The sequence below is a fragment of the Xenopus tropicalis genome, chromosome 10, assembly GCF_000004195.4.
Source record: "Xenopus tropicalis strain Nigerian chromosome 10, UCB_Xtro_10.0, whole genome shotgun sequence".
NCBI lineage: Eukaryota > Metazoa > Chordata > Amphibia > Anura > Pipidae > Xenopus > Xenopus tropicalis.
This window is the reverse complement of record NC_030686.2, coordinates 29492156-29564244: the sequence shown is the minus strand read 5'-3', so window position 1 is coordinate 29564244 and position 72089 is coordinate 29492156. Positions and strand designations below refer to the sequence as shown.

The 72089-nt window shown below is 39.9% G+C and overlaps 1 protein-coding gene across 1 annotated transcript; it reads right to left on the bottom strand.

The window, feature by feature from the left end:
- Positions 1-42406: 42406 nt before the first annotated feature.
- Positions 42407-59571, bottom strand: kcnj2 (potassium inwardly rectifying channel subfamily J member 2). Its single transcript, XM_004916340.4, has 3 exons — positions 59390-59571; positions 52157-52269; positions 42407-49464 (listed from the first exon to the last, which is right to left on the bottom strand). The coding sequence occupies exon 3, from the start codon at positions 49240-49242 to the stop codon at positions 47965-47967; it is 1278 nt and encodes a 425-aa protein (XP_004916397.1). The 5' UTR covers positions 49243-49464; positions 52157-52269; positions 59390-59571; the 3' UTR covers positions 42407-47964.
- Positions 59572-72089: the final 12518 nt, after the last annotated feature.

Here is a 72089-nt window from a genome sequence, read left to right as displayed (position 1 = left end):
TCTGTATGTGGAACATTCAATAAATGATAAGGCACATCCTGCCTGTTAGATGTTTGCACATGCAGATCTGATCGGCCTTAATTACAAAGCTAAGGGGATGGAAAAACCATGATAAAAAAAGCACCACTATAAAAACAGAAAACTGAAGGTGGCCATATACGTTCAGATTTTAGTCTTCTTCCATCGGATATCAATCGAACGTTTAAATGCAACGATCTAGATCTAACATTCAGACTGAAATTGTAGGATGAAGGCCTAAAAATAACAAATCGGAGGATGTTCTGAACATGAAATAGTTGGCCAGTCAACAATCAAATGCATTTTAGGTCTCTCAATGATATCAGCAGATACACAATATACGCAGATATTATCGCTATCTATCTAAAATTTTCTAACCTGGCTGGTCAACGAATTCCCATTGTATAGGACGATAATCGGACCCCACACATGGTCTGAAAAATCATACGAAACTGCATTTCATACAATATAATGTATGGCCAGCTTCAGAATTAAAGCTTTTCTAAAGTAATTACCTGTCCATGGAAGGTACCCATGTTAATGGCTAGGAACATTTACCTTGCATGCATAAACCCAGCCACACAAAAACCTTTTATCCAGTGTGGTCATTCTGAAAACATCATCAGGCTAATCTCTGGTTTGGCCCCCTGTAGAAATATATTGAATGACTCTGGCTCAAAACCTCAGCTTTAGCACTTATAATAAGGTAATATGTAATAAACCATTCTTTTTCCACTAGAAAAAGATCTACTATTTATGCCCATGGAATTTCTTCATTCTAGGACCCTTGTGATATTGCAGCCCCTGCAAAACATTGAACACACACGCCTGGCATAGCACAGTATTGGTTTTTATGTTGAAATGATTGCATAAGAACCAAATAGACCCAAATATATAAGGTACCTGAAATCCAATCAAAGTGTCTGATATATTGGAGAATTCCCAGAGTCTTTGCACATAAGACATTTATAAAAATCTTTTTTGGGTGCATTGAAATGAGAATAAAAACAATGGGATCCCATCTGTGTAAATATGCAGGGACAACCAAATATTATTAGGTCCTCTTTCCCTAAATCCTGGAAAAATGTGTTTTACACACATACTGAATGATGAAATTGTGCATTAGTCAAAAACCCACTGAGCCCTGTACACTACTGGGGGCCCTTGGAGGCCACTGGGTGTTCTGTCTCTACTATACCCTTGGTGTCAAATATATTATTATTTGACACGCGAGCAGGTATGGCGTCACATGTATGTTGAATATTATATAATATAATAAGGGAAACCAAAACACAACTTTTTGAAAAGTAAACAGAGTTTTACTGTAATAACTTAGTCTGTAACAGTTCCCTAAGCCCGGCCCTCTGTTCCCCTGTTATATATATTAAAATCAGGTGCAAATATTGTAAAGAATGGACTGTCAGTGATAGAATGCTACGCAAGCTGCGTCTCCTACACGCTGTAAAAAGAATGTCATATAAACACATCAACACACAGCCTGTGCCTCGTGCACACTAATTAACCACAAGCGCAGAGCAACAAAGCCTTGTGGCTTGGGAAGTAGGAAGCACTGAATGCTGTCTCTGGGGCCACATGAGAAATCTGGGCTGCAGGAGCTGTTAGTGGCTACTGGCTAGCATTAAGCATTTCTGTCCTCTCTCCATGGTACTGAATAAAGCATAAAATAACTGTGGGTTTTCCTTTTATTCCTGCCATGACTGAAATATTAGGGTTAAACATGTGCCAAGCTACAGATACACCAGCTTCACACTATTTACTTTTTAAAAAAAAAAACCCTGTCTCCTGCCTTAATAAGTGATCCACAGCTTGCAGGGACAGAGACTATAGGGAGAATTTAGCCAGTTTATTTAATCATACCAAGTATAAAGCTCATTGTGTGCACGTATACACCCAGGCTATATACGTATTCATTTATACACCTGCGCTGTATGCGACACATATATACACACTTATACACACGGGCTATGTGCCACACATACACTTATACACACGGGCTATGTGCCACACATACACTTATACACACGGGCTGTGTGCCACACATACACTTATACACACGGGCTATGTGCCACACATACACTTATACACACAGGCTATGTGCCACACATACACTTATACACACGGCTATGTGCCACACATACACTTATACACACGGGCTATGTGCCACACATACACTTATACACACAGGCTATGTGCCACACATACACTTATACACACGGCTATGTGCCACACATACACTTATACACACGGGCTGTGTGCCACACAACTTACACGGCTGTGCCACACATACACTTATACACACGGGCTGTGTGCCACACATACACTTATACACACGGGCTGTGTGCACACATGGGCTTACATACACTGGCTATGTGCCACACATACACTTACACACACGGCTATGTGCCACACATACACTTATACACACGGCTATGTGCCACACATACACTTATACACACGGCTATGTGCCACACATACACTTATACACACGGGCTGTGTGCCACACATACACTTATACACACGGGCTGTGTGCCACACATACACTTACTATTATACACGGCTATACACATACAGGCTATGTGCCACACATACACTTATACACACGGGCTATGTGCCACACATACACTTATACACACGGGCTGTGTGCCACACATACACACACGGCTGTGTGCCACACATACACTTATACACACGGGCTGTGTGCCACACATACACTTATACACACGGGCTGTGTGCCACACATACACTTATACACACGGCTATGTGCCACACATCACTTATACACACGGCTATGTGCCACACACACTTATACAACGGTATGTGCACACATACACTTATACACACGGCTATGTGCCACACATACACTTATACACACGGGCTATGTGCCACACATACACTTATACACACGGGCTATGTGCCACACATACACTTATACACACGGCTATGTGCCACACATACACTTATACACACGGGCTATGTGGCCACACATACACTTATACACACGGGCTATGTGCCACACATACACTTATAACAACGGGCTATGTGCCACACATACACTTATACACACGGCTTGTGCCACACATACACTTATACACACGGCTATGTGCCACACATACACTTATACACACGGGCTGTGTGCCACACATACACTTATACACACGGGCTGTGTGCCACACATACACTTATACACAGGTATGTGCCACACATACACTTATACACACGGCTATGGCCACACATACACTTATACACACGGCTATGTGCCACACATACACTTATACACACGGCTATGTGCCCACCACATACACTTATACACCACGGGCTATGGTGCCACACATACACTTATACACACGGCTATGTGCCACACATACACTTATACACACGGGCTATGTGCCACACATACACTTATACACACGGGCTATGTGCCACACATACACTATACACACGGGCTATGTGCCACACATACACTTATACACACGGCTATGTGCCACACATACACTTATACACACGGCTATGTGCCACACATACACTTATACACACGGGCTGTGTGCCACACATACACTTATACACACGGGCTATGTGCCACACATACACTTATACACACGGGCTGTGTGCCACACATACACTTATACACACGGCTATGTGCCACACATACACTTATACACACGGCTATGTGCCACACATACACTTATACACACGGGCTATGTGCCACACATACACTTATACACACGGGCTGTGTGCCACACATACACTTATACACACGGCTATGTGCCACACATACACTTATACACACGGGCTATGTGCCACACATTATACACTTATGTGCACACACACATATACACACACGGGCTATGTGCCACACATACACTTATACACACGGCTATGTGCCACACATACACTTATACACACGGCTATGTGCCACACATACACTTATACACACGGGCTATGTGCCACACATACACTTATACACACGGCTATGTGCCACACATACACTTACACACACGGCTATGTGCCACACATACACTTATACACACGGCTATGTGCCACACATACACTTATACACACGGGCTGTGTGCCACACATACACTTATACACACGGGCTGTGTGCCACACATACACTTATACACACGGGCTGTGTGCCACACATACACTTATACACACGGCTATGTGCCACACATACACTTATACACACGGCTATGTGCCACACATACATTATACACACGGCTATGTGCCACACATACACTTATACACTATGTGCCACACATACACTATACACACGGCTATGTGCCACACATACACTTATACACACGGCTATGTGCCACACATACACTTATACACACGGCTATGTGCCACACATACACTTATACACACGGCTATGTGCCACACATACACTTATACACACGGCTATGTGCCACACATACACTTATACACACGGCTATGTGCCACACATACACTTATACACACGGCTAACATACACTTATACACACGGCTATGTGCCACACATACACTTATACACACGGGCTATGTGCACACATACACTTATACACACACGGCTATGTGCCACACATACACTTATACACACGGCTATGTGCCACACATACACTATACACACGGGCTATGTGCCACACATACACTTATACACACGGCTATGTGCCACACATACAGATATACACACGGGCTATGTGCCACACATACACTTATACACACGGCTATGTGCCACACATACACTTATACACATGGCTATGTGCCACACATACACTTATACACACGGGCTGTGTGCCACACATACACACTTATACAACGGGCTACACATACACTGGCTATGTGCCACATGTGCACACATTTATACACACGGCTGTGTGCCACACATACACTTATACACACGGCTATGTGCCACACATACACTTATACACACGGCTATGTGCCACACATACACTTATACAGGCTATGTGCCACACATACACTTATACACACGGGCTATGTGCCACACATACACTTATACACACGGCTATGTGCCACACATACACTTATACACACGGCTATGTGCCACACATACACTTATACACACGGCTATGTGCCACACATACACTTATACACACGGGCTATGTGCCACACATACACTTATACACACGGCTATGTGCCACACATACATATACACACGGCTTATGTGCCACACATACACTTATACACACGGCTATGTGCCACACATACACTTATACACACGGGCTATGTGCCACACATACACTTATACACACGGCTATGTGCCACACATACACTTATACACATGGCTATGTGCCACACATACACTTATACACACGGGCTGTGTGCCACACATACACTTATACACACGGCTATGTGCCACACATACACTTATACACACGGGCTATGTGCCACACATACACTTATACACACGGGCTATGTGCCACACATACACTTATACACACGGGCTATGTGCCACACATCCAGATATACACACGGCTATGTGCCACACATACACTTATACACACGGGCTATGTGCCACACATACACTTATACACACGGCTATGTGCCACACATACACTTATACACACGGCTATGTGCCACACATACACTTATACACACGGCTATGTGCCACACATACAGATATACACACGGGCTGTGTGCCACACATACACTTATACACACGGCTATGTGCCACACATACACTTATACACACGGGCTATGTGCCACACATACACTTATACACACGGCTATGTGCCACACATACACTTATACACACGGCTATGTGCCACACATACACTTATACACACGGCTATGTGCCACACATACACTTATACACACGGCTATGTGCCACACATACACTTATACACACGGGCTATGTGCCACACATACACTTATACACACGGCTATGTGCCACACATACACTTATACACACGGCTATGTGCCACACATACAGATATACACACGAGCTATGTGCCACACATACACTTATACACACGGCTATGTGCCACACATACACTTATACACACGGCTATGTGCCACACATACACTTATACACACGGCTATGTGCCACACATACACTTATACACACGGCTATGTGCCACACATACAGATATACACAGGGTCTATGTGCCACACATACACTTATACACACTGGCTGTGTGCCACACATACATTAATATGGCTATGTGCCACACACAAATATACAGAAAGGCTATGTGCCAAACATGCATTTATGTTAATGGATTATGTGTAGTAATGAGTGAATCTGTTGCTTTGGCAAAAAAATTCCAAAACTGTGAAACGTGGCTATATATGATTTTTTTGGGGTGCCCGACTTCTTTTTTACACGACCATTTATCACTAGTTATGTGCCATGGACAAATTTAGACACACAGGCTACATCACACTTGTTCTTATCCTTATACTCTCTGCCACACATACACTTATAGAACGAGTCTATGTCATCTCTATACCTGTGCTGTTAGCCAATCATATACATGTAACCTATGTGCCACGTAAACACCTGGACACCCTGCCACAAATATAAATGTGCATATAAACCATCCCAACAGGTTTCTGGCTGATCCTCAACCAAATGCCAGTGGGGGCCATAGTTTTGGACCCATAATAGGGACTATTATGAGCCGCTGCTGAGTCTGCAAGCATATTAAATCCAAAAAGCTTTACTCCTAAATATATGTTGTTACAGATAAAAGGTCTCAATTATGAAAGGCTAGGCACAAGTGAATATGTGCTAAGGGCTGTAAAATTATCCTTAGAGCCCTATACATTTGCACCTAGGCCATCCACTGATGCCACTGTGTCCTGTGCCAGATTAAAAATACAGTACAATGTGCAGAATGCAGCGCTGTCAGGGAATTCTACACTCAATGCCTGTATAAGTACTCATTAAGTATAAAACTCCCTAGCGCCATGCTGCCCTCAGAGCTCAGGGTTCTGTGAGTTTTATATTATGCATCTCTCCTGTATGCGGTGCTGCAGATAGAGTTGCATGCATGCATAAATACAGAGGGACAAAGCTTTTGCTACATTCTATGAGTGCAACTTCCTCTGTCAGTTTGGGGTTTCATGCATAGTTATAGGTATTTAATATATATTAAATTGGAGCTTTCAAATAAAAATCTCTGTACTGAATTGCCAATCAAGGGGCTACAGAAAGGGAAGGCCTTGGGCTTGGGCGCAGGGACTGAATGACAAGGGATCCGAATAACCAGCAGCCAGATTATACTGGTTTATGTTTAGAGATTGGCAGAACCAGGTGCAACTGTGATTAGGTGAGAAGGAAAGAGTTAAGGCAGGAGAAAGCTGGCCTCGGGGCGGAGAAAGAGAGGGATGTGATGTCAGAAAAGAAGCACTCACTTCCTTATCTTCTGAGCAGGTAGTAACATCCCACCCTCCTCCTTTCTGCATATTTTGCAAAATGTCAGGAGTTTCTCTTCTTTTTGTTTTCATATTATCTATTAATAACTGAATGTGGATGTTTTCCTGAATGCATTGTTATATTGTGCTTTCTGTATCTTTATATGGTATAAACTTGAGAGTCAGCATTGTATTTAATTCATGATAACTACAATTGCTTGATCCAGGGAATGTTTCCGATCACCAAGGGGGTCAGGAAGGAATTTTTTCCCTTTTGAGGCATAATTGGCACTAGCTTCAGGTTGGGTTTTTTGCCTTCTTCTGGATCAAAACAGTGGATATATGATAATATATTTTAAGTTGTATTTGTCACAGCAGCGGTAGGACCTTGCCAGAGTACTGCACAGGTAATTTTAGCAGAGGGAGAAAGGAGGTTCTCTCCTGTGACTGCACGGTGGATTGATAGATACAGACACCACTACTGCTTACATAGTTATAGTTACATAGTTACATAGGGTTGAAAAAAGACCATTGTCCATCAAGTTCAACCCATCTGAGTAAACCCAGCACACAACCTATACTAACCAATCTATACACTCACATACATAAACTATATATATACAACCAGTAATACTAACTGTAGATATTAGTATCACAATAGCCTTGGATATTCTGCTTGTTCAAAAACTCATCCAGGCCCCTCTTAAAGGCATTAACAGAATCTGCCATTACCACATCACTAGGAAGGGCATTCCCCAGCCTCACTGCCCTCACCGTGAAAAAACCCCTACGCTGCTTCAAATGGAAGCTCCTTTCCTCTAATCTAAAGGGGGGACCTCTGGTGTGCTGATTGTTTTTATGGGAAAAAAGAACATCCCCCATCTGCCTATAATCCCCTCTAATGTACTTGTACAGAGTAATCATGTCCCCTCGCAAGCGCCTCTTTTCCAGAGAAAACAACCCCAACCTCGACAGTCTAACCTCATAGTTTAACCCTTCCATCCCCTTTACCAGTTTAGTTACAGTCTCTGCACTCTCTCCAGCTCATTAATATCCTTCTTAAGGACTGGAGCCCAAAACTGCACCGCATACTCAAGGTGAGGCCTTACCAGGGACCTATAAAGCGGCAAACAGCCGCTAGGTGACAGCCTGCTTGGATTTCCTATCATCGAAACACTGCAGATCCAGGACCGGCAGCAGGGCTGCTGAACTTCTCTCATGGTTGGTAATGCAGCTCCTGCTGGTAGCAGAGTTTGGGGCCATCCTCTCTGTAGGTAGAGGCAGTCTAATACTCATTCAAGTCTTCAGCGAGGAACGGCAGAGCATAGTAGCGACCTCTTATGGAATTATGGCTTTAGAATATTGCCTTGGGTTAGGCTGGCAAGGTCCTATTTATTTGATAAAATGTGAATAAACGCTGTGGCCATTTTCTCCACCTCTGTCTCCTGGTGTTTCATGAAGGTATGTAACAAGGGGGTTCAGTGGGGTGCCTCAAGGCGAAGGGTCAATTGAGGAGTCCCCTTGTCAAGTTCTGCTTTAGCAACAGTTGACATTTTTTAGCCAGAATATTTTTAAGACAGAAGTTGCATAATTATGATTATGCCAATTGAACATAAATTCATTAGCATAGCTGAAGCGTAATTGCTGCAATGCAGATGCATCACTCACCAAAGGGAATTTTTGTTCATGAAACAAATAAAAGAGAAGCAGCTACTTTTATAATTGCAGGCAAGTAAACACTGTAGTGTAGAAAATGAATTGGCACCACATGGTTATGTAAGTCAAAATCCAAAGGCTGCTCTTGCCCTATCCAGACATTTGTCAACCCATAGAGCACACCTCGTTTCGCTTAAATGTCCCCAAATGTCATTGCTGTCCTATCTGTTTACACATTTTAACCACTGCTAGCACCTGCCTCCTTCTATCAAGTAAACATGCTGTGGGCTGGAGATGTAAACAGGTCCTAGCAATGTCCCTAAATATGCAATAAGACTGAATGTGGAAGATGACTCAGGGTGAGCATTACATGCAGGGTACACAGCCACTGGCAGTGCTTATATGATCTGCACAGAGCCACATACCTTATGGCAAATCATTTACTCTACCATTTAAAATTTTATTCTTGAACCAACAAATGTATTTGTAGCTGTAATATTGGTGTGTAGGTGCCATCTCAGTGCCTTGTGCCTGAGTCTGAGCTTTCAGCCAGCGCTACCCATTAGAACTGCTTTCAGCTAACCTATTGTTTCTCCTACTCCCATGTAACTGGAGGAGTCCCAAGTCGGTCTTGGATTTCTTACTATTGAATGCTACTCTGATACCTACTGGGTGCTGCTATCTTGCTCCCTTCCCATTGTTCTGCTGATCGGCTGCTGGGAGGGGGGGGATATCACTCCAACTTGCAGCACAACAGTAAAGTGTGACTGACGTTTATCAGAGCACAGGCCACATGACTGTGGCACCCTGGGAAATGAAGAATATGATTAGCCCCATGTAAATATTTCAAAATTAAATATAAAAAAAAATCAGAATTTTTGAAAAACAGATTACAATACAGGATTTTGCTGGAGAAACTCTATTAACTGATGGGTTTTGAAAAAAAGGCATGTTTTCCTATGGCAAACAACAAATTACAAAGTGCAGAGAAAAATGACATTCAGAGATTTATGTACAGTTCTAAGGTGCAACTTTGTTCCTAACTATTTCACATTCTGTGGATGTAATACTTTCAACTACAGGTATGCAACCTGTTATCCAGAATGCTTGGGAACCAGTGTATTCTGGATAAGGGATCTTTCCCTAATTTGGATCTCCAAAACTTAAGTCTGCTAAAAATAATTTAAATATTGAATAAACCCAATAGGGCTGTTCTGCCCCCAATAAGGGGTAATTATATCTTAGTTGGGATCAAGTACAGGTACTGTTTTATTATTACAGAGAAAAGGGAATCATTTAACCATTAAATAAACCCAATAGGGCTGTTCTGCCCCCAATAAGGGGTAATTATATCTTAGTTGGGATCAAGTACAGGTACTGTTTTATTATTACAGAGAAAAGGGAATCATTTAACCATTAAATAAACCCAATAGGACTGTTCTGCCCTCAATAAGGGGTAATTATATCTTAGTTGGGATCAAGTACAGGTACTGTTTTATTATTACAGAGAAAAGGGAATCATTTAACCATTAAATAAACCCAGTAGGGTTGTTCTGCCCCCAATAAGGGGTAATTATATCTTAGTTGGGATCAAGTACAGGTACTGTTTTATTATTACAGAGAAAAAGGAAATCATTGTTAAAAATTCAAATTATTTGCTTCTAATGGAGTCTATGGGAGATGGCCTTTCCGTAATTTGGAACTTTGTGGATAAAGGGTTTCCGGATAAGGGATTCCATACTTGTGTTATCTTTTTTTCCATGCAGAGAGAAATAGATAACGTCTTAATTAATTTAATATCATTCTACATGTCTAATTTTGCTTTACTGCTACTATTTGTAGATTGTATTTCAATTCCTTGTTTAGGTTATCCCTATTCTGTGATATATATATACATGTTAATGTTTAAAATTTCAATAAAAACAACTGAAAAGAAAAAGAGATGTGCTGGGAAAGTGCCAATCAGCAGTCAACGAGACTACAGTTTTGAATGCTCTGATAAAGATCATGGCAAAAAAAACATCCAACCTGGCCTGATCGGTCTTAAATGTTGTGCTTTGTAAAAGTCCATTTGTAGCTTTATGAATCTTTGCAAACACAGCTGCAGTTTTCATAAAATATCTGTATTATATTATCCAGTGAAACAAGGGGCTGCTGTGTAGCGCATAAAGAATTTATTAATTTACAAAAAAGGAACACTAACTACTTGGATCTCCTTTCTCTCCAACTGTAACTGACCCATCTTAACCCAGCTATTTAATACGGCTCCAAAGGTTTTATCTTGCTCTCACAATAGCACAACACTCTGGGGTTTCGTTCTTTTTTTTCCCTGTCTATTCAGCGCTCGCACCAGTTCAGAGAATGGAAAAATAAATTGATTTTTGCTAACGATGCTGCTCAGACAAGATCAGGTTTTTAGCAGCTGCGGTCCAACCTCTTTATGAAGGCGCATTAATAGAAGCAGGGCACGGAATCACTTTGCTTGGATTAGAAAGTTCGCTTTTTTTGTCCTTTGTCCTTTTCCAACTCTATCTAATTTAATGTATTTTTTATTAGGGTTTTTATCTTATGTGGCTCCTAATATTACTTACAGGAGATGCAAGCCTGGAATCATTTACAAAGCCAAAAGGGGAATGGTAAACATTATCAAAGGAATATACACACTCGCTGTCTGTAAATGCTCAATATACCTACAGTCGGCTGAACTAAAGGACCACTATACAATCACTTTTTAGTTTGCTTATGGATTTTTTCTAATCAAAATATCAAGAGTTGGACGAATATTTATTTTCCTTTTGCTTTAGACACTCAGCCTATTGTGTATCACCTCCATTAGGCCTCCAACTGTGTTAAGATTCCATTACAAGGAGATAGAATGGAGGAGTGGCTTAGGAGTTGAGAGCTATATATGGGTGAAATGCTCAACAATTTGAGTCTGGCAGTATTATATACTTCCAGTGTAGGTGGGTGTGTACTGGAACCAGTAAAATACTGGTTTTCAGTGTCGGACTGGCCCTCCAGGATACCAGGAAAACTCCCGGTGGGCCCAGGTGTCAGTGAGCCCCCTTACTTCTAACTATTTAGCCTATTTCATGGTCATTCCCTATTTCTGTATGGGAACATGGAAGCTTGATAGATGGAAGAATAGAGTATTGTATGTAGAGAAAAAAGACTAGAATAATAAAGAGTTTGAGGGAGGAAAGAAAGAAAATAAAGTTTTGAGAGTGTTCCCATGGTCCGGGGTTTTCTGGTGGGCCCCTGCCATCTCAGCCCGACACTGCTGGCTTTTGTTATGAGAATAATTGTGCCCTACACAATTAAAACCTAACCATTGATTAGTGGCTACTGGTTATTGTAATACTGCTCTAATCTATGTTAGTAAAATAGGCCCCCTGAGTTAGAGAACTGCTAATGAACAAGGACAGTAGCAGTCCAGCATTAAAGTGATCATTACTGCATTCTAATTATGAGGAATGGATTAGTCTGATGGATGAGGTATGCGTATGTTCAAAGGCTCTGCCTCCATTTCCATTTCTATGCCTTTTAAAGATATTGAGAGATTAAATGAATAAATATTTTCCCCTAATTCTATGAAAATGTTACAGGCAGCTGAAATTACATTCATGCTTATAGTGCCATTCTCATGGGCTCTCCTGTAGTATGTATTTATATTTATATAGCACTACTGTCTATGCATTGCTGTACATTTTTACATAAAGTAATGGTACAAATGGGGACAAACATGGAATAAATAAAAATACATACAGTATAGTAGTAAGTGATATATGTTAAGAAACACAGCTTACAATCTAAGGGGTATATTTATCATGCTGTGTAAAAAGTGGAGTGAAGCATTACCGGTGATGTTGCCCAAGGCAACCAATCAGCAATTAGATTTCAACAGTTAGAAAATCAAAGCAACACATCTGATTGGCTGCTATGAGCAACATCACCGGTGATGTTTTGCTCCACTTTTTACACAGCATGATAAATATACCCCTTAAGGGGTATATTTATTATGCTGTATAAAAAAACGGCAAGAAAATTTGCCACACTTCGCCGTGTAAAAATGGCGTAAAAACGGCGTAAAATCGGCGTAATTGTTTTACGCGTTTTTTCTTCTACTCATGGAAAGTAACGGCGTAATATCCGGCGTTCAGATGGCGATCTTTTCCATTTATTTTACACAGCTTTTTACTCCGTTTTTTCGGCGAATTAGTTTTACACAGCATAATAAATACGCCCCTAAGTGTCTTAAAATGACCTTATTAGAAACCAGCAGGTTGCATGGCCTTGTGCCCAGGTTTGAAATAAAAATTTGCTGCGGAAAAGTTTGTAGGGCAACAAATAAATGTCCCAATTCGTTGCTCGCACCATTTTTTTGGCATGCAACATTTTCAAATTTTTACCATTTCGCAAGTCTTTTGAAAGACAGATTTGCTCATCGCTAGTCATTTATATCGTCCCGATTAAAGAGTAACATTTCTAGCTGGGAAAGTCCAATTCTAAGCATTTTAAATGCAAATCTTCATTACAGCAATGTCCCCATAACAGTGACTGAACATTCCTGCAAGTCAGTGTAGAGTGATATGTTTGTATAACTCAATAAATCTGCCTCCGGGCTGGCTTAAACTCATTGGCAGCCATTAAGCCACACTGGTGGGAAGAAGCCTGCCTATCCCAGACCATGGCTCTTACTCAGAATGCTGAACTCTGCAATTAGTTCCATCCTACGGGCATTTGTTAACCTAGAATGCATAAAATGTAAATTACAAAGAGCTGCAGTCGTGACTAAAGTATATTCATAATGAAGCCCCAGCAAATAAACAACAATGCGCCTACTGAGTCATATTTAATACCTTGTCTATGGCCAAATCCCTTAATTCTCAGCCCTTTGGCTCTTGGAGTTTTATCATTTATCTCAAGGATCCCAGTATAACCCAGAATGCAAGTATTCATGGTTGGTTACATTCCTGTTATTCATGCCACCTAGTATAAGACATAAGGCCTTTGACATTTTTGGAGACAGCTATTTTATCATTACAAGAACTTGGGCAGGCATTTTTTGGAATTTGCCCAGTCTCAGGCAAAATATATCCCCACAATTACCTTTGACATGAACAGTATGGATGTTACATGCTTAACCACATTGCCAGAAAGACAGGTTGCCCTCAACTCACAAATCAGGGGAAGTGAATGAATAGGCCTGGAGTAGAGGTTCCAAAATTGTGGGCAGCCCCCCAAGAGGATCAGTAGCAGTGTCAAGCGGAGCTCAGCCATTTTAAGGTAAGATTTGGGGTAACGTGCATTTTCTCTACTATATGTCCGTGAAAGTCTAGTAAGAAGGTCGGTTTGGATGTAGTTTGGGCATAACACCAATTTGTGCTTGAAAATACCCCCAAAAGCTCATCTATACCCCTAAAACCTTAGCTAGAAGATCAGCTAAGAATTGAACCCTGTAGTAAAATTATGCCCTTATTTGCTTCCCTAAATTAACTTGGAGCTATTGCTGAATAGCTGATAAGCCAATATGTTCTTATATCCATAACCTAATAAACTAAGCGGGGATTGTGAACAAATGTTGGTCCTACAAGGGGGTTTGGAAAAAAAATTCTCTAACAACCACTGACCTAAAGGCCTTGCTACGGCATTTCCAGCTAGATTTCTTGGTTCCAATTTCAGTGAAATGAAGTGTTCCAGAGCGTTGTGGAAATTTCAGACACCAAAAGTCATTTGAGGTAAATAGGTAAGGTTTATTAGACACGTATGTGGGTTCTAAACAAAAGACAGTCAGAACTACAGAACAAAGACAGCACTGGGTTTTTATAGACTTTGTGACATAGTAGCATACGACATAGAAAACGTATGAGCATGGGCTTATTGGTTTACCAGTGTGCAAATGTGGTCACAACACAGAAAACAAGGAACTGCTTACAGCCAAACAGAGGTCTAGTATCTCATGTTTTAAAATCATCCTTTATATACAGTATACTACACAGCACCAGAACATTTCACACTGAGACTGTTCAGCATTCGGGTCATTGATGTGTCTAAAAATCTGATTTGCTGTTACTACAGGGTACTAAACCTTTACAACATTGCCCCTGGAGCCTTTGCATAGTTAGTGCACCTATTATGGCTGCGTTGGTCCTCTTCTAAATCCTCTTTTGTGGTAGAAACAGTATTTAAATAATTCCCTTTCCATTTTCTTCCAGGAAATTAGCCTAAAAGGGGTTGCTATTTATTGGTCTAATCCCTTGCAAAGGGATGGTGAACTGGGCATTCAGCACAATCCACTAGTGATGGGTGAAATCAATTCGCACTGAATTTCTGCGTTTGGCCATTGGTGGATTTTGTTTGCAAAACTCCACGTAAAAATTTGCCGCGCGTCAAAAAATTGTCGTCCGCGTCAAAAATAAATTGACGCACGCTTAAAAAATGACGCACATTAAAAAAAAAAGTTGCATGCAATTTTTTTTGCCCCTCGACATTTTCGACCATTTCGCAGGGACAGATTCGCTCATCACTACTATCCACAGCATTGTTAATCCTGCCCTGTACCCGCCAGCTGCTTGGGGTCACAAAGACAACTTGTACCGTGTGTGTCATTGTGTTATTTCTAAATATATGCAGTCACTTACCATCTCTTTTTTGCTGCAGTGCCATAAAACTCCCAGGAGCCGATAACGCTTATAGCATGCTTTTTTTGCATTAAAAAGCACGTAATAAATACCGATTGATCAAAGTCATTTCACATGCGTTAACAAACACATTGCGCTAATTAGCGAATAGAAATAGTATTAACGCATGATTCACAAACACATATGAAGTGTTACACACGCAAAATATCGCGTTAATCAGTGCGAATATTAACACCTACTTGGGGCAGATGATACTTAAAGAAAATTGCGGTTCGTGAGCTTTTCGCAATACTATATGGAGTTTGCAGTGGGATTTATTCAAGTATGTGTTGGCCCTAGAGCAGGGGTGTCAAACTCAATTGCACAGGGGGCCAAAATTCAAAACACACTTTAGGTCGCGCGCCGAACAGAATAAACATTTATTGAACACACTAAAATTCAGTTGTCTTTGCTCTTACTGTATATCATTTTATCAGAGCTGGACACCTGGCATCTTTTTTTGGTAACAAGTTTGTTTATGCACCTGTGCCAGCAGCTATATTATTGCCCCATGTACCTGTGCCAGCAGTCATCATATTGCCCCATGTACCTGTGCCAGCAGTCATCATATTGCCCCATGTACCTGTGCCCGCAGCCATCATATTACCCCATGTACCTGTGCCCGCAGCCATCATATTACCCCATGTACCTGTGCCAGCAGTCATCATATTGCCCCATGTACCTGTGCCCGCAGCCATCATATTACCCCATGTACCTGTGCCCGCAGCCATCATATTACCCCATGTACCTGTGCCAGCAGTCATCATATTGCCCCATGTACCTGTGCCAGCAGCCATCATATTACCCCATGTACCTGTGCCAGCAGTCATCATATTGCCCCATGTACCTGTGCCAGCAGTCATCATATTGCCCCATGTACCTGTGCCCGCAGCCATCATATTACCCCATGTACCTGTGCCAGCAGTCATCATATTGCCCCATGTACCTGTGCCAGCAGCCATCATATTACCCCATGTACCTGTGCCAGCAGCCATCATATTGCCCCATGTACCTGTGCCAGCAGTCATCATATTGCCCCATGTACCTGTGCCAGCAGCCATCATATTACCCCATGTACCTGTGCCAGCAGTCATCATATTGCCCCATGTACCTGTGCCAGCAGTCATCATATTACCCCATGTACCTGTGCCAGCAGCCATCATATTACCCCATGTACCTGTGCCAGCAGCCATCATATTGCCCCATGTACCTGTGCCAGCAGCCATCATATTGCCCCATGTACCTGTGCCAGCAGCCATCATATTGCCCCATGTACCTGTGCCAGCAGCCATCATATTGCCCCATGTACCTGTGCCAGCAGCCATCATATTACCCCATGTACCTGTGCCAGCAGCCATCATATTGCCCCATGTACCTGTGCCAGCCAAAAAATCAAGTAAGCGCCAGAACTCTGGTTTTCCCGCCAGCTCTCTGTCTCTCTTGAATGACGATTGAACGACGGCGAATGCGTGCACCGACCCCGTGGGCCAGATATAATTACATGCCGGGCCGGATGTGGCACAAGGGCCGCCAGTTTGACACATATGCCCTAGAGTGATGCAGCCTCCAGTTTGCAGGGAAATGGTCATTTTCAGAATGGTAGTTTTTCAGAAAGTAATGGTTACGTACGTACTGGTAATATCGTGCAATAATATTGCACATGGCAAAATATATAGTGCGCGGCGGGAAATAATGCAAGAAAAACGCTCATCGCGGGTTAAATAACACAAAGAACATCACTTTTTAATTATGACAAGTGTCCTTTTAGTGAATCGAGCGTTAAGTCGCAAAAAATAAGAAGTGATAGCATTTTTAACGCATGCTATAAATATCGCTCGTTTTATCGACCTTTAGTGAATCAGCCCCCCTGTGTTTGCATTCTGAGGGGACTATTAATTATGCTGTGTAAAAAACAGTGACAAAACTCATAACACATCGCCACGCTTCAAAACATAAATAAACACCCCAATTTTTTATACATTTTTGCAGAACTTAAAATAACAACGTAAAATCTGCTGGTAGGATTTATTTTACACAGCTTTTTTTTTCAGCAAATTTTATTTTACACAGCATTATAAATAGGCCCCTTATTAGAGTCTTGAAATGTCCACTGATAAGGCCTCCTTTTAATGTGCCATAATAATGATAGGCGAATGAACTTCCTGTACAGGAATCTCTCAGGTGAGATGCCTGTGGTTGCTCGGTACTGTTTGGAGCCCTTTGAGACTCTGGTTGGGTATTACAGGTAGCAAATGATAAATATTCCCAGTGAGGGACAGTCCCAGCTAGGACTTAGAGTTGTGAGCACGAAACTATAGTAAGTGAGAAACTCATGCAGGCAGCTTGCAGCTCAGCAGCTTGTTACCTTCTACCAGATCACTGAGGATGATGATGATGATGGGGATTCTAGATGAAAAACCCTCTGGAATATGGTGATTATTAAAGGGCTACTCATGTAGAGCAAATTTGAATGCTCCACAAACCTCACCACAAATGGCCTTCAGGCTTAGCCTCCCCCTCACCAGCCATTGCTCCTGACAATAAGGGGGGCAGCAACATTGTTTGGGAAACAACCAGACAACATTTTAGGGTGATGGCGTGCCTGGTGTTCTTCTCTAAGAAGGGATAGTGATTTCCCAAGGGAGACAACGCGCCTTTGGTGCCATTGCCCTAAAACTGCAGACAGAAAAGAAGCAGAACAAAAAGGATAATAATTAAAACAAAAATTCAACTGAAAAGATGCCTAGCATCTATAACACACTAAAAGTTAATTTCAAGTTGAACTTCCCCTTTATTTACTTAGGAAAAAGAAAGTTACAAAATGCCTGCATATTTGGGAAATACTCTTTTTAACTGAAATTATGTCTTTTAAGGAAGGTCTTGTTATTGCCCAACACTGACACTTCCCTATCTGCTTAACAGAATAACAGCAGAGCAGTAGAGAGAAAGGGACAGGCACCCAGGGCATAGAGCAGATCATGGCTGTAGCCTTATTAGATTCTCTTTGGTGGGGTTGCCACAATGAATAAAAGCAGGCAAGCACCTAGATAGGTTTATGTTTTTTAAAGGGATAACATCTTAAAGCAAAATACTTGCCATATCTAAAATGACCTATGATTAAATGCCCACTTTAGGCATGTCCTTTATTCCTTTTTAGTTTTTTTTAACCTGCCCCTGTCCCCAAATGTGATCCAGCAAGCTGTCTGCTTGTATTTCAAGTTTAAATTTACAAAAGCCTTGGGCATGGGCCCATGGGATGCATATGTACTGTATGTCGGCGAGTTTAATATTAATTACTCGTCTCACAGTAATTGCCTCACTATCTTGCACTTGGATCAAGGAGCAATTCTCCAGTAATTTACCATCAGCAACTGCCTCAAGTCAAAGTCTATAAAGCGTTTAAGGGTGGCCGGACCAGCATATGAGGCTTGTTTGTGTGAACACGAAAAACTGGCCCAGCTGCCTTTAGAGCAGGAAATTTTGGTAAGAACCCTGAGAGTTCCCAGGAATGTGAAACATTTATAACTACGACTAAAATGAGCTCAGTACAAAATGCACGGAATCAATGCATTGCCCAACTGTTCATTTAGATACAAAAAACTATTGGCAAAGTATGTGTAAAGACCACTTTTCTGTAAATTCTTCCCTGATAAAGCATAGGATAGATGCAACATATAGATTAAGATCCTATGGACAGGCTAAACATATGGTTGCCACCTTACCCTTTTAATACTGGCCACATATTTAATTTACTAGCTGCATGGCTAATTAGCAATTCATTTAGATACATGCTGCAGACTGAACTGAATTATGTGCAGCCATGCAGCATGCATCTAAATGTATTGCTAACTACCCATGCAGGATGTGGATTCACATACGTGGCTGGTAAGGGGAGGAAACACTAACTATGCAAGTGTCTCAGTTTATCCTATCTAGCTGCTACCCATCATAGCTTTGCTTCAGTCTGCTTTGTAGCCTGAGGGCAGGTCCCCAGTTGAAAGTTGCGACTTCTGCGACTGCAGCTTTGTCCCATCATAATCTGTTAATAATTGACGTTAATGCAGAAATCCATTTTCACATATGTGAAGTGTATTTCACAGTAAATTTAGCAAGGAAATGTAAATCAATACCAGAGGTAGATGGCTGTAAAAATTTCACTTTTCAGTTACATAGTTACATAGTTACATAGGGTTGAAAAAAGACCAGTGTCCATCAAGTTCAACCCATCCAAGTAAACCCAGCACACCTAACCCACACCTACCAATCTATACACTCACATACATAAACTATAAATACAACCACTAATACTAACTGTAGATATTAGTATCACAATAGCCTTGGATATTCTGATTGATCAAGAACTCATCCAGGCCCCTCTTAAAGGCATTAACAGAATCTGCCATTACCACATCACTAGGAAGGGCATTCCCCAACCTCACTGCCCTCACCGTGAGGAACCCCCTACGCTGCTTCAAATGGAAGCTCCGTTCCTCTAATCTATAGGGGTGACCTCTGGTGCGTTGATTGTTTTTATGGGAAAAAAGTACATCCCCCATCTGCCTATAATCCCCTCTAATGTACTTGTACAGAGTAATCATGTCCCCTCGCAAGCGCCTCTTTTCCAGAGAAAACAACCTCAACCTCGACAGTCTCACCTCATAGTTTAACCCTTCCATCCCCTTTACCAGTTTAGTTGCAGTCTCTGCACTCTCTCCAGCTCATTAATATCCTTCTTAAGGACTGGAGCCCAAAACTGCACTGCATACTCAAGGTGAGGCCTTACCAGGGACCTATAAAGGGGCAAAATTATGTTCTCATCCCTTGAGTCAATGCCCTTTTTTATACAAGACAGCACTTTATTTGCTTTAGTAGCCACAGAATGACACTGCCTGGAATTAGACAACGTGTTATCTACAAAAACCCCTAGATCCTTCTCCATTAAGGAAACCCCCAACACACTACCATTCAGTAGATAGTTAGCGTTTATATTATTTCTACCAGAGAAAGAGAAAGTTACACAGAGAAAGAAAAAGTGAGAGAGTAAGGAAGAATGAATAGAGGAGCACACCTTCGAATAAATATACATTGCCTGGGTCCTTGTGTCTCTACCAAAGCAGTAAGGGTAAAGACACACTGAGCTACTAGTAGCAGCTACTTGTTGTGGCTACTAAAATAGACAATGCTAATTATTTACTGATAATTGCCTCTACATGTGTTTTAGCAGAGGCAATTCTCAGTATTGTCTATGGCAGGGTATTTTCTGGCATTTAGTAGCTGTGACAAGTAGCTGCTACTAGTAGCTCTGTGTGTCTACACGCTTACTGGAGGCAGATCAATTATTTGGCCCTGACTGTACCTTGGCTCAGCCCAGCCCCCCTCCCCCCCAAATCTGCCCCTAACCTGAAACACCAGCAGTCCCATCCATCTTCCATGACACTGAGCCCCTTGAAATTGGCATTATGTAAATCCACAAATGACTGCGGCTTCCAAAGAGCGTTACTACCTTGGACCCACCAACGTTCTGTCGGTTTTGTTTTTTTGATGCTGTGATCCAGCAGTGGTGGAACCTTAGAATTGATGGAACTCATGTTGGTGTGCTCCTCACAATAATGAAGGAGGACTGGGCATTATTATATCATTTGTAATGTGGCAATTAAAGGCTGAATTATACTTCATTGCCCAAATGGGATGATAGAAATATATATGTATTAATCTAATGCAAGCATCTCTAGTTCTATAAACTCTAAAGTTACCATCTTCTGGATGATTCAGGGAATATTTTTTAAATTCCTAAGCTTTTGAAAAAAAAGGTATTTTTGAAATCTCTCAAACTTTGTCCCGAATACCTTTACCCTTAGATGCCATTATCTGACTAATTAACAAGATAGTCTTGTTTTGGTTTCCTAAAGGCAAGTCCTGTTCAATTATATATTTTAAAAATGCCAATAGGGAAAAAAATCCTAAAAAACTTGTTAGCAGAAACATCTCATTTAACAGCTGTTATACAGAGGCCAAACCGGCCCAGCGAGTTCATTTGCTCAGTCACCACATTATGTACTTTTTAAATAGAATAATGTAGGAAATGAGGCTGTGACCTCCAGAAACTCTGCTCCTGTTCTCTTCCATTAATGCTTTGGGATGATCTCCATGCATGATTGTGTTGAATATGGATTGACAGAAGATCGGTATATTTATGCCAATAAGTATATAGCAGGCTTACTTACATTTAGTATGATGTTAAACACCAGTATACTAAGTAAACTTGTAAGCAGACTTAATTTATTTCTTTTTTTTTGTTATGTTTCGCATTATATGGTTTCTACGGCTTAATTACTCTTGCAACTGGCTAGCAGTTTGGAATTAGACTGAATGATGAAAAGTAGAAGGCCTCAATAAAATATACCCAATAAAAAGTTCATCTGATTTCTGTTTACCACGTTCCTGTCAGTGACCCCCAACAATCAAGTAGTAACTTCTGTTGTAGGCTGGCAAAAGGCAGAATAGAAATGCTAATAATACTTAGAAAAGTGGAATAGGTCCATCTATAGCATACTAAAAGGTAATTTAAAGATAATGTTCACCTCAACTGTGCTCTGCTTAACACTTGACTTCTTGTTGTTCCTGACTTCCTGGTCTAACCTGTGACCTGGTCTAACCTGCTTGGTGCCTGCCTCCTGACATTTCCCCGCAATTGCCAAAGAAACATGAGAAAGAGAAGCCAAAAATGGCAAGTCGGACCCTTGACTACCTTCTCTAAGAACCGAGGTTTACTCATTGACCTAGCAAATGGCCACTATGGTCTCTTTGAGACTTATTTTCATGGTTGGTTGTTGGGGGGTCACTGACAGGAACATGGTAAACAGAAATCAGATGAACTTTTTATTGGGTATATTTTATTGAGGCCTTCTACTTTTCATCATTCAGTCTAATTCCAAACTGCTAGCCAGTTGCATCATTCAATATTCCATCCATGAAGCAAAGTCTGAGTAAACCCCTATATACTTTATATAACAGGTCATTATTCATATTGTTTATGTTTGTAATGTCCTTAAAGATTGTTGTAGAACTGCATATAAGTGGAAGAAAAAGATTGATGATTCTGGCAGTGAGTATATCGGGGGTCTGTAGGGGGCCATTCAGGCCAAGAGTCCTGGCTCTGTGGAACCTAGCAGGCCTATCTCCAGAATGTGCCCCAAAACAAAGTCTGCATATGCTGTGCTGAGTTACTATATGGTTGACAAAAAATGACTGCTTTCATCTGACAGTGTTAAAGGCTACCCCCTAACCCTCCCAAACAGCTACTACAAAACAAAGCACACAGACACTAGACATTTCAGCCATTGTGTAATATCTATTGTAACAGCTCAGCTTGCCATGTATGAAGACACGGCAATAGAACCATTTTGTACGGAACGTGACAAAATGTTTGTGCAATGCTTGTTATTCCACTTCTTTATCTAAATACTTTATAAACATTCCGAGACCAAAGAAAAATGATGTTATATAGTTGGCAAGGAATAAATGAAAATGACTAATACAATACCCTGTATGACTCAATTAAAGCCATGGATGTCTGGAACCAGTCCTTTCCAGCTTTCCATATAGCAGGCTTATTATCCAATTTAAGAGGTGTGCTGGATGAAATTGTATTGTAAATACTCTATTGTTTGCTATGCAATTTGGGCTTTCTAACTCTAATTCCCTCTTATACTATGTATATAAATAATTCTTATGAACACACAATGCAGGTTAACAATAAAATGCGCTATTGTTAGCAATATAATAATACCCTCAACTGAACAAGCCCAACTTTCCCATAGCTAGACTACATTCACAATCTATTCAGATCTAAGGATGCAGCTTTAGATTGCCAAGTTGCTGTCTACCCATTGACTCTTTATGTATCTACACTGAATCCTACTATTATGTAAACCTAAATTTAGAAGCCTTTTGGAAAATCCCTATGTAACCCTGCACCTCTAGAAAGAATATCTTGAGAAGAGAGAACAAATGTAATCTCCCTGGGTGCCCCATCAATTCTCTTCTGCTCTCCTTGTCTCTCATATTGAGGCTTTTCCAAGGCTGAACTGTCTGTGTAACTGATCCAACTTAGGTTGACTATTGCAGGTTTTAAGAAGTGCAGCACTCCATAAATTAGTACGACCTAATTCCCTGCCCACTATGCCAGGTTAACTCACTATCTCTGCATTTTCTTATATGGTGCTAAATATGTATATAGATATGGAAATATTCATTTAGGTCGAGGTCTCTACAAAAAGACTGATAGTTCTTTCTTTCCCATATATACTTATACTATAAATGAACCAGTAGGAACAACACACTATGGTTTCTAGTATAACAAAGGCCTTTTCAGCTGTCCAAATGGAAATAGGAACACTAGTCAAGTGAGACCATACCAACCCATATAATGTAAACTTTGTAACCTTGTATCAATACATTGCATTGAAAATGTATGCTTTGATATTGAACATTGTTGTTTAGCCTAGTGGCAAATTAGTCCTGAAGCTCAGTCCCTGGATACATTTATGTTGCCCATTTATTCTAGGCAAGTGTTTTCTCTACGAAAAATTAAAAGAATGAAGTAAAGAATGAAAAGGCTAATACATACCTGTATATACTCCTCGCCACATTGCATCATAAACATCAACAGTGGAACTTACAATTAGCTCCCCGTACTATATTCAAACACAGTGGTCAGTTTTATCAGGAGCCATTTAATTTGCCTCTGTGTTTTTAAGCATGGGAGGAAACCAGAAGAGCACACAGAAGAAACCCATGCTAAATACATACTCCATAGAGATAGTGCCCCTGGCTGGAATTAGTGCTAACCATGCTGTGTCACCATGCTGCCCACAGGATTACCAGTGTTAGGGTAAGCTTGCATTTTATACTACAAGAAGTTTATCCTACATAATATTTGCCCCATTGGCATTTGATTGTGCAGCTGGCATAGTGCCAAAGCTTATCAGGGGTATCAAGGAACAACAGACACTTATTAAGAAGATATGCAACAGGGGAGATAAATTGTACTCCTTGTATAGTTGACATTTGGGGTTCTCTATCGACCTGAACTGTATAATAGGTCACTTTCCCCAACAATTTTGAAAGCTTCGTATGAATCTACCATCTGGTAATGTGTGCTTCACATCTATGAGACTTTGTAGGGAAACTTCTGCGGTGAGCTTGAAGATAGTATTCCCCCCTATTTGCATCTTCTACCAATCAGCAGTGCCAGACAGAACAAGGATGTTGCTCACAACAAATAAATACTGAACAATGTTGTGGTTATGTGGGTGGCAGTCATTCCCTTCAGCATCTCTAGCCTTTGTCAACAGTAATTACCCCCGCATTGAAAATAATTAATATGGCATAGAATATCCAAGCTATATAGCAAAAAAAATAGATCAGCTGGTCTGGTAAGTTATTCTCAAGCCGTACTTGTTGCACTCAATGAAAGCCTTTATTGTTATATATCTATACTACACAAAAAGTACATATGGGTAATATATTTGTATATTGGTTAGGTTAGTATAGGTTCTTCGCCTATCGCTACCCACACTTGCAAGTTAGAATGTGCCTTTACTATTTCTAGTTACAAAAAAAAAAGTGGCTCTGGTTACTCTGTATATTGCTTTACATCAGGAATCAGATGATCAATGGACTGTCATACAGGTGGTATGGGGGGGGGGCTAGAAATGCTGCTGCCACTGACATCAGAGGAAAGCCTCCATGGCCATGGATAATCCTTTACATTTTGATGTAGTACGTATAAAAACATTACAGTGAAAAACAAAAGAAAATTGTTTTTCAATACAGGTTTCGGACCCCTTATCCGGAAACCCATTATCTGCATTACGGAAAGGCCATCCCCCATACACTCCATTTTAATCAAATTACTTACATTTTTAAAAGTGATTTCCTTTTTCTCTGTAATAATAAAACAGTACCTTGTACTTGATCCCAATTAAGATTAATTAATCCATTGGAGGCAAAACAATCCCACTGGGCTCAATTACTGTTTAAATAATGTTTTTAGCAGACGTTAGGTAAGAGATCCAAAATACGGAAAGATCCCTTATCCAGAAAACCCCAGGTCCTGAGAATTCTGGATAATGGGTCCCATACCTGTATACCATTTAATTTATCAACACCGCCACCCTTTCTGCTGCTAGAAAGACCTATTAGTATTAATGGCGAAGGGGTTAACTGTGTTTCTCTGCAAGTTCTAAATGGCTGTTGAAATTCCCAGTAAATGGGTTAAACACTTAATGAATACACTTTCAGCAGACTGCGTCACTGTGTCACAGCTCTGACATGCCTGTCATTTTCCCATAAGCTTATCTTCTCCTCCCCGTTACATTATTACCTATTCAACGTTGGCTTATAAGTGTTCTAGTGTGCATCGCAGCACAAAGGCAAACTGGGATCATTAGTGCAGTCACGACGGGAGATCTAACTTGTCTTTGCTAAGTAAGTGAAGAATTGTGTTCCTGAATATCTCGGGCAGCCTTTCAGATTAAATCAGGTGCACAAGTCACAAGAAGAATGAATACCAGAGATGTTAAGAAATATTCATTTTTACAATATAATATTGTTGCAAAAGTAGGAATTACAGTGTTCCCATTGTGCATATTGTTTTTGTCAGTATTCTTCACTAAATTCTGCCAATTTTGCACCATGCTACCCCCTATTGACTTTCAAAATAGACATTTACTATACAGTTTACTGAGTCTTAATCCTATTAAACCTACAGGAACCACTGATAATAAAATATCTGACTAGTCCCCCGAATTATGTGCAGCCTTATTCCTTTTAGTTTGCCCCATGCAACTAATTTTTCTCAGCACCTCTGTTCCTTTCCATTATTTATTCTGTCCTGTTACCTGTGTGGAAGGGATAGACCATTATCTAAAATCTCCTCATTTGTTTTTCTACCTTTATTGAAGGGCTTGAAACATTATAGGCAGTGCTGGCTTAGTGTCACCCTCTGAGGAACTGTCATACTATAGAGTTCCAGTACTGTTTAGTTAATGATACCATGATTGTTTCCTACACACATAGTATGAGGGAAGGGTTCTTAATGGTATGACCCAAAAACGAAGTCTAATAAGACCCCAAACCTATACATAAAGAGGCATTTTTATTATAGTGTGTAAGCCAACATCACTTGTGATGTTGCCCATAGCAACCAATCGGCAATTAGATTTAAACAATCATCTACAAGTTTACCAAACGTACACTAAATGCATTGAATTGTCTTCCAGTCCTAGAGGCAAAATAGCAAATAACTGATTGCTATAGGCAACATCACCGGTTGCCTATACGGTATAATAAATATGCCCTATAGTGGTGTCTAGAGTGAGCTGCCTTGCCTCAAAGTCCAGTGTTTTCGGCCATATAGTGTAATAAAACACCCTTATATGAATAAAGGTGTGCTGTACTGAAGTAGCAATAATAATAACTAGTGATGGGTGAAATAATTAGGCAGGCATGGATTCACGGCGAACTTCCGCGTTTCGCCATTGGCGGATTTTTCCGTGAAATGGATAAATTTCAAATAATTGTCCAAAAAAAAAAAACTGACGCACATGTAAAAAAAAAAAGACGACAAATTTTTTTTTCAGCGTTGTGAAATGGGACAGATTCGCTCATCACTAATAATAACAATAATAATAGCGCTAATAATGCCTTATTTCTGTTTTATCAATGGTGATTAAAAAGTACACTGGGGTTTATATAGTAAGATAAACACTATTTATAACCAATAAGCAATTAGATCACATAGTATGTTCAAATCAAATATATGAATTGTTGCCGAATTTGTTGCTTTATAACCCAAATAGCTTTTGTGGACCTCTAAAGACCAGAGGTGATAAAAATGTATAGTTTTCATAATATATATATGAGCGCCCAAGACAGCCTTGGATCCTCTGTCTGATTTTGCCTCTAGGACTGGAAGACAATTCAATGCATTTAGTGTACGTTTGGTAAAGATTGCAAGGCCTACACCCCTCCCTTTGACAGACTTACTTTCAAAGTATGCAATTTAAAAAAAAAAGGATCTGTTATAAAGGAGGGTTAGATGACCACCCTTGTGGATTCTTCTTAAAACAGTCCCACGATGTCCATTAACCTTATTTTCTTTTCCTTGTAATGACTACGTATTTCCTTGCTGGGCTCTGCAGCAATATTTTGTTTGGGATAAATGATGTAGATGTAAAAATATTATTTGGGCGAAAAAGAAAACCTCGCCCATTGAACATTTCCCGTCTGGAGTTGAATACTTCTCTTGCTGATGTCAAGTAAAAAGGGCTGGAAAGCAAAAAAATCCCATCCAATCTATATATTGTGTTAAATGACACGAAGCAGAAAGACTGTCCGAGTATTATGAATGCCACTGAAGCACCGTGCTGTAATATCAGATCCTGCTTCCAAACTAGTAATAAAAACTACAAGCCTGAATATAGTATCAGCGGCTAAGGTCATGGCAGCCAGCATGGGAAATTAATGCCATTCCAAGAATCATTTGGAAAAAAAATAGGGTCACCATCTGTTATTATGAAATCATTTTTTTTTATATTTGATATCATTCTCTCCTGATAACTATTAATAATAACCAGATTTGCTTAGACTTAGCCTTACAATTAAAGTTATAGCGACACTTTCCATATTTAACAGGATAAATTTAAGACAGTCTTTAAATTGTTAGCTCTTTTGGGCAGGTCCCTCTTTACCTTTATTCATTGTACATTGCTGTGGAATATATTGGTGTTTTATAAATGTGTGTTAATAATGAAATAATAATAACTGTGCCTATTGGAATTTAGCTATATGCTATGCCTATAACATTCCATTAAAACCAAATACTTGTACTCAAGGATGCCCTGTGGCCAACAGTACACTGCTGGTTTATTATCTCCAAAATCCAAAAAATTTAAAGCCATAGATGCAAACTTATAGAGAGCCTGCTTCAATCTCACCATTGTAAAATATTGGACCATGGTTTCTAAGTTGTAGGACAGTAACCAACTGGAGAACTCAGAAAGTTGAGGGTGAGATGGGCTAAAATGAGTCAGAAAGCCAGGGCCATAAAGATGTAATTTGCAAGTCTGCTCCCATGATTCAATGAACGAGAGTGAAATTGCTTATATATTAATAAGGAAAACTCGTTCGAATATAAAACTTGAATACCTCCAGAGAAAGTATTTGCCTTGGGGCCTGAAGTATAGGAGATATTGTTTAACAGTTGTTGGACATTTTCATTATGCCCAATCTGTAGCCCTCCAGTAATTGCTTAAATGCAAATCCTAACACACTGTAGAGCAGTGATCCCCAACTAGTGACTTGAGAGCAACATGTTGCTCCCCAACCCCTTGGATGTTGCTCTCAGTGCCCCCAACGCAGGTGCTTATTTTTGAATTCCTGGCTTGGAGGCAAGTTTTGGTTGAATAAAAACCAGGTGTACTGTTAAACAGAGCCTTATTTAGCCTGCCAGTCCACATAGAGGCTACCAAATAGCCAATCACAGCCCTTATTTGGCATCCCTAGGTATGTTTTTTACATTTGAAAAAAAGGTTGAGACCCCTGCTGTAGAGCAACAGACTGGCAATTGCCATTTATCTATTTTCTTATTCTAAATTGGAAGGGGCACCATTCTATCAATGTGTTTGCTTTTTTTCTAGGGTTACTGATTTTAACACCCAAACAGCATATCTGATTGGAGTAAAGATATACACAAAACACAGTGCACACATGCAGAAACACACACACACATACATTCTACTGCACATGTTCAACAGAAATGTAGGTATACACAGGACAGTCACAATGCTCTTACAAGGGAGGGACTACAGCCTTCAGCATAGTCTTTTTGCTCTTTGTTGGAGTATCCTGGGAGCTGTGGTTCAGCAATTCTTTTAATATAATTGTGCAGAACCTTTTGCATTCCTCTTAGTTCCTTGTACATAAAGTCATTTGATTATTAGTATCTTGAAGATGAAGTTATTGCTTACGATTAGTTTGTTGACTGTTTAGTAGAATTTTGTAGCAAAGGTTATCTGATTGGTTATTAGTATTTTCTAGATTAAGATCTGATTGAGGCCCTTGGAGCAGATGTGACCCAAGGTTTTTTATGCGCCCCCTCCCTGTCTGCTTAAAGACTGCATTGACTTCATTCTATGACATTTTCATTTTAATTTACTTTCTTTAGATCAGTGTAATCCCTTTATTTAATTTAGGCCCTTGAATATGCTGTATGAGCAATAATCGGCCCACTACATGTAAGAAGTTTGACAGCACTGCCCTAAACAGTAACTTTTTCTCATAGAGAAAGTTATTCCTACAAGGTAGGATAACATAAACCTATTATTGTTTTACAGAAAGACAGATAATAAAGGCAAGTGCATAGCAGAGCAAAAACACATTTGTTTTGTGACTTAATAAACAGCGAGCAGAATTAGGTCAGGTTGGAATGACGAAGCTCATTGTCAGCGCGGGAAGAACACACATCAGGCAGCTGTAACTTCTCAAACAAAGGCCTTTGTTTCACTTGCCAAATGTAAATGATGTGAGATCTGACGCCTCGAACTGAGTGCAGAGGAGGCAGATTGATAACTGCGGTTTTTCCAATTCACCACTGCAATTACGGTTAATAATATATAATTTGGTTGTTTAAAGCTTTTGTAAAGCGACTAAATCACTCCGCATAAAGCCAGTGATTTACTAGGGTAAGCAGGCCTAGAACATACAGTAAGGAAGCGTGGGGTTTAACCCTTGACGTGCCGAGCACAGAGACCAACATGCCTGTAGTTGAAAAAAAAATAGCAGATAATACAAAAAATGTTATATCTCCTATATGTCCATTCTTTAGGGCTCTGGTACACGGGGAGATTAGTCGCCCGCGAGCAGGGAGTTTTGCCGCGGGCGACTAATCTCCCCGTGTACCAGAGCCCTTATATCAAATGCTAGCTCCCTTTTTTTTCAAAGTGCTTTGTTATTCTGCACACAAACTCAATTTATCTACCTATTTTTATTCAGCCAATCTGATGGTTGCTTTTAAACAGCAGAACAGTACACACTAGGGCTCATTAATGAATACAAGTCCAATTTTTGGACGCAAATCACATTTTTTTCTAGCAGCAATGCAGCATTTTCCCACACATCCACATAACTGTGTGCCATGAATCAAGTTGCATCCACCTTAACTTGCAAGCAATGCACAAATTTAAACAGAAACTAGCATATGTATATGTTCTCCTAAATTGTACACCATTCCTCAGCATCTGGGTTAAAATAGTGTAATGTGGGGTAAGTAAATAAGGCATTAGTGACCGATTTACTTCCTGCAAGTTATCTGTAGCTAAAGATGCAACCTGCAAAGGCAAAAGTGGAATTGTAGGCATATTCAGTTTGATTGCTATTCCAGGGCGCCAGTTTGTCAGTGCGTTGCATTGCATGTAATTCATCAGAACAGACTGAAGAGGTGCATTACCACTCCCCACTAGATGCAGACGACTAATAATGGGTGTAATAGCTTTCTGAATAGCACCCATGCTATCATAAATGGGGTTGACTGTCTTCTGATAGGTCACTATGAATTTTGCATAATATAAATCTTCCTTCAAATGGGCCTGTTAAATTTAATTAACAAAACTGGTGAAAAAATTGACCATTTTTAAACATTTCTGATAAAAAAACTTTATTTTTATAAAGTATTGCTATTTCCACTGTTCACCAGACTTCTTTGGGGGTTCTTGATGAAATGTAATCCCCACCCCTGAGCTGGTATGTTCCATCATAAACAAGGAGTTAACAAACACAAAAATGGGCAAAACCTTTGCCACTGTGTGCATCATAGTTTTTTTTAATTGTTTCCCCTGATGAAGACCCTTTATGGGTTGAAACGCGTTGGGATATACTTGTTATGATGTGTTTTTGTATGGAATACATTTTCTCTTTTTATTCAAGTTTTTGAGTGTGCAGATACTTTTTGCTTTCTTGGATTTTTTTGGAGTTACTAAATGGGTTTTCTCCAGTGTCTTTGCACCTCCATTGTTTATTATAATAAAAGGTGTTCGCTTTTACACTTTGCTATATTGATAGTTTACAGTACAGGTATGGGATCCCTTATCTGGAAACTCGTTATCCAGGAAGCTCCGAATTACAGAAAGCCCGTCTCCCATAGACTCCATTTTAATCAAATAATTCAGAATTTTAAAACTGATTCCTTTTTTCTCTGTAATAATAATACAGTACCTTGTAATTGATCCCAACTAAGATATATATATAATTCTTATTGGATACAAAACAATCCTGTTGGGTTTCATTCATGTTTTATTGATTTTTTAGTTGACTTAAGGTATGGAGATCCAAATTACCGAAAGATCCCTTATCCGGAATACCCAGCATTCTGAATAACAGCTCCTATACCTGTATATGAATAGCAGACAAGCAGCTACAGTCGCAAATATGATTCCACAATGGGCAATTTGCGACCCCCTATGTAAAGATGTACACTGAGGCCTTGAGTAAGTAACGGGGAATCTAATAGAGCCATGAACCATTACATACTGTATATTCACAATACTGGGAAAGCTCAGACATTTCCTGATTTTAACATTAAGCTGCTTTATTGATTATGTTGCTGAATATTTAGAAATGAAAAGCACATCTTATTTATCCCAGAGTTTTTTGACTAACAGAGGAGATTGTCCTTATACTGGGTGTTTACACTGAGTGACACTTGTCTACTGATGCATTATTAACAGAGGAGAATTCTTTTGCACAATATATTAACACTGAGTGACAATTTGACTTGTGCAGCGCTACATAATAGTCAAACACTCATCACCTTGAAACCATTTACTTCATAGTTTTGATCCAAAGGAATTTGACGCCCGGAACTCTATGTTTTTTAGCGGAAATAAAATATCTCAATGGGATTTAGATCTTTTGCTTTCCAAATGCAAACACTTGTCACTGAGGCCGTTGAGACGTAACAGCACAAGCCGAATACAAACCCCCCCTTGCCTTTTTATTAAAAGAGTGATATGTGCGTGTTATTGCAAAGCAGGATAGACAGTACAAACACACCGGCTCTTCCTGTCTTTTAGAAAACTGTTGATATACTTTGACCTTCTTTCTTCTTTTGAAGCAGCATCGCATAGTACTGTCTGCCAGATTTAAAGTTTTATAGGGCAGCATTGCACAAAAAAAAATCTAAACCCAGAGCAACTATTTGAGATTGTTTATGGGAATAGTGTCACGATCTCCCTGAGGAGACGCTGTGGAGTACCAGGAAGGTGGGAGCCTGAAGACGGGGTAACCCGGAGTGTAACCATAGGTCACAGAACTGGTGTCAGAGGCCATGTTGATAGTGAAGAACTTTTAATAAACTTAGTGACTTAACAGTGCACACAAAGGATATACAGACTGAATCTTGAACGGCAGGCAGAGGCAGAATCCAAAACAGGCAAAAGGTCAGGGCAAGCGGCAGTCAAGCGAAGTAAAGGACAGGCCAAGGTCAAGACCGGGAAATCAAGGCAGAACTAGAAAGGACTCAGGAACAAGGCAGAAGGCAGGATCTGGACACGGAACTGGAGCTTGGAACCAGCGAGAACAAGGACACAGACACAGGAACAGGAACAGGACGGCAGGGTCACGAAAGACAATTAATGACCAAGCAAGGGGCAATGGTCAGGGAAAGGCATGAGGTTAATGAGGTGGGCGGAGGAAAGGGAGCAGACAAAGTAGGAGACAAGAGAAGAAACAGACAGACTGAAATGCCTCAAGTGGCTATAGAGGCAAATTCATGCCGTCAGGAACACCCCAAGTGGGGTTCGAATCCCGCTGATCCTGACAAATAGCTTGGATTTGGCATAGGCCAGATAATATTGCCGGTACAGCCCATAAAGCATGGCATTTTCAAAAGGCAAACCAAATGGTTATACACCACAGCCACCATTGTTCAGGTACAGCGTGGACTGTTATGAGGTGCCTGGTCACTTTACCATGAGGGGGGCACTGGCTGACTAATGAAAACCTACTTAAAGGAGGAAGGAAAGGTAAAAACTAAGTAAGCTTTATCAGAAAGGTCTATGTAAATACAGCCATAAGCACTCACAGAAACACTGCGTCCTCTATCAAAAGAAATACAGGATTTCTTGTCTCCTTTTTTGGGAACATTTACTTTCCGGTATCTGACTTCCTCTCTTTTAGGGCTCCTTCACAAACACAGTGTTCATGGGGGCCTTAGTCAAATAACTTGTACTGGGCCTCAAGATTTCTTATGGTGGCACTGTACGCCAGGCAATATATATATATATCTCTTCAGTATCACAATTTTATGAGAACCAACAGTAAAGGAGATGGAAAGTCATTTTGGCATTTTACTGCCAAAAATGCACCGCATTAGTGCCACCTAGAACACTATATTTATTCTGCAGAAAGCTTAATCATGCCTGAGTAAAGAGCCCTAGAAGCTCCCTCCGTTTGTTTAAGATTGCAGCTGCCATTTTAGCTTGGTCTTCATAGCTTCCTGCTGTAGGCTGGTAGCTCAGATTACACATTCCTAAGGGAGCAGGGAGTACATTTTATGAATTCTTATGGGGGGGGAGCGGGAGAGGGGAGAGAGGAGAGAACTGCACAGACTCTGGCCCCAGGAATGAAGGATTTTTCTGAGAGAGGAAGTCAGATACCTAAAAACATGTTTACAAAAAAGGAGACCAGAAATCCTGTGTTTCTTTTGATAGAGGACTTTTCTGTGAGTGCTTATGGCTGACCTTTCTGATAAAGCTTACTTAGTTTTTACCTTTACTTCTTCTTTAACAAACAAGTTAATTTCACACCAAATTCCCAGTATGCAATGTATTAATTCTATTATGATGACACGAAGATGCACAAGGATCCCCTAAATAGGAAACAGTAGTAGAATTAATATTTTTGTAACTTTCCAGAGAGCCTTCTGTCCATTACAGGGAAAGGCTTTTGATCTTAAAATGATCAGCATAGAACTTAACACTGGTCAGTGTTCACTGCAATACAAATCATACTGCTCTCCATTTTGTATAGAAAGTAAGGCGTGTCGAAAGAATTCAGCTTCCGTTCTGATGTCTCTTTCTGGCAGCTGAACACTACTGGCATTTTTAATTACATTACCATTGTACAACACTAAGTAGAATCATTTCACTGTTGTTCAGACACAAAGTAATGTATGTAAAACAGTATGACTTCAACCATGAGGCAATCCTGTTTCATGTTGCCATTATATTGTTAAATGCATCTACTGAGTAGTTCAAATTGCTCTACTGTACCATGGGGATTGAAGCCTGGGAACTCATACTTAGCTAGACGTGTATCGATAATTTTAACTCTTACAAGTGGCGGCTTTTAGCCATACTGTATGTTCTTATTAGGCTTCATTTATTATGTCCAATCAGCCACTACAAACTATTCTGGTTGCCATAAAGATACCATTTCACCCAGTGGAATTCAGTCAGTTAATCATAAGGTTGAATATGGTTATAGCATAAGTGAGTGGCCCTTGAGCAAGTTCCAGGTGGGTCACAATTACACACACATTCACAGTTACACACACATTCACAGTTACACACACATTCACAATTACACACACAATCACAGTTACACACACATTCACAATTACACACACAATCACAGTTACACGCACATTCGCCGTTACACGCACATTCACAATTACACACACAATCACAGTTACACACACATTCGCAGTTACACACACATTCACAATTACACACACATTCACAGTTACACACACAATCACAGTTACACACACATTCACAATTACACACACAATCACAGTTACACACACATTCACAATTACACGCACATTCACAGTTACACGCACATTCACAATTACACACACAATCACAGTTACACACACATTCGCAGTTACACACACATTCACAGTTACACACACATTCACAGTTACACACACATTCCCAGTTACACACACATTCGCAGTTACACGCACATTCGCAGTTACACGCACATTCGCAGTTACACGCACATTCGCAGTTACACGCACATTCACAATTACACACACATTCACAGTTACACGCACATTCACAGTTACACGCACATTCGCAGTTACACGCACATTCGCAGTTACACGCACATTCGCAGTTACACGCACATTCGCAGTTACACGCACATTCGCAGTTACACACACATTCACAGTTACACGCACATTCGCAATTACACGCACATTCGCAGTTACACGCACATTCGCAGTTACACGCACATTCGCAGTTACACACACATTCGCAGTTACACACACATTCACAATTACACACACAATCACAGTTACACACACATTCGCAGTTACACACACATTCGCAGTTACACACACATTCCCAGTTACACGCACATTCCCAGTTACACGCACATTCGCAGTTACACGCACATTCGCAGTTACACGCACATTCGCAGTTACACGCACATTCACAATTACACGCACATTCGCAGTTACACGCACATTCGCAGTTACACGCACATTCGCAGTTACACGCACATTCGCAGTTACACGCACATTCGCAGTTACACGCACATTCGCAGTTACACGCACATTCGCAGTTACACGCACATTCACAGTTACACACACATTCAGTTACACACACATTCACAGTTACACACACATTCACAGTTACACACACATTCACAATTACACACACATTCGCAGTTACACACACATTCACAGTTACACACACATTCACAATTACACACACATTCACAATTACACACACATTTGCAGTTACACACACATTCACAGTTACACGCACATTCACAGTTACACGCACATTCACAGTTACACGCACATTCACAGTTACACGCACATTCACAGTTACACGCACATTCACAGTTACACACACATTCACAGTTACACACACATTCACAATTACACACACATTCAGTTACACACACATTCACAGTTACACACACATTCGCAGTTACACACACATTCGCAGTTACACGCACATTCACAGTTACACACACATTCACAGTTACACACACATTCACAGTTACACACACATTCACAGTTACACACACATTCACAGTTACACGCACATTCACAGTTACACACACATTCACAGTTACACACCCTTCATACAGTGCAGTATTCCGCAGAAAAAGGTCCCATTTGTGCATGAAGCCTTTTACATTTTGGGCCTGTGCTGCACAGATGTGGAAAGAATGACAATGCAAATGATTTTAAAAAATGAATTAGGCCACACAGATGGTTCAGTTAAATATAAAAGCAATAAATAAGACCAAAATTCGACCAAACATCAAAATAAATGCATTCATTAATAAAATGAAATCTCTTTCTTGTTTCCTTCTATGCAGCTACAGCTAAGTAAAAAAACACGTCTGTGTGGCCCATTGACATTCCCTCAGAATAATTTGTCTGAAAATAAAGTATTTATTGAATTTATGCTTCAGTATTCCACATAATTAAGCAATTGCTATATTTAGTCTTCAAGAATCAGCAGTGGAGAATTTCTGAATTCCCTCACAAGGACTTTATCAATAACAGAGGCACGCTAGATGTCAATGGGCTTGACCTTTACTCTTATATAGATATTTTCAGAACATTCCCTCTATATCAAACCTTAAGAACAACCAACACAAAAAATGGTTAAGTATCTAGTGACCTAAAAATCTGTTTTCAAGAAATATATATATATGCATTTTTGTTCCCTTAGATCAGTGATCCCCAACCAGTGGCTCACAAGCAACATGCACACCAACCCCTTTGATGTCGCTCCCTGTGGCCTCAAAGCATGTCTTTATTCTTTAATTTCTATTTTGGAGGCATCAAGACCATGTGTAGTCTGCCAGTCCACATTGGGCTACTTATTAACCAATCCGAGTCCTTATTGGTTATTGTTTTTTGTGCTTGTGTTGCTCCCCATCTTTTTTTTCATTGAAATGTTGTTCACTGATGAAAATGATTTGGGATACTTGCCTTAGATACTCCTGGAGTCCCACCCTACATGGCTGAATGGCTAATTAAACTGATTTTTACATATGTCTGTAACCTTGTTATTAGCCAAGTAGAACCAAATGTCAGGCATCAACATGAATGGGGGGGGGGGGGGGGCATTGGTACCAAAAATGCCTGAAAACCACTGGCATAAAGTAAGAGATTGGTTATGAATTATTTTAACTTTATACTGAGGGGCTTCAAGCCTTACTACTACTACTACTGCTACTACTACTACTCAAGCCTTACTACTAAAAACATGTTGAACCTAATTATACTTGGCTTATGAAGTGCAGTTGGTACTTAAAACCTAAATATTAGTGATGAGCGAATCTGTCCTGTTTTGCTTTGGCGAAAAATGTGCGAAATGCTGATCACATGCAACTTTTCTGACAAGCAATGACTTTTTGATGTGATTACACCTTTTTTTTTTTTTACGTGACCGTGAATTTTTCACTGTGAAAATTTGCTGAATTTTAGCAAAACAATTCGCCAGTGGCAAAATGCGAATGTGAATCCATGCCTGGCAAACAAATTTGCTTATCACTACTTAATAGAACATCAAGTATATTTCTTGAACTTTGCCATCATTATGCAAAAATTACAGTGTTTTCTGAATTTAAGTAAGTTTCTTAGATTTTGTCTAAATTATACAATAAAAATATGTTTGGACAATCCTTTTAAACCAAAATACATTTTGATTTAATTTCATTTTTTTAGGAACTTAGTAAACATCAAGTAGTGGAGTTGGGTTATTAATATAGGTGTTAAACGGCACCTGTGCCTATAGCAAGTAATATGGTGCAACTTGTAGTAAACTGATCAAAACGAAGGGCTTATAGATAATGGACTTCCCGATAATAGATCCCATACCAGGAAATAATATGATCATTTTATAGTAGTCTTGCTTTCAGTCTTGCTTTAGGCAGGAATTCTACATATACAATACATTCATGAGTACTTGTCTTACAAGACAAACAGTAGGATCAATTACCCTTTATGTGAAAGGTGCATTTATGGTTAGCGGCCTGTTGCCTGGGAAGGCCTTTGTCTTACTTAGCTGTGTAAGCTGTGGCTGAGGCAAACAAAACCACTGAAGTTTGAAAATACATAAATTTGAACCACTGATGTAAATAAATGAAAAGAAAATAGTGCAGTGTTAAAGGGAAACTAGTGTGAAGAAATAGTAACATAGTAAATTAGGTTGAAAAAAGACATGTCCATCAAGTTTAACCTTAATGCCTATATATAACCTGCCTAACTACTAGTTGATCCAGAGGAAGGCAAAAACCCCATCTGAAGCCTCTCTAATTTGCCTCAGAGGGGAAAAAATTCCTTCCTGACTCCAAGATGGCAATCGGATCAGCTCCTAGATCAACTTGTATGTACTAAGAGCTATCTCCCATAACCCTGTATTCCCTCACTTGTACTGAGAGCTATCTCCCCTACCCCTGTATTCCCTCACTTGTACTGAGAGCTATCTCCCATACCCCTGTATTCCCTCACTTGTACTGAGAGCTATCCCCCCTACCCCTGTATTCCCTCACTTGTACTGAGAGCTATCTCCCCTACCCCTGTATTCCCTCACTTGTACTGAGAGCTATCTCCCCTACCCCTGTATTCCCTCACTTGTACTGAGAGCTATCTCCCCTACCCCTGTATTCCCTCACTTGTACTGAGAGCTATCTCCCATACCCCTGTATTCCCTCACTTGTACTGAGAGCTATCTCCCCTACCCCTGTATTCCCTCACTTGTACTGAGAGCTATCTCCCCTACCCCTGTATTCCCTCACTTGTACTGAGAGCTATCTCCCCTACCCCTGTATTCCCCCACTTGTACTGAGAGCTATCTCCCATATCCCTGTATTCCCTCACTTGTACTGAGAGCTATCTCCCCTACCCCTGTATCCCCTCACTTGTACTGAGAGCTATCTCCCATAACCCTGTATTCCCTCACTTGTACTGAGAGCTATCTCCCATAACCCTGTATTCCCTCACTTGTACTGAGAGCTATCTCCCATACCCCTGTATTCCCTCACTTGTACTGAGAGCTATCTCCCCTACCCCTGTATTCCCTCACTTGTACTGAGAGCTATCCCCCCTACCCCTGTATTCCCTCACTTGTACTGAGAGCTATCTCCCATAACCCTGTATTCCCTCACTTGTACTGAGAGCTATCTCCCATAACCCTGTATTCCCTCACTTGTACTGAGAGCTATCTCCCATAACCCTGTATTCCCTCACTTGTACTGAGAGCTATCTAACCTACCCCTGTATTCCCTCACTTGTACTGAGAGCTATCCCCCCTACCCCTGTATTCCCTCACTTGTACTGAGAGCTATCCCCCCTACCCCTGTATTCCCTCACTTGTACTGAGAGCTATCTCCCATAACCCTGTATTCCCTCACTTGTACTGAGAGCTATCTCCCCTACCCCTGTATTCCCTCACTTGTACTGAGAGCTATCCCTCCTACCCCTGTATTCCCTCACTTGTACTGAGAGCTATCCCTCCTACCCCTGTATTCCCTCACTTGTACTGAGAGCTATCTCCCATAACCCTGTATTCCCTCACTTGTACTGAGAGCTATCTCCCATAACCCTGTATTCCCTCACTTGTACTGAGAGCTATCTCCCATAACCCTGTATTCCCTCACTTGTACTGAGAGCTATCTAACCTACCCCTGTATTCCCTCACTTGTACTGAGAGCTATCCCCCCTACCCCTGTATTCCCTCACTTGTACTGAGAGCTATCCCCCCTACCCCTGTATTCCCTCACTTGTACTGAGAGCTATCTCCCATAACCCTGTATTCCCTCACTTGTACTGAGAGCTATCTCCCCTACCCCTGTATTCCCTCACTTGTACTGAGAGCTATCCCTCCTACCCCTGTATTCCCTCACTTGTACTGAGAGCTATCTCCCCTACCCCTGTATTCCCTCACTTGTACCAAGAGCTATCTCCCATAACCCTGTATTCCCTCACTTGTACTGAGAGCTATCTCCCCTACCCCTGTATTCCCTCACTTGTACTGAGAGCTATCTCCCATAACCCTGTATCCCCTCACTTGTACTGAGAGCTATCTCCCATAACCCTGTATTCCCTCACTTGTACTGAGAGCTATCTCCCATAACCCTGTATTCCCTCACTTGTACTGAGAGCTATCTCCCATAACCCTGTATTCCCTCACTTGTACTGAGAGCTATCTCCCATAACCCTGTATTCCCTCACTTGTACTGAGAGCTATCTAACCTACCCCTGTATTCCCTCACTTGTACTGAGAGCTATCCCCCCTACCCCTGTATTCCCTCACTTGTACTGAGAGCTATCCCCCCTACCCCTGTATTCCCTCACTTGTACTGAGAGCTATCTCCCATAACCCTGTATTCCCTCACTTGTACTGAGAGCTATCTCCCCTACCCCTGTATTCCCTCACTTGTACTGAGAGCTATCCCTCCTACCCCTGTATTCCCTCACTTGTACTGAGAGCTATCTCCCATAACCCTGTATTCCCTCACTTGTACCAAGAGCTATCTCCCATAACCCTGTATTCCCTCACTTGTACTGAGAGCTATCTCCCCTACCCCTGTATTCCCTCACTTGTACTGAGAGCTATCCCTCCTACCCCTGTATTCCCTCACTTGTACTGAGAGCTATCTCCCATAACCCTGTATTCCCTCACTTGTACTGAGAGCTATCTCCCCTACCCCTGTATTCCCTCTCTTGTACTGAGAGCTATCTCCCATAACCCTGTATTCCCTCACTTGTACTGAGAGCTATCTCCCCTACCCCTGTATTCCCTCACTTGTACTGAGAGCTATCTCCCATAACCCTGTATTCCCTCACTTGCTAAAAAGCCATCCATCCCCTTCTTGAAGCTATTTAATATAAATATATATATAGGGATACCCAACCAGTGGCTCAGGGGCAACATGTTGCTCACCAGCCCCTTGGATGTTGCTCTCAGTGCCCCCAAACCAGGGAGTTATTTTTGAATTCCTGACTTGGGGGCACGTTTTGGTTGAATAAAAACAAGATTTACTACCAAATAAAGCCCCCTGTAAGCTGATAGTGTGCATAGAGGCTGCCTAATAGCCAATCTTAGCCCTTATTTGGCTCCTCCATGAACTTTTATGATACTTGTGTTGCTCTCAAAATCTTTTTACTCATGAGTAAGAAAGGTTGGAGATCCCTGATTTAAGGTAAGGCAGTGTAATTATGTGACACCATTATTTATTCCTGGAATGTAATGCATTTTTCAGGAAGAAACCATAAGCTCTAAAGCTAGCCACATACGGTAAGAGCTACTCATTAGGTAAGGTCAGCAAACAAACAGATCTTTGCCTCGTCTGGCCAGAAAGGCATTGGGCAAAATTATGAGGGCACTGGGAGAACCATCACGCAAGTTTACATCAATGTGCTGATGCAGTTATCAGCCAATAGAATTTTTAGGACTTTCCAATAGATATCTGTCAAGTTTTCAACCAGATATTGATTGTGCAGGCAGCCAGGAGCAGCCAATAAATGAGCCAAGATGGAAGTTTCTGGTGTCCCGTGTATGACCACCATTACACTTTAGCACAAGTGTGTTGACTAGTTTTTTTTTTTACTGGTATGAACAAAAGAGGAGTCAAGGTCTTTGATATTTTATTTTATTTTAGAAATAATAAAATAAGACATAATATTAATTAAAAAAATCTGTACAATCCAGAATCTGTGCAGTACATTTTAGGAAGACTTTGATACAATAAAAAAAGGCTACAACCAGAAATGAAATATTTACAATGATTGTCAGAAGCTGTCCAAACCAGAATCAGCATTGGCTAAAGATGGTGACCAGGCCGTGCCATTTGGCCTTTACTAGGCCAGCAGCAGCCAGAGTTTAAAGACATTACAGTACATTTCCTCATGTAGTTACCCCAATATCAGAGCAGACATAACAAAAGATAAAAGAATAATGCAAGTTTAAACCCTTTGTCTTTACCCAAAAGACTGAAATCTAATATAAATATGAAGACATTCCCAACTTCAGCTTTTAAGGGAAATCCTGCCATCGAATTTTCTAACTCGTAATAAATATAATAATTTACCCACATTCCATTATGTAACATTTGAGGAGGGGATTTGTCTTTTTGCCTAGCCATCTAGACCAGTCGTTTGTAATATTCTTTCATCTATAAATATTTTTTCCTGCTTATTTAAAGCCAAACAATGAACACTGAATTTAACATACGAAAGACCCACGAGGTTAACAGGCAGCGTATTAGCCAACTGGCTGTAAGGTGCATAGGCCTGGGTGACATTGGCTGATAGACCCAAATAAAAGTCTAGGGTTAAAGAGACCAGGACTTTCCTTTTAAATCAGGATAATAGACAAATGAATCCCTGAAAGTCAGCAATTACACCCAAACCCCCAATCCCTGTTGGGCGTTCCACTCTGGCAGTAAAAAAAAAAAACTAGAAAAACCACAGTATAAATGTTGAATTGGATTGCAAGAGAAAAAGGCATCTAGTGATCTACAGCATGTTTTTGTAAAGCTACCACAAAAAGGACATCTCCCAAAAATGTATATATAATATCTTCACTGCAAAAGCATCGGAAGATGAGAAAACAATATGGATTTTGATAACTCGACAAATATTTATACATACATATATTTACATAAAATACACTCCATATGTGTTTTCACGTGCAGTGTTCTGTTAAGACATTCTTCTAATGTCTCTTTTCAAGTATTTCAGGAAGAAAAAAAATAAAAATAAGATACCTTCGAACGCATAAAAAATTTCCACCCTTAATATTTAAAAATCCTGTGCCTCTGTTAGCTCCTGAACACAAAATAAAGATGTGAGCATTGCTGCAGTCTCATTGAGGATGAGCAATAGCGAGATACTAAATAGTCCTAACTATGAAACCTGGGGAGGAGGGCTCTCAAACCTAAAACTGATCATTATATTTAGATGACGGGATTTCAAAATTCAGCATGATACTGAACATCAAGGCTTATTTTTTTCAGTCCCCCACAGCTTCTCTGCAAATAAAAGTCTGGATAAGTGTCTTTATCAGCAGAGAAACTGTGCAGAGAAGCTTCAGTGAATAAAGGTGGCTTTTAACAACCACCCACACACGCATGTATTATATTTTGTGTGTGTCTCAGACATACGCAAGAACATATTGAAATCTTTGTGAGGTCTATAGGTTAGCAAGTGGATGGGGAGAACTGCTGTAACATACTGGTACCCAAACTGTGGCGGCAGCATCCCTGGGTGGGCTTGGGCATGGGGTCTCAGACTGCAGACCAGTAAGAGTGAGATCTGGGTAGAAAGACTATTTGCTTTTCCCCAAACTAGGAAGCCCAGTGTGGGGGTAACGCAAAATTCTAACTTGCTGTTTTAGATATTCTTAAAAAGACAGCTGAATGGCTCATACAACAATGTTATCCTATATCTGTAACTCCAGTGGGCCGTGATCACCAAAGGGCACCAAAGTATGTTACAACATTTTTTCCCATCCATAGCCACAACCTTGGAAATCTTCTAGAGGAAGCACTGACTATTAAGCCACTTTTATTTTTAGTCTCAGGGCAGGAGCAGCCATTTTGAAATTTAAGATCAATCATTCCAGTTCAAAAGTGCTTTCCTAGTAGGTAAATGAATATTAGCAACCAATTATTCTTTATAGGTAAGAGGCAAAATTGAATCAACAACATGGTGTTACCTATAAACACACAACATTCTTCTGGGTCTGAGGGGAAAAAAATCCTATTCAAATTATAAACTTTAACTTTTAATTTTTAATGGCTTGTTCGTGTACTAACACTGAATAGTCTGCATTCCATACAATTATTACACATTTTTTTCATTAAAAACCTTCAGTTCCGTTTCAGAATAAGTGCACATCTGCCTGGTAAAGACAAAGGGTTATGTCTGCATGTAACCAGCGACAATGAAACAAATAATTAAGAATTTTGAAACTATAACAGATTCTAATTGGTTGGTAACTACAGAACACTTTCAAATGAAAAAGACCATGCTTAAATAAATAACATATGCCCCTATCACTGGGACCTTCTGAGGTTTGTAGATTTAATTAAATTCTAGGTATCAACTCCCAGAATTCACTGGACGTCACTTATACCTCTAATTGGCATTTCATTTTTTTTTTGTTTGTTTTTATAGACTTTTATATACATTTGGCGTCAAATACCAAAAATAATTGATAACCTTATTAAAAATGTACACTTTTCGAAAGAAAATAAAAATTGTCTGGGGGATCATAAAGAGGCTGTTGTGCGGTCAGAGCCAAGAGGGGTGGAAGGTAAGTCAAAGTGCATAGAAATCAAGTTGGAGTTTATCTGTATTAGTGATGTGCGGGTCGAGAAATACTCAACCTGCACCCGACCCTAACCCTACCCAACCCGGCTTCTCCCCATAATTTATAGACCCGCACCCATGCTGGACGCGCACCTATAAATTCCCAAGCCGGAACCAAAAAGCTGGCAGTGTTATATCTCGGGCAGGGATCTTGAGCGGAAGTGCTCAACCCGAACCCACCCGCGACCCGCAGGTGATGTGCCGAGGTCGGCCCGAACCCCCGGGTATGGCCCGGCCCACACATCACTAATCTGTATCAATAAGACGCTCTGTGTGTTTTACAAATTTGTGTGTGCACTAGAAAAACAAAGAGCAAAGAGATAAAAAAAAGAACTAAAAGAGACCTTCAGCTGTGGTGTGCTGAACTTTAAAAGGGGCCACACTAATCAGCAACACTAAGAAGGATATTATACCACCAGCTATATAAAGTGATATCTGATTTTTATAATCAGTGGGGTATGTCACACTCCCTGGAGCTTTGGGAGCATTTGTCCTGTAGCCTTAATCACTTATTTGGTGGAATGTTATGCCAGTGAAAAGTAGGTGGAAATGTCCCATGCATGAAGTTCTTTAGTATTACCAGACTTTGACATTATCCTTGTAAGAGGGAATATACCCCCCCCCCACACACACACACAAAGAATAACAAATGTCTAAAACCTGTTATGTTTGTGTCTTGAACTTCATGACTATCAATAATAAAATAACTCCATATCATAAAATACTCTTTGGTTGTTGTCTTCCCTTTTAACAAATACATTAGCAGCAGGTAAATCAAATTTTAATGAACTTCCACTTGGACTTCAGTTTCACTGTGGGTTCCATTACTTTAAAGGTTCTGACCTTTGCAAGAGTGACGGATCCTAGCAACACCAACTTGTTCTGGTTTAAATACCAACAATACTATTGACCAAGTTAAAAACCACCCTTTCATTGCAGGACATTTTGTTAAGGGCCTGAAGGCCTTCACAGGTTTGAAAAGACCGTTCATTAGGACAAGATTATTTTTAATGGCATACAGTTTTTAAAATACTGTAAAAGAGTTCAGGGCCTATATGATCTTAATTATATAAATGCACTTGTTTCAACAGTACAGAAATAGTTAAAGCCTATTCACAGAGATAAAGCTGAAGCAAGGGGGGGGGGATTTTTATCCAATAAATAAGTCATCATAAGAGTATTTATGGGAGTATGTACGTAACAAATCCCTTTCAATAAATTAATCTACATTACCCCGCCTACACTGTGAACTCTTAGACCGCCCTTGTCAGCTGACACAAAGAAAAATGTCAATATGGCTCACATCTGGTGCTACATACCAACAAACTCCCAGCCAAACTAAAGGAATGAATCAAAGATTTCACTTTTCCATGTTTACAGTTATTAGAAACTCTTTTACAGTATCATCTGCTCCAAATAATCATTTTTTCCAATGTGTTCCATCAGTTCCAAATGAGATTCTTCTTTTTCCAACGCCTTTTTTGTATTTTTGTTTGATACAAGATCAATCCACCATTTGCCTCTCCCCTTTCTCTCAAAATAAACTCCCTGAACTCTGCAAACATACAAATTATCCATAGCAGCTATATATAAAACTCCAACACGCTCAGAAGAACTTTAGTGTATGCCTGTCAGTTAATACCCCCAAAAATACGATCTTGTCTGAGTCTTGAGATTGATTCTGAAAAGCCTATGGTAAGACTAATACTTGTGTTCTAGGACCAAATATCTGAGGGCAAAATACATTTTCTGATTCACTGTCAAACCACAAAATTTGGAATGTCATTTTTTTTCTAAAAAAAAAGTGAAATTGTTTAATTTTGTGATTGCCCAGAAGAAGACCTTGTTTTGTATCAGTTACAAGACTATTATGTATAGAATCTATTTCAATACCTGCTGATAGGTAGCAATTTCTAAAAAAAAAAAAAATCTCTTTACCAGGGATCTGTTCCAGATTTTTTGTAGTTCTAGTTCCTAATGTCTTTGGTTTTTTATCAAGATTTTGTATTGATTAAAAAGTACACTTATAGAGAGGCCCCAGTACTCTGCCTGTGCAGTATTCTGTAGGCTGCTTCAAAACTGATGGGGGTAAGGTCATTTTGGCTAGAATTTCTAGGAGCATGTTTAAATAGTGTGCATTACTACACTTGAACTTTCATGTTTGGCATTTAAGGGCCAACACTTCTATGATGCCTCTTTCTCCTCAATACGTAAGAAATACAATACAAAAATGTACACCACTGCAACATGAAGTAGGTGTAGGTACATAGCAGCATTTTAGAATTTAAGGCAGACTTTTGCCTATTGTTATGCCATTAAAAATGGACTTGTTCCCAATATTAGATAAAACTGAAAACTTAACAAGCTTGCCTGCAAGTTCAAGTTTTGTCAAAAATATAATAACAATATTTATATATATATATATATATATATACAAATTTTACAACATTATGTGCCTTCTGATTACACTTGAAATCGTTTAGTGCTTTAACTTTCCATCTGATCATTTTAAAACATGCTGTATTTAACCCTAGAGCAACTGGTGTAAAAGGTTAGGATACCAGACTGTGGTATGTGTGAGCCAGAGGTCAAGAAATGGTACTGCGGGAGCTCTGTGCATTCCTATACAGCACCTTCTATATAGCACTATATGGGTTGTGTCCAAGGACATCACATCTGCAGTTGCTTTTCTGCCATCCTTGGCTTCCCGGCTGATTTTCTTTAAAAACCCTTACCTAGTGTACCAAGGTCTGAGAACTGAAATGAGCCCATGCCCAGCATTTGGTGCTGACCAATCATTTTGAGAAAGCAGTTTATGAGTCATATTTCAGATTCTCGCCTAAGAGGTCTGGGTTCAAGAGGAACCTGGTTGCGATGGTCCATTTCAGGATGCATGTCTGTGCTCATGCTGTCGGGAACCCCATTGTCACTGCCTTCCTCCTCTTTGCTTGTGAGAGATATTTCATTCTCATAACAAAAGGTGTTCGTATTTGAAAGAATGTACTTCTTCTCAGCTAAGTCCCTGGCACAACAAAGAGGAGTATTGGGCACTTCATATGTTTTGTGGAATCGTGAATAATCAACTTTGTAATAATTTCTCTCTTCAAAAAGAACAGGTTCATAGCGGTGGCCCCATAAGATTTCGCTCGCCAGGTAGGAGCTCCTGCACTGTGTGGTCATTGCTGTGGCTTCTACCATGCCTTCCAGTATCACAACTATTTCAAAGTCAGAATTGTCCAAGTCTTGTTTGCTAAGATCATATAAAGGGCTTTCTTCATTAATTTCATGAACAATTGTTATTGGAGAAACTAGAAATATTCTGTCTATTCCACTATCAAAACCAACATTGATGTCTATTTGATCCAAGGGGATGTATTCCCCTTCTGAAGTAATGCGAGATTTCAAGAGCTGGGCCCTCACGTGAGCTTCAACCAGGTGGCTTTTTCGCAAGTTTCCTACTCGCCACATCAAGCACAACTTCCCATCTCGCATGGCTATTACTGCGTTGTCACTAAATACAAGAGTTTCATTTCTCTTTTTTGGCTTGGCCATTTTAGCCATCACTGCTCCAATTATAAAGGCATCAATTATGCAGCCCACAATAGATTGGAAAACCACCATGAACACTGCAATGGGGCATTCGTCTGTGACGCACCGGAAACCATAGCCAATTGTCGTCTGTGTTTCAATGGAGAAAAGGAAAGCAGCTGTGAAGCTGCTGACTTGGGTGACACATGGCTTGTGGCTTTCTGGGGCACCTAAGTCTTCGTGTAGCAGAGCAATTAGCCAAAAGACACAGCCAAAGAAGAGCCAAGAAAGAATGAAAGCAAGGCAAAAGATGACCAGCATCCACCGCCAACGAATGTCCACACATGTGGTGAAGATATCAGATAGATATCGTTGTCCTTTCTCACTGACATTAATAAACTGGACATTGCAGTGTCCATCTTTCTTCACAAACCGACTCCGACACTGTTGCCGGGTATGGATTTTGCTTTTTCCGTTCCCATATCCATTAGCAACTGCCATTGTGGCCAACTTCATCCCGTCCTCTTCTGAAGACACAACGCTGTAACGGTTGGTTCGCACGCTGCCCATCACTTCACTTGAGGACTGCGGTGCTTCTGCTTTTGAAAACAGTCTTAGTTTCTGCAAAATTCTTTGGAGAAACAGTTTTGAACGCTCAAAGGGAACACACACAGCGGAAAAAAAAAAGATGGAGAGATTTCTTTCTCTGTAGAACCTTGGCCTCACCAAGGATGACTTTCTGGCATTTGCAGCTTTCGTAACAGAATCTCGTTGTCAGGTAGACATAATGGTCTGCAAGAGAAAAAAAATCAGAAATGTCAAAATATAAAGAAGCAATACAGTAAAAGTAAATCCACAGACTTGCTGCTTATCAGTACTACAATGGACTGCAGTTAGAAGACATTTTCAATATCATAGAGAACCACCACCACCTAAAAAAATGCTGTATTTAATATACTAAACATTCTGTATCAGCCCAATGGTTTAGTAGCCCCTTCAGCAGTAATAAACCAGGCCTTTAAAATTTTGCATAGGGGAGAGCTACTGAGAGCATCTTTGGAGGCACATTTTTTCACTGCTATAGGGATGCTAAAGCACCAGAATAATTTATATGTGGTGGAGTACCTTCCCAATAATTTTAGTGCCGGTCATCTGGTACATTAAATTATCTATGTGTTTCAACCAGAGGCACAGGTGAGGAGACAGGCCAGATCAGAAAGCACACAGAAGATAAGTTGAAGCGATCTGGTGTGCCAAAACATAAGTATCACAGAGCAGCTGTACATGAGGTACAACAGCCATTGTTTTTAATAAAACTAAATGAGCATAAAATGTTCTGAAGCTTTTGCTTCCATTGACATACATATTAATTATAGTATGGGACTTAATACAGTCAAAGATAAGATAAAAATATTTTTTTCATGACCTTTTCATGTCCATATTTTCTTGCACAAATAATTGCAGACTGTTGCAGCAATGAACCAGTTAATAAGCAGATTATGTTACCTAGATCTAATTCTGAACGATCTACATGAGTTAATAACATTTATTTTTAGCCCAGGTCTCTGTAGCACGCAACCCTCCTTAGAGACTCCACAACTGCACACAGTGTGCTCGTCTGCGAGTCATTACCCACACCATGACCCCAAAAATGACCATGTTCCCGTTTTCCCATTTTTGTTTATTCTCACGCACTAACTTTATGGGGTGGGGTTGCAACATAGGGACATATTGGGCAAGTCCTACTGTTAATTTTACAGCTGGTAAATTAGAATACGAGAGATATGTGCACCTTTTAAACCAGTTTTACAACATCGAATTGGATTCATTTATGGCATTACTATAAATTGTTACAGCTAACAAATTGTGACAGCTGTGACAACTAACATTAAATAATGCAGTAAGATATTCCTTGACGGTATCACTGCCAAAATGAAATGCACATACAACCGGCAGCTTTAAGCAAAACCATGGCAACAAAAATTAATTTAAGCATTCCTCCCTGAAATGCACTAAATGCACAACAAGATGAGTCTTTGATGCAAACGCTGGTGTTCAAGCTTGGTAGGTTTTTGTTTTAATCGGAACCCACAGTAACATGAACCTATGGGGTTGCCGTACTTAGGTACTAGCCTCAATGTTTAACCAATGCAGCAAAGTCTCTATTAAGTCCATTCTCATGCCACAGACTTCAGGTCTGACACTGACTTTAAAGGGGATTTCTATCCAAAAAAATGTTGCATAATGAAAGAAAATATAATTCTAAACATTTTTCATGAGTTTTAATAGTATTTTTAGCAATGTAATTCCAACTGTCCCTCGTCTGTTCTCTGCAAAATAGTAATGACGTTCATAAATAAGTATAAGTACAAGTATAGGACCCATTATCCAGAATGCTTGGGACTGAGGGTATTCCAGATAAGGGGTCTTTCCGTAATTTGGATGTCCATACGTTAAGCCTACTAAAAATCAATAAAATATTAATTAAACCCAATAGGATTGTTTTGCCTCCAATAAGGATTATTTATATCTTAGTTGGGATCAATTACAAGATGCTGTTTTATTATTACAGAGAAAAAGGAAATCAGTTCATACCTGTATAATGAACAATTTCTTTCGCTATGCAAAACTATATATATATATATATATATATTGTATGTATAAAGCAGGATTCAACAAGCATTGCATTTTAAAAACCATGATATTATGTTAGGTCTACTTAGTAAGAAAAGCCGCAAACAATTCTTATAATTGGGGGGCATAATGTTCATTTTGGTATAAAGTGAAAGAAAGTTCAAACAGAAACAGTTAAACAGCTGTAGATGTATAAAATTGTTTTAAACAGTTTACTGTATTCCTTTATTCAGTTAGTACTTTTATAAGCAAAATAAGCTTGCCCCTTCACTCAAGGCGTTCAGTTTTAGAGCTCATATTATTTTCATTTTACCCTGCAAATTGTTATTTGTCATTGCCTTTTGTATTGCTGCCATTAACTGTAAAAGGTTGTGAACTTCTGCGCTGAGCTTCCTCTTCTTAGAATAAGGTACAACAGACCGTCCTGCCAACATTTTTATTTCCCATGCGTATGTACGCACTAAGAACACTTTACTGGTGGCTAGTTTCTTCACTTTATTAGTTGCTATAGAATAAAACACTGACTTCCAGTGGCCGTAATGTAATGAAAAATGGTAGCTGATTTAATAGCCAATCAGTACAATAATACAAGAAACCAGCTCTGCTATTAGCTTCATGTAATTAGGCATATAAATCTCAGGAATCATATGACTTGATAAATAAATAAAAAATGCAAAATAACGACACGCAAGTGATGCGATATGTATTGTAGGGGGTTTCTGCTTCTGATTTATGGAAAAACTGCCTGGTCCACAAGCTGTTAGTAGACTTTTCCCCTCAAAAGGCCCTAGCAAAATAATGGAAATTTAGGAGAAAAATTTGCAAAACCCAAATGTAAGATTTTCCATACCTTAAGGGAGTGTCACACACGTGGAAATATATGGTCTTTTTTTCAGTAGGTAGGGTGAAGAAGTGTTTGCTTTCACTCTTTAACTCCTTGGTACTTGGTCAGCAAGGTCTAACCTGTAGAAGATACATAGCAGTAGTTTATTAATTAAAGCAATATCACCCCAAGTAGCCTGCTGATAAATAGCACCCATAATTTAAATTTAAGTAAAGATAAGATAAGAAACAATTGAATGCATGAAGGTGTTTTTTTTCATATATACAGTTATGGCATATTAAAGATGCCTGTAACTTTGTGAACCTCCATAACACTCCAGTAGTTTCTTTTAGACCCCTGACCCCACCTGGCAGCTATTCCATGATGCCATCATGGACCCATAGAGAGATACTGTCATGGTAGCATGTAGAGATCACTAAGCAAAGATTTGGGCAAAGAATAACAGGTGACATGTCTAATGCTCAGTCAAAAGCATAGGTTTAGTCCTTGTGCTAAGGTGGCCAAAGCCCTTGACATGCTGAGCCCTAAAGCAGAAATAGCATACCTGTATACCCCTTTACTTGTCTTGTGTTTATCATAAGTCAATGTGCAGATAGCTTTGAATCCTCAAGCAGTGAACATGACTAAACAATCTAAGACATCTTTCATGGGAACAGTAACTACTCATGCTTAGTCTTAAGCAAATGGAAGTTATGAGTAATAGAAACATTGAAGATGTTTCACCATTCATCCAAGGCAATTCTTCGGAACTAAAGAAGCCGCTCGGATGAGTGATGAAATGTCTCCAAGATCACTGATCATGTCCAGTTGCTTTAGATTTATCATTGCTAGATACTTCGTATCATGCAGTGGATGAGTGAAAACCTGAATAGACATCTTGCAATTGGACGTATTAATGACAAATGACTCACGAACAATGCACTTATTTAGTGTTCTGCACCGTACATGATAGAATTCTCTATGGGTAAGGGTAATATTATAGTGTGGCATTTTGCAGAAGGGCCGAATTGCTTTATACTGGAGAGGTGCAAATGATTGAAAATCCATACTGGTCTGGAGGAAAACACAAAGGTGGGCTGATAGCCACTGCACAACTGATTTAGATCTAGGGTTTTATTTCTGTATACACCAGTGTCATGATCTCATTTCCTTCCTTATTTGAAGCTCTTCCCCTTAATAAAGCAGCATTTTCCTGCATCCCCCATCCCTGACCAGCTTCACAATATGACCTGTTGCCCTTTAACATTTCCCTTTACATACTCTTTGTATAGTAAAGTGCAGTGAATAAGATCAGCTCTTTTTCTGAACCCTACTTCTATTCTCTCATATTGTCCATGGCACTGCTGCAGCGATACTTGCTCTTGCAATATTCCCCACAGCAGCTGTAGGAACTCAAGCAGAATTCAGGTCATCTGGTAGCCAAGCCATTATTGGATTGCTGAATGAATGAAAGCCACAGTATACAGAAATGAACCGCCGTTTTTCCTAAAATAATAAGCATGTGCTCAGATTGCTGATGCACCTATTAATAACGTCTACTGCTCTAAATTTAGCTCTTAGCCCACACTGGGCCTGTCATGTTTTCCATAGGTAAAAATTGATTAGTCCCAGATATAGATTTCAATTCAAATAAGCAGCAGCTCTATAAACTCTGTGGTTTGGAGGGGGAAAAAAAAGGTTTTGAACCCTTGAAACCTAAATAAGATGTTGGAAAAAAAATTTGGATATCACCAAAATAAACCTTGTCAAATTTTCCAAAGATCAGAATTTATTACATCCAGATAACGTGTGTAATGTGATGGCAGGGGAGGGGGTGAGAGGAACGTAGAACATGTGAAAGCTCGGGCTGACCAAATGGACAGAAGACTGGAACATTACGAGAGTTATATTAACAGAAAGCTTAATTAAAAACATAAAATGCAAAGGCTTTTCCCACCCAGTCTGCATTTTTTACAGATCTGATGAAAAGGGGAAAAAAAACTCAGACCCTATTTGATCCTTTGCATTCTTTTCTATTCAGATCAGATTAGTAAGTAAGATTCAGAGTCCTCAATTCTATCATTCCTTTAGTATTAACCACCTACTCTGGGAGGCAAGGCCATGTCAGATTCTGGACTTCACTCCTTAGCGAATTACAATGCCCAGAAGTGCCTTACTGCACATAGATAATTATATTATTTCACATGTATCTGGCAGTAGGGAGAAGCCAAGAAGGGGTTAAACCCTAAAGGCATCTATTCCACTGTTTAGAGAGGGTTTCTATAAGTTTATTTAAGGAAAGCCTGGTAGTCTGTACAATTAGTAAGGTTAAACTCGAAGGTCTTGCTCTGTTCTGCCAGTTAGCTAGAGGAATGCCTAAGCACTTCTGCATACAGCAACACCAAGTTCTACTTCTTCACATGTAAAATGATAATTCATGTGTGGAAATCTCATTCTAAAAATGCAGACCTAGATGTATGTTTATCTTTATGCGGAAAACAAATATTTGATCCTAAATGCATTTAGACTTCTAAAGATGCACAGTTAAAGAGACAGTTATACAATTTTTTCCAACAACTAAAATGTGACAGGTTTATTTGGGGGGGATAAGACTGTAAGCTTCATTGACCAGGGCTTTTTACACTATATGTAAAGATCATTGTGACAGACTAGCATTAAATTATATATAATATAAGATGTATGATGCTTTGTTTGCCCCTTTTCCACACATATCACTTATACTCTTCCTACCCATTACAGATAAATGTCTATAGAGCAGTATGCTAAAAACTGCCTTAACCCAGGTACAGAGAGCACTCGAATATGTCGGCTAGAGTTGCAACCGTCTATATTTCTTATAAAGGGAACTTTAATATAAGGTTGGTGTTCTGGTGCCCCATATATCCTGCTTGTTTATCAGAGCAGAATATGATCAGTGAACATATATAACTCAAGGTTAATACAACTATATAACCAGATCCCATGTTTTTTGGCTTATGGCATAATAAGTGAGTGCATATTTCAATATTTCAAGTTTCAGTTGAGTTTCTGGTAACTGGAGTAGTGCCACAATTCAGATCACTGTATTTGCTCTGTCTATAGATAGTCATGAACCTACATCATTTTTCAGTGCCCATACAGACAAGCAAAGCGTGGGTCTCATAGAGAATTCTATTGATTCAAATCCGTATGCAGGTTGGCGCTGTCTTACAGTGGGGCTTATACTATAAATTCATACACCAAGAAGGGCTAATGCTGTACAGTCAAGTCCTCCACACGGTAAACACTACAAATTAGAGTCTCAAAGGAGTTAGTGGTATAGATTATGCAAATGGTTCAATGCTAAGGACTCAGGTCCTCACAGGGAGTAATGCTATTGATCAGACAGATAGTTAATGCTGTAGACCAGTATTTCTTAACCCTTTTTTCCAGGAAGCAGATTAAGTTCCACAAAATTGTTATGTGCCTTGTATATATAATATATATATATATATATATATATATAGTACTCAGTACAAGCAATTACAAAGTAAGTTTAGCAATTTAACCGTGTTGTTAATTAGCAATCTTTCACTAATTATCCATCCACAATTTGGTTATATTGCTGATCTCCACATTAACATTATCAAATAATGATTTCTAAGGTCGCCAGCTCATCAGCGGGACCCGCAGTTCACACTCCTATTTCTGGCCACTGCAACATGTTATCAACCCAAGTAACTCTTATTCTGCAGGACTGGGAGCAGAGACTTGTTCCGTCCTAGGAGAATGAGCTGATTCCCCAAGTGACGCCACAGTCCTACATGTTGCTATGCTGGGCTGCTTTGCTACCGAACAGACACGCTCCCCTGCCTTCTGTAAACACAAGCACCTTTTGTTTTGCTTTTTTTTTTTTTTTATGCAATCTGATATTGATCCCTGAATTAATGTTTTATAGGCTCAGTTCCTTAGGAAAAATAACCATTAATGGCAAGTGGATGTATCTCAGTTTATAACAATCCCTGTCAGTGTGTAGCACTTTACATACTTAACAGTCATGAAAGACAAGGATTTGTGGTTTCAGGCGCATTAAATATCAAGTAGTAGTAGCAAAACAACATATGGAGGAGAGCGATGTGCCTTAAGAGCTTGCTATCCTATTAGCTGGCTGCATATACATAAACCGCACACATGCATTTTTGTCATGTATATTTGCAGTGTAAATGTATAGTTTGGTAAAGCTCCAGACCTACTGGGGACACAAAAGGCAACAAGATACACTACATTACAATAAGGCGGAACAGGTGCAGGGGACTTGATGTGCACAAATGAGTCTGTCTCTACCTTGCTATGTCTTTTTAAAAATAAATGGGCCATACGCTTTATAGCTCAACTGTTCAAATGGAGCAGCTACAAAATATTTATGTATATGAGTAATCTTAGCAGCACCAAAGTCTCAGGGAATAAAGCCAACAGATGTCACATAAGAGGAACACTTACACAAATACTCTAAAATATCAAGGTGATGAATCTGTGCAGTGATAATAATTATAGTTAGTGGTCATTAGGCCCATGGCAAAACATACAATATTAGGACTGCCCAATCCATGATACTACCTGGCTCTGATAGGAGTTGTACAACAACAACAGCAACAACTAAACGGCTGCAAGGTGGGAAAGACTGATGCCACACTACATAAACCACAGCCACACTCTCTTCCAAAAGACTATTATCCCCAAGTCTATGATAGGTACCATGTCTCCCTACTGTACCTTCTGTCCCACAGCCACAATCCCTTTCCAGAGACTATTATCCCACTGCTACTATAGGCACCATCTCTCCCTACTATACCTGCTATCCCACAGTCACAGTCCCTTCCCAGAGGCTATTATCCCCCCACTGCTACTATAGGCACCATCTCTCCCTAATATACCTGCTATCCCACAGCCACAGTCCCTTCCCAGAGGCTATTATCCCCCCACTGATACTAGAGGCACCATCTCTCCCTACTATACCTGCTATCCCACAGCAACAGTCCCTTCCCAGAGGCTATTATCCCCCCACTGATACTATAGGCACCATCTCTCCCTACTATACCTGCTATCACGCAGCCACAGTCTCTTCCAGAGGCTATTATCCCACTGCTACTATAGGCACCATCTCTCCCTACTATACCTGCTATCCCACAGCAACAGTTCCTTCCCAGAGGCTATTTTCCCACTGCTACTATAGGCACCATCTCTCCCTACTATACCTGCTATCCCACAGCCACAGTCCCTTCCCAGAGGCTATTATCCCACTGCTACTATAGGTACCATCTCTCCCTACTATACCTGCTATCCCACAGCCACAGTCCCTTCCCAGAGGCTATTATCCCCCCACTGATACTATAGGTACCATCTCTCCCTACTATACCTGCTATCCCACAGCCACAGTCCCTTCCCAGAGGCTATTATCCCCCCACTGCTACTATAGGCACCATCTCTTCCTACTATTATCATTACTATTAACATTTATTTATAAAGCGCCAACATATTCTGCAGCGCTATACTATACCTGCTATCCCACAGCCACAGCTCCTTTCAATATGCTGTTATCCCAGCTGCTATTATAAACATTGCTGTCCAGCCTGCACAGTTAATACATTATTACTAATATTAACACATACTGACACTGTTAAGAAATTACTGAGAGATCCCACACACTTCCTATGTATAATTTTTGCTCTCAGCTTCCATTCGCCATTCCGCCAAATATCTCTCGGCTCTATGTAATACCATCAGAGACAAATATGCATATTATAACATTTACTAACTGAACACAATGTCCCCATAAAATGAAGAAGTGGTCTGAAAGTTAGGTTCGTTTGTATGTAGTAACGAGTTGCTCGGGTTACATCACCCCCTCTACATCCTGACTGTGCATATACATAAGAGAATCTACTGACTGTCAGACGGTAGTTTATGAAAGAGTTCCACCAGGCAGCTTCACTCTTCTGAGCAGTAGATGGGAAATCTGATATTCTGTGCATTATTTCAGCTGTCAGATAAAATGATGCAACATCTTCCGACTGAGCAGTTGCCTTTTTTTTTTTTTAAAGGGGAAATTTGATGGAAACAAAATCACCTTTTATGTATAATGGTTTATATCATTTTACAATGGAACTTCATTTGTTTTTCTTTTCTGAAACATATTTTTGTTTTTATGCAACCTGGCATTTTAACTGACATCTGGTTGCTAGGGTGGCCTTACATTCTAGTTAAATGCAAGCTCTGAGGGAGGCATAATAAAATGCAACCAGAAAGTGGTCTTAATTCTAGTAATTATATGTTTCATATATTAATAAAAGCTCATGCATGCATTTTAGCACTTTTCTTTCTTTGCTTTTTTCTTATGTATTCAATATGCTTTTGAATAAGGTAATTAATGCATTAAATAGTTACGGCTAACGGACACACACGCATAAACAAAATAAGTAACAGCCAGATGCAAAAACCCTGCTGCTGACCATGTTCTCCAGTATTCCACAATTTCCACTGTGGGTTAACGTCCACTTTTTTTTACAGGATCAGTACCTTAACATGTGCACAAATTTCACTTTTTTTTGGAAAGCAGAAAGAGATGACCAACAGCCGAGGCATTTGCAGGAAGGAGCGTGCCCGGTTGCCAGTAAAATGCTATGTGCTACTTTCACAATCATTTTTTTTCTTTTTCCTTTTAAGAAATTCCAACTACTGTCCTGTCCTCCCAGGCTGATCCCACAGCTGCTGCCAGGAGCCTTATGTTCACAAACAGATGCTGGAGGGAGCCCAACTGTTGCATTGCAGGATCATATATTTTTAGCAATCGCATGGCAAAAAACTGCACCAATCAATCCAGTCGCATGGAAAAGCAGCTCGGTACCCGTTAACCCTTTATGGACCACAGAAGTAGCAATCACTGATCCTCATAACCTTTCATTATAACATAAAACCACTGTATTGGAAATAGGCTTATGAATGTAGATATAAGGGGAGGATAATTAAAAATAAACCAGGCATGTACAGCTAACAGCTGGTCTGACTGAGCAGCTAAAATGCTGGGAGTTGCAGTCTAACAACAGCTGGAGGGCTGCAGGTTGACAAACCCAAATATATACAATGACAATATCTGTGACAGCATCTAATGTGCCTTTTCTGATTTTATCTACATTATTCCCTATTGAGGAGTCCCTAATGCTGGGGCCCTTTCTGATGTACCCTAAACCCCTAGGAACAGACATCCATTGAGCCAGAACTTACCCAATAGCAGAGAAATGTGCATTAGGCTAAAAGTACAATAAGATCCAGTGATCATTTGTAGCAGATGTAATGCGAAGCTCCAATCCATAAGAGGTTTCCCATTCACTGATCCTTGTTAGTGACCCCTCGCCCGATCCCCCCTGCTCCATTCACATCCTCTGCCTGCCGCTTACAGATGCCATGTGTTTTAAATAGCTAGCCGGTTCGGCCCTGCCCCCAGCGAGGCCGGCAGCCAATCAGGAAAGCGGGGGGGCGGCCTGATTGACAGCAGTGGGTTAGGGCTGCTGGAGTTCTGTGAGCCGCTCTTACTAGGGACGTAGGGTAAAAGGAGCTGGTCGGGAAGCGACATTGCACTGCTGGAACTGCACTGGGGAGGGGGCACTAGCACTGCTGAATGTGCCGCAGCCACACACATCATTCACTCTAGCCATCTTCTACCATGACAACGGCAGGGTGTTGTGTTGCCAGGCTTTCCGGGGGTTAATAAAATATGATGTAACCAGCGCATACACGTGTGTGTACATAAACACATGGCAGTCATTGTCAGAAGTACAATATTTATATCTGTCTGCAGAGGTTTTGCTGAGAGACCGATAGAGTGTTACATTTGAAGAAAATGATTTGTCAGCCCCCCCAATAATGGTGTCTACTTTTGGCGCCAAATTGGATCTGCTGTCTCTCTGGGTCCAACCCAGGCTGAAATTCATTTTCTAGAGAATAAGACAGCTGCTCATACAAACTGTGGGACAGGACAAGGGTGTCCCTAACCAGTAGAAGAAGTTTATGTCTTATATATGGGCTTTGATATCACTGGAACTATAGGAAAGAGATGATTTTGACTGTGTTTATTATGTCAGTATAATTGTGGGTGCAACAATGGCCATAAAATGGGCTAAATAGCACTCTGTAAGGTTGTGTGAGAAGGAATTGACTGCTCTGCCCCCCCCCAACCCAACTATATCTAGGGCCTCTACACAGGGTCGGACTGGGTGGTGAAGGGCCCACCAGGGCTCCCGCTGGCCGCGTCCCCTAATCCCCCCCCAGGGGCCCCCCTAACCCCCCCTCGCAGGGCCCCCCACACAAAATCTTCCCTGAGCGCATGTAATATAACGCGTCAGGGGAGGAGCGGTCGGGCAGGGGGAGCGCCGGCAAGGGTCGGGTCTGGACTGCTGGGGCCCACAACGGGATTTTTCCCGGTGTCCCGGCGGCCCAGTCTGACCCTGCCTCTACAGAAAACTAGTTATATGTGGGGTTGCCAGTTTTCTGGAAAAAAAAATACCATCTTTCATACATTTTTAACTTTTTTCCCTATTAATAACATTGCTGTGAAGTATAATTTTTACCTGCCAGACTGGTAAAATACCAGCCAGGTGGCTGCCATAGCTATATGCAGTGGGAGAGTGGTGAAATGCCGTTGCCTTGCACTCAATTATCTTTTGACTGCAGCAAATACAGAGGGGTGAGAGCTTCTGAGATTGTATGAGGAGATATAATCAGTGCTAATTAATACTGACCCATTAACTGAGAGTTGCAGTTCATCACTGTTTGCATTGGGTTGTATTTGCATCCATAGGTTGTGTATTATAAACCTATTGTATTGTACTACACAATAACTTGCTGTTCACACATATATAAATATTCAATAATAAAAATGACATTTTATATGGAGGTATCTTACACTTCCACCCTAAAGCCCTAGTGTAAATAATTTCTTGACTTCAGACTTCCATGAATGCATTTGTTTAGCTAATGTGACTCTTTTTCTGGAATCTAGTTAGAGAGGCTGCAAAGACCATTCCTCATATTATCAAAGGCTGATCAAACTGTTCATTGCTGTTGCCAGAGGAGAATGCCTGTTACATGACTTTTAAACATTTCCTATGTCTATTCACACCATGTTATGTATACCCACTTGCTCTATAAAGCCTGTGGGGGATTATGCACTAAATATAAATTAATGGTCATCAATATATTACCTCAGTGTTTCTTAACCTTTACAGGACTGGACCAAGAAGTCAACATTTTATAGATATCAGAAATTGAGGTGACCCAGGGCCAGGCCAAGGTATTTTGGCACCGTAGGGAAGGCCTTCAATTGCATTACCATTTCCCACCTTACTATTAATTTATTTTTAATAAAGAAATCTTACCTCACCAATTTGCACCTGTGCCAGCAGCAGCCAACCATATTGTCCCCAATCTGTACCTGAGCCAGTAGCAGGAAGCGCCAGAAAATAAGCAAGAGAACGTTTTTCCAATTGTCTAAAGTGTGAGTCACACCAATGCGCCAGAAAGAGAGGGGTGGGGGGCACTACCGCAGGGCGATTTTGCGGCCCTATTTCATCACCTCATAAGCTGTTTTGGTTTTTGTGATGGTGGCTGAGCTCATCTCTCTCTCTAATCCCCTGACAGGTCTTACCAAGTCCTTAACAGACTTTTCAAAACAAACTATCCTTGGACATCCAGGGCCCCTTAGGTTATTTATACAGGAAAAACCTTTGTGTATCAGCCATTCAGCCAAAACTTAACATAACCTGTCTTGAAGTTGGACTTTAAGTGGTATCTAGGAAAGCATGAAAATCTATAATGTGATAGTGACTGTTGTGCCAAGATCACTTATGCTTTAGAAAGCACCCTTGACCTAGGGGTGGGTCCCCTAGGTTCAAGGGTGCTTTCTAAAGCATAAGTGATCTTGGCACAACAGGTATCCAGGGCAAGAAGCAGCATTTTAAAAGCTGTAACAAGTACTGGCAACTGATCGTGCCATGCAGTGTTAACAATGACCTAGGCTATTTTCCAAAGATTTGAATGTTTTGCTGCTGCGAGGGTATTCTTCATATGTATACTGCCTGATTGGGAATGTATGGTACGAGGGGAGGTAGTATCAACAGACCATTCTGAGTTCCTATTGAATTACTTTTGGTATATTTAAACTGAAAATCTTCTTGTATGCAACACTTTCTCTTACTTTTTATCAGATCTGCCTAATAATTCTCACCCACACTACAGAAGGGCTGACTCTTGTATGACCACCTTTAAAATAGTTTGAACCATCTATAGTGCTGCAGGATAGGCCACTATAAAATATAAACAGTATAAAAAACAGTTGATATAAATGCAATATTCAGATCTGCTTTTCTTATAAATGACTCCTAGTTCAGATAATTTCTATCTGCCATGGACCAATGATCCTTTTCAATCAATTCATTCCTTGAGTCATGTTTTTATTGTGGATTCCAGTGCGGATTCCAGCTGCGGATCAGCACATTCCTATTGTTCTCTGTTGCACTGAGAGTCAAAAATGCAACATCATATGAAAGAGAATATGGAAAAGCTTGTGTGTGTTGTGAAGCTCATGTGGTAAATCCATGGAAAAGGAATAGTGTTACAGCTGAGGTGGTAAAATGCCATGGAGTTGCAATGTGTTTTTCCTCAACTGTAAAAATTGCTTCAACTACTGATGGCTCAAATGGGGCTTACTGGCCAGAAAATGGATTATTCTGTTGTGTACTTAATGGCTGATGCTTTTGGCGTTTGAAGGTTGATTAAAGCTCTCTTAAAAGACATTGTATATGTATCATAGGTTTGTGCCAATCAGCAGGTTACAGCAGCCTGATTATAATAAAAACAGACCCTCTAACTGTACCACTCTGCCATCTTAAAATCTATTTACCCTTCAGAGACATCAGTGGAACAGACCAAAGGCCATTTGTTTCTGGTCACTGCTGAGATGTAGTCACTACATATTCTGGGCTACTAATACATTGACCAGTGGGGGCAATTGGACAGTTTAGTGTGATGATAGCAAAAGCACATGTACATGGAGGGGACATGTACACAAACAATGGTCAGAAAGCTCTTGAATGACCAGCATGTTTTATGTGTATAGAAATGTAATGTTCCATCAGTATTAATGCCCACTAAAAATGTCTGCATTGCAATGGGAATGTCCAGAGACACCTTAACCAGCATTAGACTGACCTTTATGTATATACAGTGATTAATTAGAAAAATATCATACATTTACAAAGTACAATATAATTCTTTTTAGTGCATACTAAAAGACACAGGTTAGGTGTGTTACACATAAATCTGACTGACTGTCATCATATGGCACAGGTCAGACACGTCAAAGACTGGCCACGATGGTTCAAAAGTTCAAAGAAAGGAAAAATAAATATTTATTACTTCTGAAACCAGATGGTTGACTTTTCTAGCAATCTAAGAAATATATAGTAGTGCTGTTGTGTTCTGATCCTGGATAAGTGGAAGAGGCCAGGGTCATTTTTGGAATGTTACCTTACCAGTTATGCTAAGGGGTTGCTTATTATACTTGAAAGAGACACAGTTTAAAGGCAGAGTGGGGCAGAGAGAGTAAGCAATTAAGCGCAGACTGCTAGATAAAATGCTTCTTTAAGCACATCCAGCAGCCAATAACCCTTGTAATGTACTGGCTGTGCTTAAAAGTGTTCTACAGCTGTGTCTCAGACTTAGGGGTATATTTATCATTCTGTGTAAAAAGTGGAGTGAAGCATTACCATTGATCTTGCCCAGGGCAACCAATCAGCAATTAGATTTCAACAGTTAGAAAACCAAAGCAAAGCATCTTATTGGCTGCTATGAGCAACATCACCTGTAATTTTTTACTCAGACTTTTTACACAGCATGATATAGCCCTTAGTGTAGATTTTTATTATTGCATGATGCCATTATATACTCTGCCATTTACAGCAGCCCACACTTGCCTCCCTAGGGTTACATTGATGATTAGTGTTCATCCCATAATGCTTTGCTCTGCTTTTGTGCATTTGAACAGGGCACAGTGTGCAACAGTGTGCAGCTGTGCAGTGTTGCAGCTACAAAAGTCGTCATATTATACGAACCTTACAATACAATTTATGCAAGAAACAAGCGCTGGGTTAGAGTTTATTGAATCCCCCCTTCTTTTATCCAAAATATATACATGGTCAGTAACATTTTTTCAGTACAAAGGCCACTGTTTCTGAGCACCTCTGTAAGCTTACAATTATTGTGCACCTAACAATGTTCTCTTTCCAGCAGCACCCATCTGTTATAAAGATCCAAAAGCACTGCAAGTAAAGGAAAGAACCTGTTCAGCCATGGCTGTAGATCCGTTCTCTTAAGCCCCTAGTGGGTCTGCCAAAACAGCAATATGACCTAAACTTTGGGGCCTCAAAAGAAGGGTTGCAATACAAGAGAAGATTGCCGCAATGGAAAAATAACACATCACTGACCTGGTCTGTACTTCTTCATGGCTCTGGCAAATGTCATGCTCTGTTTGATCCCTGCTGTCTTTCATTTACAGGTTAGCTGTCTGGAATCCTTGATTGTATTTACCAATATGGTCTGTATAAGAATGTTTCAGACTGCATACTGTGAGAGTACTGAGCAAATAACATCAGGGTAACAACATTGTTCTTTTCTTATTTGCAAGCTCTTGCTCACTAGAGAGTTAACATGATTTTAAAGATCAGTTTATATTTGCATAACTTGCACGTTTACCCTCTGCTCATAACTCTTCCCTGTAGAATATGTCAGTGCTGTATAAACACTTGTTAATAATCTAGTTCATATACAGGTATAGGACCCATTATCCAGAATGCTCAGGACCAAGGGTATTCTGAATAAGGGGTCTTTCCGTAATTTGGATCTCCATGCCTTAAGTCTACTAAAAAATCAATAAAACATTAATTAAAACCCAATAGGATTGTTTTGCATCCAATAAGGATTATTTATATCTTTGTTGGGATCAATTACAATGTACTGTTTTATTACTATAGAGAAAAGGGAAATCAGTTTTAAAATTCTGAATTATTTGATTAAAATGGAGTCTATGGGAGACAGGCTTTCCATAATTCGGAGCTTTCTGGATAACAGGTTTCCGGATAAGGGATCCAATACCTGTACCTGCAACTTCCAACCCACCAAAAGCAAAGGTGACAAAAAGACTAAAGTATTCATTTATAAATAGCAAATATTATAGGGAAAGTGATCACAATCAAACTAATAAAATATTGGTAAATAATAACATCGAAACACAATTAAGATCTACACTTTATAAGACTTTTTTGTTGTACCAATTGATTGGAATAAATATTCTCTGTAACTGCCATAGGTAAATGTAATAGGGCTAACTTTGCCACCTTTACCAGCCTATCTTTTCACCTTTTTTCCCTTTTATATATAAAATTGTTAATACTGTTTATTAGTATAGTGCTAACATGTTATACAGAAGTTTTGTTAGAGCCATTTGGCCTAGTGAGTTGAGTAAAGATCAAAGAGACAGTTTGACACAGGAGAATAGGCCAAATGTCCAAAATAACGGAATCCAGGGGGGTTAAACAGTGACGTCGGTGCAATGATGTTATCATGCTTGCAGAGGTATAGAGAGATTATACATCATTCACATCATCTCCTGTTGGAGCTTGCAATCTGTAATACCTATCACATTCCGACACTTAGGGGCCCATTCATGAAACAACGATATTTTTTTTCAGAAAAAAAAGTATTTTGTTCTAATTTTTAGAACTTTTCGTAATGACAACGATAATATCGTTAAAATAGTACCACTTTTTCATGGTTTTAGTTAACTTCCACGAAAAAGTTGTATTTTTCGCAAACCATTACGACCATTTCGGAATTCATTCACGCTTCAGTATTGGGACTTTCTTTTGGCCAGGTTGGAGCTGTAGAGTGCCATTGAGTCTTATGGAAGGCTTCCAAAATCATGCATTGAAGTTTCAAAGCCAAAGAGGTTTTCGCACCGTTTACGATCGTTCAGAAACGAAAAATGTAGTGACTTTCGAATTGCAACCATGATATTTTCGTACGACCAAGAAAATTTTTTTTGCACATCAGAAATTATCGTGGTTACGCCAAATTTTTTCCAATCATGCTTTTAATTGGTGAAAATTTGTAGTTTAATGAATGAGCCCCCTAATGATCAGTTTTATCAGAAGCAAACTAACTGCCTGTAAGTTCTTTTTTTGGGGGGGGGGTATTTGCCACTGTCCTGCAGTAAACAGCACCATTGCCACCATTTACAAACAGCCATACCAGAAAATGCTGTGACTGTTTGATGTGATGTCACTTCCTGTTCTGGCTGCTAGTTTCTAAGTGTGCAAAACAGGGCATGAATAGAGATGTGGTGAATTTAAAAACATCATTTCTGTCTACACATTCTGTGGCATTATTATTATCTTTCTGGCTTAGAGCAGCAATCATAATAGCCTTGTTATTCTTGTCAAGTCATGCTGGAGAGTAACAGTTTACATCTATCATAACACTGTCTTCGCGTGCTATTTATAATTTTGCCATAAAGTATTTGTCCTGTGCTTTTACATTACCTATGTGATCCCCCATGTTCCTTTATAAGGGGGCTGCCATATTTGTGCAGCAGGAGTCCGTTAGCATTAGAAGCTATAACTGACAGGCTGAGAGGGGACAGACAGGTTGGCAAAACAGTCAGGTGTTGGAATATTAAGTAACAATTACTTACAAAAGCAGCCCTATCAGTAAAAATGATCAACATGACCTTTGTATGTACATTAATATCTTGAAAAGTAGTTTTTTTAGTGTAAGTATCGCTTTAAGTCTCAACCGCCATTACCTTGCAGCCATGTGGCTTCCTTTTGTGCAAGGCAGAGTTTTTATGCCTAGGCCTTTAGGATCTTGTCAGAATTAAATATATCTGTGATAATTGATCAAGGATGAGGCAGTTTTCCACTGTACCTGCCAAAAAGCCTTTTGAAGGACACGGCAATGAGCTTTTCTGAGCCTAAAATAGGACATTAACTGGCGCTAGATTACAGTGCATTGTAAAAAATGGCCAAATGACTGACAAGGTTTGAAAACTTTCATATATACATTTTTGAATGTTACTAAAGTATTTTCTCGATTGGTCAGTTTGTATTTTATGCTTGGCTAATATATAATAAAAGCATACACTATAGCATAATTTTAAAAGGAATATAAACCTATCATATAAAGTCAGTTTGCTATGTATAAAAAAATGAAAACAAAATAAAAACCAGATATATAGATAGATAGATAGATAGATAGATAGATAGATAGATAGATCATGATAGCATGTTTGTACAAATAATGTGACCAAATGTGTCTTGTGTGCAGGTATTTTCACTCGCTGCCTGTAGGGTTGGCAATTTACTTTATTCTTAGATAGATAGACATATATTTATTGGAGCTCCTAACCAGTCTTGTCAATAACAGTGCAACATCGAACAGATTATAATCATCGAACATTCTTATATAATAATGTGGCTGAAGAGTAAAGAGGGTTGTTGATGTCTATTTACTCCTTGTTTTGACAGCTTTCTATTGATTTGGCCTTTGCTGTTTTTAGCAATTGCCAAAGAACGCGACTACTGGTATGTGAACAATATCTCATTACACAAGGAAAGAAGACACCTAATATGTCCTGGATGAAATTAGAAAAGGAGGCTATAATAAAGCAAAGTTTAAAAGATAGGATATGTTGGAGCACGTTACACAGCTCATTGCTTGCTAATACAAGTGGGGAGAGAAAATGAGGCTGAAGCATTTGGCTGGAGGGAAAATGCAAAGGGCCAGCGTAATCGGCGAGCAAAGGCTCTGCTGTCTGCTTGGAACATCTGGAGCTCAGAGGGTTAGGGAAATAAGGAAAATTGTTTAGTTATGTGTAAATGGTGTATACATTCCCCATGCCATTGTGTCTCATAAGGTTGAATTACAGTTCTGCTCCTAAATGTGTTAAAAACAACTATAAACTGGATGTTCACAGACAAAACAATAATTAACTGTCTGCCAAGACATTCCTACAAAAGGCAGTATTAAAGGGCACTGGGAGGGAAGATTTAAGCACTGTCTTCTTGTTTTCTGATGCCTTTCCTAATATAACTGCTAGTTACCCTCAGTTTGATGTTGCCTTGTGTGCTTAACCCTGCCAGCTAACTGGTGACAGGAAGGGCAGGGCATCAATTACACAGACAATAGCACACTGAAATGAAAATCATTATTATTATCCTTTATTTATAAAGTGCCAACATATTCCACAGAGCTTTACAGAAATTATACATTGTTCACATCACTTCCTGTCCCATTGGAGCTTACAATCTAAGGTCCCTATCACATTCACACACACTATGGTAAGTTTTATCAGGAGCAAATGAGCCTGTCTGTATGTGATTTAAGTGCGGGAGTACTAGAGTAACCGGACAGAACATAGAGACCAAACACAGGACCCCAGTGCTGCAAGGCATGCCCTGAATGCGTTTAAACATTGGACTGTATTTATAAACAGCTAAAAGGGAAATTATTTTTTTATTTAAGTTTTGAATTTCTAACACTTTTTTGGACCTCCTTATATTGATCCTTTTTTTTTTAAATTTGACAATTTTTATTTTTTTTTCAAATAAAAGGGATACAAACAAGGAATCAGTAGCCATTACACATGTTTTAACAATACAAATGTATGTTTCAGGCTGTACAACTTTAAAGATATATTGATCCTTTTATTAAACATTAATGTCCCATTGAAAAGTAAATTAAAATTCCCACATCGTTCTCAGTTGAATGTTAGGAACATATAGGGGTCCCCTGCTGTGCACCTCATTCATGACCTATCTAAACTAGTCTCAATAAGATCCATGGTGGAGGTGATCAATGTTAGACTTATTTTAAGGTCAATATAGGCTGCTGACTAAGAATATGGGTGCCTGTGTATGGTGTACTTCATCATTTCCTCCTTTCATTCATTGTTATGGTTCTGCATTGTGTTCTTTGTTAATAACATCATCTTCCCAGTGAATCTTATTTACAAATTTATTCCTGTAGAGATGTTCTGGAAGCTCAGGAGGATCTACATCTTTATGTTACTGTCAGATATGCTCAGAATTACTGCAGCCAATCACACAGAAAGAGAAGATAAAAGTTGTAGTGCTTGTTTCCTTAACATCTCTAATGTTGTCCCTATGTGCATAAAAACATTAAATATTAGGACAGCTGCTGTATTGTACTGGATGACTATAGAAAAGGACTAGTCATTTAATATGATCTTTACCTGTTATGATATTTCATATCCCTATATATCTTGGCTGCTCAGGTGCTGTTCAACGGTCCCAGCTGCAAGCGTGGGAGATTTTAGGCATCGGAGAAAAGTGTTACCTGAGAAATTATTCCACAGAAGGATGTCTGATGTCTTTGTAAGTATAAAACTCAGACATAGTTGCTTAGCAATGGATAGCAACAATTCACACTTACCTTCTCCACACAAGCACAAACAGTTAAGGATAGAAATCTACGTTTTTCTTTGTCGGCAATGTAGCCACGACTATAAGCTGAGTCTGCAAGGCAATACACACTGATCAATCATATTAGTATTTGTTTAGTTCTCATTTGGCTGTCAATTTTTTAGGCCCTTCTTAAATAAGGTGTAAAATAAATTAAAGATAAGATTAAGAACTTGAAAACTGCACCAGAGGTAGAAGAACACAAGTACAGTTAAAGTGCGTTTGGCATAGGCATTTGAGTCCTGATGCACCTGCAATCTGACCCTAATATGTTTTATATATTATACACACATGGCCCAGCAGTGAGCTTGGCATAACACCATGATGCTTTACTTGAAAGCAGTCAAGTAGACATCAGTCAGCTGCCATCGGGGGGTTGAGCTACAGCATGTTCATGTGTATACTGTGGGGTACTGTATGATACAGCTTATAAAGAACTTACCTCTTAATAAATGTGGGTTGAAACAGAATAACAAAATGTAACTACCATTTACAGTAAGCGCAATAATGTTCACATCTGCTATTAAAAAAGGAAACATAATCAAGCATAAAATCAAATTAATTCGGGAAAATCAACCAAACCCCCTCTATTATAGGAATGGTTAAAGACAAATTGAATATATCACCTTGATCTAAAGCTTTGAAATCAATAAATAAAAAAAAATCTAGAAGCCTTGACAATCATGGAAGTGATGATTATAAAATGCATAACCATTGCAATATCCAGCAGGGAACGTTACTTAGATTCTTCACCAAGCTATTAGACCAGCACACTGCCCAAAGTACAACAAGGCCTAGACTGAACTTATTCTACTCCATATTCTGGGTACTGCAAAGTATTTCACATGGAAGGGATGGGCATCTCAAACAGTATATTTATTATATTTTATCAGCCTATGAGCATGTCCTGAAGGCATACATAATTTGTTAGTAGCTGTGAAGTTCTGACCAGGACATTTGTTTTTACTTCTTTTAAATAAAATGATCATTTTTTAGATCACTGCAGAAATGCATTAATTGGAAGCATTATATCATTCACACTTGCACAACAACAATACCATCAACTTTTCTTGTCTCCAAGTGATCCCCCGGTGCTTCATCTTCTCTGCCTCCTACCTACTTGAAACTCCTGCATAAAAATTAAATATGGTGCCACCTCTTCTATCCTTTAAAGTTCCACCATATGGCTTCATATATCCTTAAGCCACTTGCTAGACTCAACACTCCTTTTCACTCCATCTGTCAAACTGCAGAAGCCGGGGTCTGTAGGCTTCCTGGAGTGCAGTGGAATGGAACAGAATGCAGAATTCATTCAGATTAACAGTGCTCATGTGTGTGCTGCCATATTCTTTTCACCCGGCTTCCCTTCCTTTGATTAAATTAAATATGGCCCATTGATCCAATTACCATTAAGGAGTCAGGAAGCGATTTTTCCCTCTGGTGAAGCAGATTGGCCCAAGCTTCCTCGGGATAAAAAAGTGCAATTTATCTATTATGGTTGCTCCACTAAGCATTCTCAAGCTGGACTAATAGACTGCTTATAATGGCAATTCTTGGGATCCTTCCACCATTGCCGCTTGACAGCATGAAGGCTGTATGCTCAGTGCATCCGTTGGCATGTACTTGCATGAAAAAGCTAAAGAAAAAAAATATGAAAAAATTTAAACCAGAATGTAATGTGATACTGATCCTTGAATGTATCACAGTAAGAGCAAATCCTTATCAAAGGGAAATAAAACAGCATGACAAATTTGTAACTGTATTGCAGTGCATGGGGATATTGTCCGTATTCCCAAATCTAGCAACCATATTTAGTATGAGGTACAGATCCCATTCTCCCTTTTATAGTCTGGCTTAATAGGTGCCAGCCCCATAGGGGATGTAATGCACATGGGCAAACTGGCTCCAGCCTTGGATCATCCAACTTTAAATCAACTAAAAAAAATCATTTAAACATTGAATAAACCCACACCCAATAGGATTCTTTAGCCTCCAATAAGGATTAATTATATCTTAGTTGGGATCAAGTACAAGCTACTATTTTATTATGATAGAGAAAAAGGAAAAAAAAATAAACACTGAATTATTTGATGGAGTCTATGGGGGAAGGGCTTTCCATTCAATGGGTTTCCAGATACAAAACCCATATAAATGACTGGCAGACCTTACTTTTCAAACCTATGCACTTTCTCTACTAAACCTCAAATCAACTTTAACCAAGCAATCTCTAGAAAATTATGGGATGGACAGTTTGACAAAGTTGCCTAACCACAAGCGTCACCACTATCATTTAATCCTGTAACCCACCAGCCTGCTAAAACAATTCTCTCCTGCCCCTCCACCATTATAGTTCCTCTATGTGCTTTGAAATCGTGGTACCCATTAGGCTCTTG

Bases quoted from the DNA above. Each gene is read 5' to 3' on its own strand.
- kcnj2 (XM_004916340.4), bottom strand. From the start codon at position 49,242: ATGGGCAGCGTGCGAACCAACCGTTACAGCGTTGTGTCTTCAGAAGAG.